Source organism: Stegostoma tigrinum, chromosome 13 (assembly GCF_030684315.1).
Source record: "Stegostoma tigrinum isolate sSteTig4 chromosome 13, sSteTig4.hap1, whole genome shotgun sequence".
Lineage (NCBI taxonomy): Eukaryota > Metazoa > Chordata > Chondrichthyes > Orectolobiformes > Stegostomatidae > Stegostoma > Stegostoma tigrinum.
In genome coordinates this window covers 65,744,993-65,817,081 of record NC_081366.1, presented here as the reverse complement: position 1 = coordinate 65,817,081, position 72,089 = coordinate 65,744,993, and the positions used below count along the sequence as shown (strand labels likewise).

At 43.5% G+C, this 72,089-nt stretch overlaps 1 pseudogene; it reads left to right on the top strand.

Moving 5' to 3' along the window:
* Positions 1–34,360: 34,360 nt before the first annotated feature.
* Positions 34,361–54,857, top strand: LOC125458462 (uncharacterized protein K02A2.6-like; annotated as a pseudogene).
* Positions 54,858–72,089: the final 17,232 nt, after the last annotated feature.

Here is a 72,089-nt window from a genome sequence, read left to right as displayed (position 1 = left end):
GCACTGATCCAATCTCCCTCAGAGCCAGCTCTCAGAGTGACAGGCTGTCTGATAATCCTGTTTTTATCTCTCAGTCAGGGCTCCCTGATTACACCAGATTAACAACCTCAATTAAGGAACTCACATTCTGTAAGGTCCACCAGGCTGAACTTGTTACATGTACAGAGGGATTTTATGTTAAATTTAGTAAAGAGCAATGGAATAGATGTAACTTCCTGCTTAATGTTCCATGAGTATTTATCAAATAGCAATCATAATATAATTGAGTGTAAAGTAATGTTTTAAAGAGAGAAATATGAATAGATGCTAAGATTTAGGTCAGGCTGACATTACTGTGATGAGGTAGAAATTACCCCCTCACTTTAGTGTGTAAAATGACAGAAGATCAAAGTGAAGTGTACATATTCAATGTGATACAGAACCAGTTCAAGTTTCTTAAGAACAGAAGCTCTGTTTAATGCATTCATATTTAATCTACCAAATACATAGGAGACTCCTCATCAGGCATGAGTTGTCATGTTACCAGTTCAATCATTTAACAATTGTGTGTTATATCTCACTGGATAGTGCACTGGAAATCAATTCCTAGATATATCACAAATGTGGAACGATTCAATTGAACTATCCAAAGTCCCCAATTTACCTGACTGATGAGCCCATGTTCACAGAAAGTACGAAACAAGAGGGCATCGATTAATAACTATTAACTAAGCTAACTTCTAATCTCTTTACCTTAAACTCTATCCCTTCTAAAATAAAAAAAATCCCATGTCCATACACACAGACAAGAGAAGACACAAATAGCACAGGTAGGGAGAAAATAAAAAAATGTCAGAGAAGCATAGTTCTGGCAACAGTCCAAATTACAGGTGCCAGTTCCCTTCTAGTTCCTTATGACTTTTTGAGGAGAACATGGTTGTGGGAACACTGCCTCTCAACTCTTCATTCATCTGTTGAGGACTCACCATTTCAGTGAACCTGAAGACGATTCTCCCTTTTTCCTTTAAAGGAGGTACTTCACACGGAGAGATTAATTAGCTGCTTGAAATGTTATTTTATTTACCCAACATCCTTCACAGAAAGAGGGGGAAGATGATTCCCCCTTCACAAATGGGTATTTCTGCTGTTTTGTTCAAACACAAAGCTGCATTCACTTAGAATCATAGAATCAAAAATCCCTGCAATGTGAAGCAGGCCATTCAGCGCAGCGTGTCCACACTGACCCGCTGAAGAACATCCCACCCAGACGCACACCCCCTACCCAGTTCCTGTAACCCAGCTTTCCTAGCTTTCTCATGGCTAACCCATCTAGTCTGCACATCTGTGGACACTACAGGCAATTTAGTATGGCCATTCCACTGAATATGCACTTCTTTGGACTATGGGAGGAAACTGGAAGAAACTTGTTCAGGAACCAATCGGGAAGCTTTTACAATGCAGATTACATCTGAACAGAGACACCAGCCCTAGTTGAAAAACTAATTAAGAGCCTGTCACTGGGCAAAACTGCTCCTGAACACATCCCCATGGAACCAGATGCCTAGCATCCTCTCTCTCACTGCATGAAGAAGGCAACATTGCAGGTGCATTGCACAATGACTTATTTTAAAACTACAAAATCTTCCACACTCCCTTGGTTTAAAACAGTACCTTTTTCCGTTTTAAGTGCATGGCCTAAGAAAGAAAAGTGGTTTTTACAAGTGGAAAAGTCAAGTGGTCATGAAATGTCATCAAAGTACTTTTTGGATGATTTTCCCAAGGGGCTGCATGTAGATGAAGAATCGAGGGATCAATGATTCATTATGCAGATATATTGAACAATTAAGTGAATAGGGAACATTGTGAGAAATGAATTTTAATGCAGGTATACATGAAGTCATTCACTTCAGATTGGAATAGGAGAGAACAGGGAATCTTCTAAATGGGAAAAAGTTAAAAATAGTGACAGTCCAAAGAGAACTTGAAGCCCAGAAACAGTATTCATTAAAGCATTATGAATGAACACAGAAACGATTCAAAATCTCTGACGGAAAGTGATCATTCTATTTCAAGGGTTAGAATACAATGGGCTAGAAGTCATGCTTCACCACAAGTCCCCGATTAGACCAAATCTGGAGTGATTGTGGGCAGTTCTGGCCACCCCACCATGGAAAGGAGATTTGGCCTTAGATGGAGTGCAGTTTAGATTCACCAAAATAATAATTTGACTCCAAGGGTTAAGCTAATAGGAAAGGTAGAGCAAATTGATGTTATATTTACTGGAACTTATCAGGTTGAGAGGTGATTTGATTAAAGTATCTAAAGTGGTGAGGGAGGCAGACAAGGCATGATAGAGAGAAATTCCTCTTGCAGTGGATTCTAGAACAAAGAGGCATGGTGGCAAACGTTTTGGGAGTGAAATTACAGAACGGTTCTCCAGACAAGAGGTGATAAATTTTGAAACTCTTCTACGAACAGTAACTGATGCACGGTACAATTGTTAATTATCAATCTGAGATTGGAGATTTTAGAAAACTAATTATATTAAAGAATGTGAATCACAGGCAGAGTACATGGTGTTTGATCAGAGAGTATCCATGATCTCATTGAATGGTACAGTAAGTGTTAGGGGTTGAACGACATCTTCCTAGTTCCACGTTCCTCTCCCATATTGCATGTCAAAAACAAGCCTGCAAGAAGCAGAGAGACTGCAATGTATAGTGTATCTGAGACTTGAGGGACTAGCTGGGGCTGAGGGTGGTGGTAGCTTCAAACTAAACAACATACCTGAAACTAGGACGCAATATAGATCCGTACACTTGCCTGCTAGATACAAATATTCACTGATTATGCAGTTGGAGGTAATGTGAAGAAACGTGTATTTTCCAAAACATTTTCAAGTCAGTAGCTTAGTAGTAAATTAGTTGGTTGAAGTAAACACCAATTGTATCTGGATTTACTAACTGTTTTTGTTAATCTTTTCCCCAGGGAAAGAACCAAGAGTCTGATTGTATGAAAGATCCTGTTCATTCCCACCCCAACCAAAAGCCTATCCTTAAACTGAGAAGGATGATGCAACCTTAATATTCAGTTGGAAATTGTGGGGATTTTTCAAGTTCTGGATGTGAGTTTGCTCGCTGAGCTGGGAGGTTAGTTTTCAGACGTTTCGTCACCATTCTAGGTAACATCATCAGTGAGCCTCCGACGAAGCGCTGGTGTTATGTCCCGCTTTCTATTTATAAATAGAAAGCGGGACATAACACCAGGGCTTCGTCGGAGGCTCACTGATGATGTTACCTAGAATGGTGACGAAACGTCTGAAAACTAACCCCCCAGCTCAGCGAGCAAACTCACATCCAGAACCTCAACCTGAGCTACAAATCTTCTCAAAACTCGCTAGATTTTTCAAGTGGCTACAGCACATTGCTGGGCCCTGCTAAAGGTAATATGTCACTGTCTGCAGAGTCTGCATCCATCCTTCAACAAAGTGAATGTACCAGTACAAAATCAGTGGGATTTTCCATTTCAATTTCATTCTCCATTTTTGACGTTCTCCCTGTCCTAGACAATGTGCCTATGGGTCATGATCACAGTGATAATGCTTTAGGATGAAACATTTTAATAAATATTCATTTTGTGCTTTCTGGGTGGCTGTGTTAAATGGAAACAAGGGAAGACATGAACTCTACCAGTTACCATTGAGTGTGAGCCACAAAATGTGTCAGTTTAAAGGCTTTAAAGAGCTGTTGTTATTCTATTGTAATGTTGCGCAATTAAAGCTGAATATTTTCAAAGTTTTTAGTTACTTGGTCGAGTACAAAAAGGGTACATTTCTATCTGTTTCTTGGTATTATCCACACTTCCTTGATGAAGAATTTTGAGACTAATGCACTAACAATGGACACCAGCACTCGTTTCCAGCAGTTACTGAGCTGACCTTCAAGGAGATGAGTACAAAAAACCCCTCCTGTAAGACCAGGGAAAACAATCCTGTCTTATTATTCTACATAGTTTGTGTTGATACCAGATAGTTACAGTGACCATTTATTGACAACTGACAGAGATCAACACTTTGCAGTGATTGTAACAATGAGTATAGGATCAAATAGTACCCATTCAATCCTGGATAAAGAAGCACACGTCAGTAATTGAATTCCGTTTTCTCTCATGTTCTGCGTTTTCTATCTTTAAGTCCTACTGTTGCTTGTACAACCTCATTTATGGCATTGCTCCCTGAGGAGGCTTGTGCTCCTGTCAACCATATTGTTCCCCACAGTGCTCTCCACATCCTTCCTTCTATCTGTCCTCCTCTTTATATAAATATAATTTGATCACTGGCCCAGATAGTAAAGCCCAAAGCCACAACATTCTTTGAATCTACAAGGCTTTCTTAATCTCTATAGGTGTAATAGGGTGAATGGACAATTTGATCTAATGCTATCTGAGCATTTGGGCTATAGTGAGTGGATGATGAAAACTTATGTTATCTGATGTAGTGAGTAATAATGAACAGACAATGAAAACCAATCTCTGGGCATTTGGGATATATGTAAAATGGGCAATGAAGTCTAATATTATCAGATGCATTTGGATACACTTAAGGGGTAATAAAATGTTAAATTGTTCGGTGTTAGGCTGCAGGCTAATGTAGACTGAAGACTAATGCTATCATGCATGTTGGCACACTGATTGAGTTATGAAGTATAGCGTTAACTGGTGTATAGAGATGCAGTTTGTGTAATAAAGTCTAATGTCTGGGCTGTTGGGAAGTGGTTAACATGTATTGGAGTTTTATGTTATCATGCTGAACATACACATGGACAGCAGTGAATTGAGGGGAATGTAGTTTAGGTTATTTTAATTTTGGATTAGGATTATTCCACGGCACAACATCATGGGCCGAAGGGCCTGTACTGTGCTGTACTTTTCTATGTTCTATGTTCTATGAATATAATTACCATGGGATGAAGTATATTGTCTGCTGCAAAAGGTACAGTTAGAGGGTAATAAAGTTAATTTTATTTTAAGTATATATTAAGATATTGTTAAAGGGAAAATGATGTCTAAAGCTACCTGCTTAATAAAAAAAGTACACAATGCAGTTTCTAGGACATAATGGACATACAGGCTTTTGTAAGATCAAACCTTTAGAGAAACAAGACTTAGCCAAAAAAAACAGGCTTTGGCAAGGATCAACACTTCGTTATTATCAGTCTAAACAAAATGTTGTTGCAGTTCCTATAGTAATTAAAGGTTCCCCCGGCATTCTCCATATTCGTCACAGTTCTTGTTATTCCACTTGTCCTGAGTTTGATTAGGTAAGTCTATTTACAACTGATGTTCAAGTGTTTGATTGGTTTTGCCTGGGTGTGGAATCAGTGAAAAGTAAACAAAGTTGTAGAAAGAGCTTGAAGTTTGAGCAGAAGCACGGAGCAGACATTTTAAAGCATTGTAAAAAAATCTGTTACGCATGTAGAAACTAGTGTCAATTCTTTGTAACTCGGAGATAGAAAATATACAACAATGCCCACCTAACACAAAGTTGGATGATTGTTTATGGTGAGTAGCTTAGTAGAAAATGAGTGAATACATTATATCTGACCATACTAACTGTTTTTTGTCGATCTCTCCTTTTTAGATGAGAACTCTTTGTTGTGTAAAAGATCCTATTGGTTTGCACTCCTACCAAAAGCCTATCCGTTAACAAACAAGGAAGGCGCAATCGTTATTTCCATTAGGAATTCGTGGGGATTTTTCAAATGGCTATAATACATTGCTGGGCTCTGCAAATGGTAAGATTCTGCTGTTGTCATGCCTCTTTCTGATTTTCAAATATGTGAATAGGCCTCTACAAATAACTTTTTTTTTGTTGAAAAAAGTTAAAAGCAAAGCATTTTCTATTTCTGAAGATGGTTTCCAACTGGAAATGTCAACGTCCCATGCCTCGGATGCTGCCTGGCCTGCAGCTCCATACTGTGTTGCCTCTGATTCCGGCATCTGCTTTTCTTGTTATCTCCCTTTTACATTTCTCATCTGTCTTTCTCGCTTGGACAATATGAATATGAAACCCTGATCTAAGTGACAATGCTTTAGGATGAGAAATTATAATTAATGCTCTTCTTGTGACTGTTATATGCAAATAAGGGAAGATATAAAGACAGCCAATTATCAGTGTGTGAGCCACAAAATGTATCAGTTTCAGGGATGAAAGAATTGGTGTTAGTACAGTGTTACACAGTTAAAACTAGATCTTCGTTGTCTGGGGAGACCATGTACACTTCAATCATACCTTGTTAATTGTTTCCCTGTCTTAGAACATAGAACATAGAACAGTACAGTACAGCACAGAACAGGCCCTTCAGCCCACAATGTTGTGCCGACCATTGATCCTCATGTATGCACCCTCAAATTTCTGTGACCATATACATGTCCAGCAGTCTCTTAAATGACCCCAATGACCTTGCTTCCACAACTGCTGCTGGCAACGCATTCCATGCTCTCACAACTCTCTGCGTAAAGAACCTGCCTCTGACATCCCCTCTATACTTTCCACCAACCAGCTTAAAACTATGAACCCTCGTGCTAGCCATTTCTGCCCTGGGAAATAGTCTCTGGCTATCAACTCTATCTATGCCTCTCATTATCTTGTATACCTCAATTAGGTCCCCTCTCCTCCTCCTTTTCTCCAATGAAAAGAGACCGAGCTCAGTCAACCTCTCTTCATAAGATAAGCCCTCCAGTCCAGGCAGCATCCTGGTAAACCTCCTCTGAACCCTCTCCAAAGCATCCACATCTTTCCTATAATAGGGCGCCCAGAACTGGACGCAGTATTCCAAGTGCGGTCTAACCAAAGTTTTATAGAGCTGCAACAAGATCTCACGACTCTTAAACTCAATCCCCCTGTTAATGAAAGCCAAAACACCATATGCTTTCTTAACAACCCTGTCCACTTGGGTGGCCATTTTAAGGGATCTATGTATCTGCACACCAAGATCCCTCTGTTCCTCCACGCTGCCAAGAATCCTATCCTTAATCCTGTACTCAGCTTTCAAATTTGACCTTCCAAAATGCATCACCTCGCATTTATCCAGGTTGAACTCCATCTGCCACCTCTCAGCCCATCTCTGCATCCTGTCAATGTCCCGCTGCAGCCTACAACAGCCCTCTACACTGCCAACGACACCTCCGACCTTTGTGTCGTCTGCAAACTTGCTGACCCATCCTTCAATCCCCTCATCCAAGTCATTAATAAAAATTACAAATAGTAGAGGCCAAAGGACAGAGCCCTGTGGAACCCCACTCACCACTGACTTCCAGGCAGAATATTTTCCTTCTACTACCACTCGCTGTCTTCTGTTGGCCAGCCAATTCTGTATCCAAGCAGCTAAGTTCCCCTGTATCCCATTCCTCCTGACCTTCTGAATGAGCCTACCATGGGGAACCTTATCAGATGCCTTACTGAAGTCCGTATACACCACATCCACAGCTCGACCCTCATCAACTTTTCTAGTCACATCCTCAAAAAACTCGATAAGGTTTGTAAGGCATGACCTACCCCTCACAAAGCCGTGTTGACTGTATTTGATCAAGCCATGCTCTTCCAGATGGTCATAAATCTTATCCCTCAGAATCCTTTCTAACACCTTGCAGACGACAGACGTGAGACTTACCGGTCTATAATTGCCGGGGATTTCCCTATTTCCTTTCTTGAAGAGAGGAATTACATTTGCTTCTCTCCAGTCCTCAGGTACGACTCCAGTGGACAGCGAGGATGCAAAGATCTTCGCAAGTGGCGAAGCAATTGCATTTCTCGCTTCCCAAAGCAGCCGAGGACAAATCTGGTCCGGGCCTGGCGACTTGTCAATCTTAATGTTTGACAAAATTTTCAGCACATCAGCTTCCTCTATCTCTATCCATTCCAGCATGCACACCTGCTCTTCAAAGGTTTCATTCACTACAAAGTTGGTTTCTTTCGTAAAGACAGAAGCAAAAAACTCATTTAGGGCTTCCCCTACCTCCTCAGGCTCCACACACAAGTTCCCTATGCTATCCCTGATCGGCCCTACTCTTTCTTTGACCATTCTCTTATTCCTCACGTAAGTGTAAAATGCCTTTGTGTTTTCCCGGATTCCTTCTGCCAAGCCTTTCTCGTGCCCCCTCCTGGCTCTCCTCAGACCATTTTTGAGCTCCTTCCTTGCCTGCATGTAATCCTCTCTAGCTGAACTTGACCCGAGCTTCCTCCACCTTATGTAAGCTACCTTCTTCCTTTTCACAAGAAGCTCCACCGCTCTCGTCATCCAAGGTTCCTTTATCTTACCCCTTCTTGCCTGTCTCAGAGGAACATATTTACTCATCACTCCCAACAACTGTTCCTTAAACAGTCTCCACATGTCTATAGTTCCCTTACCATGGAACAACTGCTCCCAGTCCATGCTTCCTAACTCGTGTCTAATCGCATCATAGTTTCCTCTTCCCCAATTAAATATCCTCCCATTCTGCCTAATCCTCTCCTTCTCCATAGCTATGTAGAATGAGAGAGTGTTATGGTCACTATCACCAAAATGCTCTCCCACCACAAGATCTGATACCTGCCCCGGCTCGTTTCCGAGCACCAAGTCTAGAATGGCCTCTCCCCTCGTCAGCCTGTCAACGTACTGCGTTAGGAAACCCTCCTGAACACACCTTACAAAAACAGCTCCATTCAAATCTTCTGCTCGAAGGAGGTTCCAATCAATATTAGGAAAGTTAAAGTCACCCATTACAACAACCCTACTGCGTGCACACTTTTTCAAAATCTGTCGACCTATGCTTTCTTCAATCTCCCTGCTGCTATTGGGGGGCCTGTAGTAAACCCCTAACGAGGTGACTACTCCCTTGCTGTTCCTAATTTCCACCCATACTGACTCAGTAGGCAGATCTTCCTCGACAATGGAAGCTTCTGTAGCTGTGATACCCTCTCTGATTAGTAGTGCTACACCCCCTCCTCTTTTTCCCCCCTCCCTATTCTTTTTAAATGTTCTAAACCCTGGAAGATCCAGCAACCATTCCTGCCCATGAGAAACCCATGTCTCTGTTATGGCCACAACATCATAGTACCAGGTACTTATCCATGCTCTAAGTTCATCACTTTTATTCCTGATACTCCTTGCATTAAAGCAAACACACTTTAACCGATCCCTTGGTTCCTTCCCAGGAAAATCCTTCCCACTAGCTGGTCTACCTCTTGCTACTGCCTCACCTGCATCAACGCTCACCTCTGGTATACAGCTCAGGTTCCCACCCCCCTGCCATACTAGTTTAAACCCTCTCGAACTACTCGAGCAAACCTTCCACCCAGGACATTGGTCCCCTTCCAGTTCAGATGCAACCCGTCCTTCTTGTACAGGTCCCACCTTCCCCAGAAGGCATCCCAATTATCTACATATCTGAAGCCCTCCCTCCTACACCAGCTGCGTAGCCACGTGTTCAGCTGCGCCCGCTCCCTGTTCCTCACCTCCCTATCTCGTGGCACCGGTAGTAAACCAGAGAACACTACTCTGTTCGTCCTGCTCTGCAGCTTCCATCCTAACTCCCTGAAATCACTTTTTATATCCTCAATCCTATTTCTGGCTATATCATTTGTGCCAATATGTAACACGATTTCTGGCTGTTCGCCCTCCTCTTTTAGAACCTTATACACCCGATCGGAGACGTCCCGGACCTTGGCACCAGGGAGGCAACATACCTTCCGGGAATCCCGATCTTGACCACAAAATCTCCTGTCGATTCCCCTAACTATCGAGTCCCCTACCACGAGTACTTTTCTATTCTGCCCCCTTCCCTTCTTTGCCACAGTGTCAGGCTCAGTGCCAGACTTGATTTAGAGTTTTGCAACCTATGTGCTATTTCACTGGCTCTGGTTTCCAGTGCCAATGTAGTATTTAACCCATCCTCTGGAGGTTACGTAAATGTAAAATAAGCTGTGTCTTTGTGTATCAAAGTTATGATTTAATATCTGTAAGAATAGTGACCAATTTGCATTATTGGTTAAGTGTGCAGTCGATCTTGCTCTGTTGGAATTACAGAAACTAGATTGTTTATGTAGTCATGTGAATTCTTCACTGTGAATGTTAAACTGGTATTAATCTGTCCTGAAATCGGATTACTTCAACCTTTGCAAACATTGGCAATACAAATTGAAAGAGGAACAAGTAGGAACAGAAGTGGATGGAACATATCTAGGAACTGAAAACAGCATTTATCAGTTAAGTCTTCTCTGCCATTCAACAAGTTCACTATTGATCTGTATTCCAACTCGTAAGTTCAATAATTTTTCCCATCCTACCTAACAAAATATTAATCATTCTCAGTTTTGAATTTCTTAACTGAGTCATGGCTCAGATTTTGAGATGACTTTGTAATTTTCACAACCTTTTAAGTCTTGGGAATTGTTACTTTCCCAATTCTATCCATTTCTATCATCACCCCTGAACTTCTAACTGTGTAAAGTCGATTCTCATTTTCAGGAATCATAAAATCATAGATATTTAGAGCCAACAAGGAGGCCATTCAATCCATAGCATCCATAATGACTGATAAATCACCATTCAATCTGAGCTGTCTTAAAATTTTGGTCGATAACCACTTCAGGTGCAAATCTGAGTATTTTTAAATGTGGTAAGCATTTTGTACCTCAACCATTTTTTCAGATTGTGAGTTCCAGATCCTCAACCCTCTAAATCTACACCTACAATTTCTTTAAACAAGAGGAATAGGGTGATCCTACCTACTTTATGTAACCCATCATCATTTGATACACCTGAATCAAATCTACCCTTACCATCCTCCGTTCCAAAAAAGACAATCCCATCCTGTCCAATCTGTCTTCATGACTAAAATATGCTTCATAAATCTCTTCTAGATCTGCTCAAGGACAATGACCTGAACTGCTCAATCTGACCAATCCTGCTCATTCCCACCAACAAGAATAGTTTAATTCTACTAAACCTATCAAACTGACAATCATTTAACTCCCTATATTCAAAGGAATATAAGCTTATTCTATCTGCCTGTCCTCATGATCCTCAACCTTCATGTCATTCTGATGAAACAAAGTGCATTCCCTTTAAAGTTAATACTGTTGTACAAGTGGCAAACATAGACTATTGAATTTAATGTCCATCGTCTAATTGTTACACCTAAGACCTTCTGTGGAATAAAGTGCTTTATAAACCTAATAATGGCTGAGGCGGTCACCTGAATAGGTTGAGGCCAAATTTAAGAGCCAGTTTGGAATGGCCACAGAACTAGACTCTGGAACTGTATTTCAGCAGCTGCTTTTGAGCAGCAGAACTGAGAGGGCAAAAAAAGATTATTTGATAACAAGAGCTGGAATTAACTCTCTCCCTGGCTCAGAAAACAGTATTTGGTGAAAAACCAACTTGGAAAAGCAACAATTCACAGGACTCAAATTTATCTACAGATTCTGCTACTGCTGTGGATATGAATCTACAACTCACCAACATTGACTTCAGTTTTAGAATCTTAATACTTCAAAGATTCCAAAGGAGCTTTAACTGCCTCACCTTCATTCTCCCTGTCTGTACTAAACAGTCCCTCTTTGAAACATATTACCTGCATTTGATAGGGATAATGGGAACTGCAGATGCTGGAGAATTCCAAGATAATAAAATGTGAGGCTGGATGAGCACAGCAGGCCAAGCAGCATCTCAGGAGCACAAAAGCTGACGTTTCGGGCCTAGACCCTTCATCAGAGAGGGGGATGGGGAGAGGGAACTGGAATAAATAGGGAGAGAGGGGGAGGCGGACCGAAGATGGAGAGTAAAGAAGATAAGTGGAGAGAGTATAGGTGGGGAGGTAGGGAGGGGATAGGTCAGTCCAGGGAAGACGGACAGGTCAAGGAGGTGGGATGAGGTTAGTAGGTAGATGGGGGTGCGGCTTGGGGTGGGAGGAAGGGATGGGTGAGAGGAAGAACCGGTTAGGGAGGCAGAGACAGGTTGGACTGGTTTTGGGATGCAGTGGGTGGGGGGGAAGAGCTGGGCTGGTTGTGTGGTGCAGTGGGGGGAGGGGACGAACTGGGCTGGTTTAGGGATGCAGTAGGGGAAGGGGAGATTTTGAGACTGGTGAAGTCCACATTGATACCATTAGACTGCAGGGTTCCCAGGCGGAATATGAGTTGCTGTTCCTGCAACCTTCGTTTGGCATCATTGTGGCAGTGCAGGAGGCCCATGATGGACATGTCATCTAGAGAATGGGAGGAGGAGTGGCAATGGTTTGCGACTGGGAGGTGCAGTTGTTTGTTGCGAACTGAGCGGAGGTGTTCTGCAAAGCGGTCTCCAAGCCTCCGCTTGGTTTCCCCAATGTAGAGGAAGCCGCACCGGGTACAATGGATGCAGTATACCACATTGGCAGATGTGCAGGTGAACCTCTGCTTAATGTGGAATGTCATCTTGGGGCCTGGGATGGGGGTGAGGGAGGAGGTGTGGGGGCAAGTGTAGCATTTCCTGCGGTTGCAGGGGAAGGTGCCGGGTGTGGTGGGGTTGGAGGGCAGTGTGGAGCGAACAAGGGAGCCACTGAGAGAGTGGTCTCTCCGGAAAGCAGACAGGGGTGGGGATGGAAAAATGTCTTGGGTGGTGGGGTCGGATTGTAAATGGCGAAAGTGTCGGAGGATGATGCGTTTTATCCGGAGGTTTCAAAATCTCCCCTTCCCCTACTGCATCCCTAAACCAGCCCAGTTCGTCCCCTCCCCCCACTGCACCACACAACCAGCCCAGCTCTTCCCCCCCCACCCACTGCATCCCAAAACCAGTCCAACCTGTCTCTGCCTCCCTAACCGGTTCTTTCTCTCACCCATCCCTTCCTCCCACCCCAAGCCGCACCCCCATCTACCTACTAACCTCATCCCACCTCCTTGACCTGTCCGTCTTCCCTGGACTGACCTATCCCCTCCCTACCTCCCCACCTATACTCTCTCCACTTATCTTCTTTACTCTCCATCTTCGGTCCGCCTCCCCCCCCTCCCTATTTATTCCAGTTCCCTCTCCCCATCCCCCTCTCTGATGAAGGGTCTAGGCCCGAAACGTCAGCTTTTGTGCTCCTGAGATGTTGCTTGGCCTGCTGTGCTCATCCAGCCTCACATTTTATTAACCTGCATTTGATATACTGTTTTTGCTAGTTTTCCTCAGGGTTAGTAGATAACACAATTATTTCTTTCATTCAAAAAGAAATAGAAATTGGCCACTTAATTTTTGGTGAATCATGTTTTGATTGTGTAATGGTTCCAATTAATGGTAAAATTGGACAGGTCTGATCCCTGGTTGAAGCTTGGCTTGATAAATCATATGGTTAATTTGTGCAGTGATCTACCATAATGGTGAGTCACTGAAATATGTTCTCTAGAAATGAGATGTAGGATCATTACATAAAAGAGAAGAATAAAAAACAAAGCTAGAGATGATGATAAGAAATATCCTAATACAAACAGCGTAATAAAGTTTCAACCTGATCCCCAAGACCTTCACAGACAATTACAGAGAAATTCACTCCAGTATCTTGAGGTTTTTTCCCTTAACTGACTCCTCCCAATTTATTTTCATTATACTACAAAGACAGTTTTATAATTTTTTCCAACACCACTGGCATGAACTTTTCACAATTCTGATGGCCTAAACTTTTCACAGCTTGAAGATTTTTATCCAAAATCTCTGGGCTTGGAAGCTTCACAAATGAAAACACATTGCCGAGGGTGACTTATTCCTCTGAAGTAAAATTTTGATTCTCCTGCTCAGAAAAACTATTCTCCTTTCTGAACTGAACTCAAAGTCAAAGTCAGAATAGTTTATTGTTAACTCAGCAATATAAACATTTCATCCATTAACACTAGAGGAGTTCTCCTTAGTACTTTGACTGCACAAAATCCCTACAGTGTGGAAACAGACCCTTCGGCCCAACAAGTCCACACTGACCCTAGGAACATCTCACCCAGACCTATCTCCCTATTACCCACCTAATCCATACATCCCAGAACACTGCAGGCAATTTAGATTAGATTAGATTCCCTACAGTGTGGAAACAGGCCCTTCGGCCCAACAAGTCTACACCGCCCCTTGAAGCATCCCACCCAGACCCATCCCCCTATAACGCACACACCCCTGAACACTGGGCAATTTAGCATGGCCAATCTACCTAACCTGCACATCTTTGGACTGTGGGAGGAAACCAGGGCACCCAGAAGAAACCCATGCAGACGTGGGGAGGATGTGCAAACTCCACACAGACAGTCACCCAAGACTGGAATCATACCCAGGTCCCTGGTGCTGTGAGGTAACAGTGCTAACCACTGAGCCACCAGGCCACCCAGTTACATGCTTCCTTGGAATTCACTCACTTAGGCCACTGTTCCAAATGATTTTCTGACATGTTCAAAAAAATTCTTCACAGAACTGATCCATATCCATTTGCTTCTATTTTGAAGTCAAAATTCCAAACAATAATATACTGTAACTTTTCATCAATTGAAGTGCTGCATGCAAAAATGAAATAGAAATATTGGGTGTGACTGAGAGAGAGTAGATTCCCCTTCTCACTTAGTAATTGCATATACATCCATACTTTTGTGTGGTGCTTGACCTAAATGCAGTAAAATGTGATGGTTCAGGTCAAGGCAATGTAGTTGGTGAGTAAATGAGCATTTGATTTTTATGCAGAGGAGCCATTCACTTATGAACTGAAATGGGCAAAATTACAGTCACTTGGAGAAAAGTTAGCCATCACTGGTGGGAGTGGTTAAAAAAGGGAGTGCAAATGAAAGTCAGAGCTGTATCTAAAATGAACTACCTCTTAAATCTTCAATAACATCACAGCAGTAACATACAAATAATGGTTGGGCCTTTGATAGTGTTGTAGAACTGAGGGACCTAGGAGTGCAGGTACATAATTCTTTGAAGTTTGCATCACATATAGACAGGATGGTTATAAATAGCATTTGGCAAGCTTGCATTCATTGTTCAGTCCATTGAGTATTGGAGTTGGGAAGTCAGTTTGAAGTTGTACAGGACATTGATGAGGCCTGTTCTGGGATACTGTGTCCAATTCTAATCATTCAGTTAAAGGAAGGATATTATCAAGCTGGAGAGGTTTCAGGAGAGATTTACCAAGATGTTGCTGGGTATGGAAGGTTTCATTTATAAAGGAAGGCCAGATATGCTGGAACTTCTTTCACTGGAATGTACGAGGTTGAGAGATGACCTGATAGAGGTTTATAAAATAATAAGAGGTGTAGATAAAATTAATTTTCCCTAGGATGGGAGATTTCAAGGCTAGCGGGCACATTTTTGTGGTGAGATGAGAGAGATTTTTAAAAATGAGGCAAATCTTTGACACATTTTTTATTGATTTGTGTGAGGAATGAATTTCCTGAGGAATTGTGGATGTGGGTACAATTACAACACTTTAAAGACATTTGGATAAGTACATGAGTAGGAAAGGTTTGGAGAGATATGGGCCAAGAGCAGGCAGGTGGAACTAGTTCAGTTTGGGATTATGTTCGGCATGGATTGGTTGGACCAAAGGGTCTGTTCCTGTGGTGATATGACTCTATGCTCTATCTAATTCTATGTGCTGAATAGTAACCTTGAAATACAGTCTGATGAAGGGTCTAGGCCCGAAACGTCAGCTTTTGTGCTCCTGAGATGCTGCTTGGCCTGCTGTGTTCATCCAGCCTCACATTTTATATTCTTGGAATTCTCCAGCATCTGCAGTTCCCATCATCTCTAGCAGTATTTATGTTGAACTGATTGAACGTTATTCAAATTCACTCTCAAAAATGCCCCGAAGGCTGTGTTTCAGTGGATTTTAACATTATAGAGCCCAAGAATGAACAAAGCTATAATTAGCACTTTTCATTGCTTCCTTTAACTTGCCCTGACTTTATTTTGAAGTTGAATTTAAAACAAAATTAATTAAAACAAGACAGCCAAGACATCCGATTTAAATCATGTTTAAGATTTTATTTGTTCTCTCTCACTGAGTGAGTCAGAGGCAATATTCAGACAGCAATATAGTGAAAGGCCACTTTACTGAGGCACCAGATATCAACAGAATTGGAGGTAGGCATTATTTTCCATCCCTGATATGGCTGAGGTAGACTTTGAGAGTGGAAAACAATGGCAATCTACTATTCATAACTAAAAACTGTCCTGGAAACAACTCACGAAGAAATATCAACCGACAATGATCCAGTTGACAAGCAAAACCCACACAACTTAATCAATCTGCTCAACTCTGATTCTTTAACAGACAAGTCGTTTAGCATGACAAATGAGAAGATGTTTCTGTTCAGTGTGCTTATACATAGAGGGGCCTTTGTGGCACAATGGTAGTGTCCCTGTCTCTGAATCAGGAAGCCTGCGTTCAAGTCTCTGCTGCTCCAGAGGTGTGTAACCGCATGTTTGAACAGGTTCATTATGAAATCTCTACATGTATCAGCAAATGTAATTGAGCCAGAAACTTCCCATTTTGGTCACAGTGTCATCTTCAAACAGGTCCAGGTTAGGTCAACTTCAAATAAACTCCAACAATATGCTGCAGAAATACAACTTGTAAATTATCTTTGCACTTCCAACATCACTGTGGTTTCAGTGAAAGTGATTCCCAGTTTGTGCTGTTCTTAATGGAAACTAGGACCTGGGTTCAGACTGTTTCATGAGAATGAGACTTGCTAGCTGGTCTGCATTTAATGCTAATTATGTTTTTCCTTCTTGTTGGTTCCCTCAGCACCTGCTGCAGACCCAGTCCAGCAGCTATGTCTTTTAGGACCCAACCAGCTAAATCAGTAGTACTGCTGCTGAGCCACTGTTGGTGGCAGAAATTGAAATCACCCACGCAGAGAACATTTTGTGCCCTTGCCATCATCAGTGCTTCCTCTAAGTATTGTTCAACATGGAGGAGTACAAATTCGTCAACTGAGGGAGGACAGTAAGTGGTAATCGGCAGGAGGTTTCCCTGCCTATGTTTAACCTGAAGCCATGAGACTTCATGGGGTCCAGAGCTAATGTTGAGGACTCCTAGAGCTACTCCGTCCTGACTCTATACCATTGTGCTGCCACCTCTGCTGGGTCTGTCCTGCTGGTGGGACAGGACATTTCCAGGGATGGTGATGGTGGTGTCTGGGACATTGTCTATAAGGTATGATTCCAAAAGAATGTCATGCTGTTGTTTGACTAGTCTGTGATACAGCACTCCCAACGTTGCCGTTACATTACCAATGATTGTACTCTTAATGAGCAAGCTTTATTCTGATAATAAACCAATAATTCTGTTTATTAAGGAACTGGTTGATCAATCTTGTTAAACCAGGAATAGATTGAATATTTAATTGGTCATCTTGGTAACTGGAGAAAGTATTTTTATTAAGGCATGCATTTCCAGGATGCAAAACTGAGGCCAATTATTCAAGTGCGTATAGCATTTCATGGTTGAAAAGAGAGGTCAACTTGTATGCTAAATATTTGTTGAAGTCTGATTTTTTGGTGCTAAGATCTTGGGGTGGCCTCCAACTGTGGATTGATTTATACGCTGTGATCTACAGTATCGATAAAACACAATGTGACGAACATCATATATTTCTCAAAATTTCTTCCTAATTGATGTGAATGAAATGAATTTGCCTGTTTCTCAAATTTGTCACCTTATAAGCAGCCTTTTTGCTATCATTGTCAATATGTCCTTATTGTTGTTAATTACTGTCCAAAATATAACAGTATCTAGTGTTGTAGAGGTTAGTGGCTGTCATTACTCAGTTAGCAGATTCATTTATTTATCCAAACAGGAGGCTGGAAGAACACAGCATGCCAGGTAGCATCTGGAGAAAAGGAGAAATCAACATTTCAGGTATTACCCTTCTTCCGGACTGGATGCGGGGGTAGGGAGAGCTGAAGATAAAGAGAAGGGGGCAGGAGGGTGGCAAAATGGTGGTGATAGCTGGAGACTGGGTAGTAGGTATGACTTGGTTGGTTGGTGGGAGGAATGAATCCTGTTGGTGGCTGGAAGAGAGTGTCAGAAAGTGGAATGGAAAGGAGGAAGTGGGGCTGGAAAGGGATCAATGGGTGGGAAGGTTATTTGAAATTGGAGAACTCAATGTTAAGTCCTCCAGGCTGTAGGGTGCCCAGGTGGAACTCCAACCTGCCAGTACTTTCCCCTGTAACTGTAAAAGATGCAACCTGCTCACACACCACCTCCCTCACCTCCATCCAGGACCCTAAACTGTCCTTCCAAGTGAGACAGAGCTTCACCTGTATCTCCTCCAACCTAGTCTATTGTATCCAGTGCTCCCGATGTGGTCTTCTCTACATCAGTGAGACCAAACAAAGACTAGATGATTGTTTTGCCGAGCATCTTCACTTGGCTCATAACTCCCAGCCTAACTTCCCAGTCACCACCCATTTCAACTCCTCTCCCCCCAATTCCCCTCCGACATGTCCATTCTCTGCCTCCTCCACTGATACAGTGACTCAGAATGCAAATTTGAAGAGCAACACCTTATCTTGCGCTTGCACCCCACAGCCTGGAGGAATTAACATTGAGTTGTCGAATTTCAAATAACCAGCTCACCCATCCTCCAGCCCCCTTTCCAGCCCCACCTCCTCCCCTCCATTCCACCTTCTGAACGTCCCTTCTAGCCACCAACCATATTCATCCATTCCATCAACCAACCAGGTCAAACCTACCACCAAATCCGCCTATCACCACCATTCTGTTACCCCCTTCCCCCTCCCCTTTATCTGGACCTTCCCCTACCCCCACATCCAGTCCTGAAGAACAGTAATATCCAAAACGTTGACTTCTCCTTTCCTCCAGATGCTGCGTAGCTTGCTGTATTCCTCCAGCCTCCTGGTTGTCTATCTTGGATTTTAGCATCTGCAGTAGTTTTGTGTCTCGCTTATTTATCATCAATGTTTGTGCTTGTGTTTTTACTCCTGAGGAAATCTTTCATGACACGTGACCAGGCCTAATTTCCCTAGAGCAAAATCCCAAAGCTAAAGCTAAATGGAATCAAAAAACCCAACTCAAGTTTCAGTTGTATCTTGCTCATGACCAAGCCCATGACCTGAATTTCACTAAAAAGTAAATGTTTTGTCTTCTTGCATAACATAGTTCAGACTACATTCTGAGCAATGAAAACAGTGCACTTTAATTGAAAGAAATAAAACTAAATATCTGTTTTACCCAAAGAATATTTCAACCAGATGGAGGGAAGAGAGGAGCTGAAGAGAATGTTGCCTCTCCAACACTGACATGGTCTGGGGTCCTGGGGATATTTACACATTGTGGAAGGTGACGGGAGTGTGGAGCTAATGAGGGGGAGTTTCTCGCTTTTCCCCTTTTTAGGGGTCTCACCTATTATCTTTTCCAACTGCTCCCTGTTATCACCTCTTATCCATTAATGTTCTTTATCTGCGCAGCAATGAGGGTTTTTGAGTGGGGTGGTGTGTCAAGCCTAGTGTAGAAGTCAGTTATAGGTTATTCATTGTGTATCCTATTTCCTCTGTGTATCTGATGAAAGAGAACAAGAAAAAGCAGAAATACCACCTTTTTTCACCCAGAAATACATAGTCACTTATAGTGATTCAGTGTTCAAAGATTGTTAACATACAACGATACAAACATTTGAATTTGAACATTACAAAAATACCAGCAAAACATTAGACAAGCCATTGAGATTGAATATTTCAAAAGGTATGGTATGCGATAAGTCGAGATAGAGCTCAGAGAGGGAGAACAGCAGTCAGACAGATAAAGGAATGGATAATGTTAACCAGGAAGAAGGAGAAGATGCGAAGTGGGACTATTATTTTGCGAAAATGAGTTAGCTGTGATGAAAGCAGCCCATTGATGACGAAGTCTAATGTGTGGGGTTGGGTAAAGGACGTGGAAGAAGATAAGATGCTCAGGCCCTAAAATTATTGAGCTCAATGTTGAGTCCTGAAACTATAGAAATGATAATGCACAAAGTGGGAGAGTGTGTTGTTTGGCTATTTTGTCCATGCTGACCCAAACACCCTCAGATGCCCTTTCTCATAGTATCTTCCTGCGCATGGCCCACAGCCTTCAGCTTACAGCACTTGAGATGCTGATCCAGGTACCTGTTGAAAGAGTTTAGGGTCCCAGCCTCCACCATGAACTCAAGCAGGCAGTTCCTGACACCACTAACACTCTGTGGCCTCATGTCCCGTCCAATCCTTTTGTTGCTTAGCTTGAATTTATGAGCCCTGGTTTAGAATCCTGACAGTGTGGAAACAGGCCTTTTGGCCCAACAAGTCCACACTGACCCTTGGACCATCCAACCCAGACCCATCCCCCTCTAATCTACACATTCCTTTTGAACTCTCTGTTAAGGGAAACAGGCTCCCCCTGTCTATTCTATCTCTACCCCTCCCCATTTTATCTACCTCAGTTATGTTACCCCTCAGCCTTCTCTGTTCCAAGGAAAACAACCCAACCTCTCCAATCTCTCTTTGCAGCTACAATACTCCAGCACTGGCAACATCCTACATTTGGATAAGTAATACTTGAAACAGCTTTCTATTCGCAAGGAAATCTGTTGACTTTTATTCTTTGTTTTCTGTTACTGAACCAACTTTAGATCCATTTTAGCACATTACCCTGTATCCCATGGGATTTTACTCTTTTGATCAGCCTGCCAAGTGGGACCTTGTCAAATACTTTGCTAATATCCACGTAGACAATATTCACCAGACTACTGTCAACAATCCTCTTTGTCACTTCCTCAAAGAATTCAATCAAATTTGAATGACATGATCTTTCTTGACAAGGCTATACTGACAACCCTGACTAGACTATGCCCTTCTCAGTGACATGTTATCCAATCTCTCAGGATTGATTCTAATAATTTGCCCACTACTGAAGTAAGACTAACTGACCTACGATTGTTTGTCATTTCCTTTATACCCTTTTTACAATGGAATCATATCTGCATTCCTCCTGCACCTTACCTGTATGTGGTGAAGATTGAAAAATAATCCTCAGAGCATCCTCCCAACCTCCTTCAATGTACAGTGGAACAATTCAACCAGTCCTGGCGACTTATCCACTTTCAAGCATTCCAACTTCGCAAACACTTCCACGCTAGTATGATCAATTAGTTCAATATTTCACTCTGCTCCTCTTGGATTATTATGTCTGTATCACCCATTTCCTTTGTGAATACAGAGACAGAAAAAAGTCATTTAAAATTCTTTCCATATCCTCTGCATCTTCACACAAATTCCCTTCTTCATCCATGGCAGGTCCCAGTTTTTCCTTAGCTATCCTTTTTCTCGTCTTTATATACTGGTAAGATATCTTTTGATTTCTTTTATCCTGACTACTAATATTGTTTTCAAGCTGTCTTTTTGATTTCCTTATATTTTTTAATACTCCTCAAGGCTATCTGAGTGTTATGTTTTTCTGACTATCATAAGCTTTCTTTTCCTGTTAAATATTCTCCTGCATTTTTCTAGACAACCATAGGGATTAGCAGCACCATTCTTATTTTTGGAGGGGACATGTCTACTTCCTTGCCTGAAGGATCTCACTAATTAGTGTCTCCATTTGGTTTACCACAAATTTATTCTTTAGCAGTCCTGTCCAGTTCACCTCAGCCAAATCGCTTCTCAATTTTGTAAAATTTGCCTTCCCCCCCCATTAAAGACTTTTACTCCTGATTGTTCTCTATCTTTTTCCATAATAAAACTAAATCTAACCAAATTGTGGTGACTATTCCTGATATGGTCATGCACTGTCATTTCATCCACTTGTCCATCTTCATTTTCCAAAAGTAAATCCAGAATTGTGTCTCCTCTCCTTGTCATGCATTGCTTAAATAAAAATCCTGGAAACAGTACATGAATTTTTCACCCTCAATGCCCCTTGTTTTGTTTGAAATCCAGTTGGTACTGGCATAGTTAAAGTCTCCTAAATTGTTGCCTCCTACAGGCAGAAATTTGATATACACGTATGTTCTTCCATCTCTCTGTGACTATTTGGAGGTCTGTTGTATAGTCCTAATAGTGTGGCTGTCCCTTTTAATTTCTGAACTCAGCCCTAAAGCCTCATTTGTTAAGCCATTTAGAACAAAGAACAAAGAAAATTACAGTACAGGAGCAGGTCCTTCGGCCCTCCAATCCTGCGCCGATCGAGATCCTCTGTCTAAACCAGTCATCTACTTTCTAAGGGTTTGTATCCCTTTGCTCCCTGCGCATCCATGTACCTGTCCAGATACATCTTAAAAGACACTATTGGGTCTGCGTCTACCACCTCTGCTGGCAACGCGTTCCAGGCACCCACCACCCTCTGTGTAAAGAACTTTCCATGCATATCTCCCATAAACTTTTCTCCTCTCACTTCGAACTCATTTTGAGTCCCCCACTCTGGGGAAAAAGCTTCTTGCTATCCATCTTGTCTATATCCCTCATGATTTTGTAGACGCCAATCAGGTCCCCCCTCAATCTCTGTCTTTCTAATGAAAATAATCCTAATCTACTCAACCTTTCTTCATAGCTAGCGCCCTCCATACCAGGCAACATCTTGGTAAACCTCCTCTGCACCCTCTCCAAAGCATCTTTTTGGTAATGTGGCAACCAAAACTGTACACAATACTCTAAATGTGGCCGAACCAAAGTTTTATACATAGTCTTAGTATACCAAAGTCTTAGTATATCACAATTTCTCACAACTGTGCTTAATTCTTGAATCAATAATCCTACCATCTCCATATTTTATGTTGTCTCCCACTCTATCCTCCCTGAAAATTCCATATTCAGAGCTGCCGGTTTTGCTTCTTTCGCCAGGTTTGTCATAGTAATGAAATCATGCTGCCATGTGTCTATGTGAGCCGTTAGTTCATCTGCTTTGTGTGTAATACTGCTTGCATTGAAGTATAAGCAGCTCGACCCTGTCAAATTCCTTTACTGAATGCATTTTAATCCTCATTTCTCTTGTCTTTCTGAGTCGCTGACTACATCGCTAACTAATTTTCTACCTCTCATTTCCTGGCCTAAACCTGACCCAGCTACACCTTCACTTTGGTTCCCATACCTCTGGGATACCAGTTTAAAACCACAGCAGTGGAACTAAAAAAAGCACCCATGAGGACATTTGTCCCAGCCCTGCCCAGGCACAACATGTCTGGTTTGTAGAGATCCCACCTTCCTCAGAAACAGTCCCAATGTCTCAAAAATCTAAACCCTTTCCTGCTACACCATTTCTCCTGGCACACATTCATCTGGTTTACCCTTTTATTCCTGCTCTTTCTAGCATATAACACTGGGAGTAATCCTGAGATTACTACTTTTGAGGTCCTGCACTTTAATTTATCTCCTAATTTCCTTTATTCGGCTTTCAGATCCTCATCCTTTGTTCACCTACATGTACCATGAGCACTCGCTGTTCACCCTCCTGCTCCAGAATGTCTTGCAGCTGCTCCATTGCATTCCTGACCATGGACTCAACGTATCATCCTGGATTCTTGTCTGTAGCCACAGTGGCACCTGTCTGTTCCCCTTACTTTTGAATTTCATATCACTAAAGCCCTGATGCTCTTTTTCCTCCCCTTCTGTGCAGCAGAGCCACCCATGATGTCATGTACTTGGCTGATGCTCCTTTCATTTGAGGCCACCCCCCGAACAGTGTCCAAAGTGGTAAATCTCTTTGAGAGGGTGATGACCACAGGTGCCTCCTGCACTTCCTTCCTGGGCTATTTACTTTGTCTTATGGTCACCCATTCCCTTGATGCCTGTGTAATCTTCACCTATAGTGTGACTATTTCACTAAACGTACTATCCACAACATTCTTAGCATCGCGGGTATACTTCAATGAGTCCTCCTGCAGCTCTAGCTCTGAAAAACAGGTGGCTAGCTGCTGCAGCTGGACACATTTCCTGCACACATAGTCATCAGGGACACTGAAAGTGTCCCTTATTTCCCACATAAGAGGAGCACACCATGGGTCTGCGGTCTCCTATTCTGTTTAGATTAAGCTAGTTAATTCCTTTAAGAGAATTTCATTATGCTAGGACCCTTCCTTAATTTCAGACACCTTTATTATAATCTAAAGTCACTACCTCTACTTGCGCTAATACTTTATGCTTCAAAAACTGTACGAAAGTACCAACTGGCCGTTCCCATTATCACTTTCGGAACTGCACCAACTAAGAATGAGCACTGCACTCAGTCTTTCAGCTTCATTGACTCTCTGTCTCACTTAACTCCTGATTTTCACCCAACTCCAAAGCACTCTCATTTAACAAAGCAGCTCTCACAGGAAGTCTGCAGGTGGAAGTAAGTGGGCAATCGCAGAAAGTGTTACACCTACTCTCTCTTCACTCTCCCAGGCCCCAAATAATCCTTCCAGGAGGAGCAGCGATTTACCTGCACTTCACTTAATTCACTGCTCACAATGTATTCTCTACACTAGGGAGACGAAACTCGGACTGGGTGACCACTTTGCAGAATGCCCATGTTCTGTTCACAAAAATGAACCCAAGCTTCCAGTTGCCTGCCACTTCAACAAGCCACCATGTTCCCATGCCAAAAGAAATGTTGCAAGTTTGAAGAACAAGAATTCATTTTATTTGCAGGGATCCTGCAGCCTCAGGACTTAACAGTGGGCTCAATAACTTAAGAACATGAACAACTCCTTTCGTGTCTTCAACACACCTCAACACTCCTGGACTAGTCATCACATGAATTGCTTTCATCACAGCCAACCCATTGTCCCCATTAGCAGCCTGTCTTTCTGCCCAGCTTACCATTATCAATTCCTTTGTCTGACCCACTGATGTTTTCTCTCTCTGGACTCCATCTCCACCTATTGTTTCCCCCCACCCCCTCACAATTCCTTTCCACCCCTCACCAATTTTCAGCATATATAACTAACCTTTTCCTAGCTATTATTAATTCTGCAGAAGGTCACTGGAGCCGAAATGTTAACCTTGCTTTCTCTGTGCTGATCCTGCCGGACCTGCTGTTTCTCCAGCAATTTCTGTTTAGGTTTCGGATTTCTAGTATCCACAGTTCTTTGGTTTTTGTCAGGATTGGGGGAATTTTCCACTGTCATTCCTGAAGGGCGTCACAAATCACTGTCAATAGTTCCTCATCTTTTATTTGTAATATATTTTTGATGTATTTTTGTTAAAAATTACTGCAGAGGTCTATGACACATGACTGCAACAGTGAAAGGAATGACGCTAGATTCACAGATATTGGTTGTGCTGCCACAGGGACCTCAGTACAGTATATATTATAAAAATACTATGATTCAGTCAAAGCTACATGTTAAGGGATCATGTTCAAGAGAAAGCAAGAATAGAAGATAAGTCTTGAATTCAAAAGTGATAACAACGTGTGGAGCTGGATGAACACAGCAGACCAGGCAGCATCAGAGGAACAGGAAAGCTGATGTTTCGGGTCAGGACCCTTCTTCAGAAATGGCCATTTCTAAAGAAGGATCCAGACCAGAAACATTAGATTTCCTGCCCCTCTGGTGCTGCCTGGCCTGCTGTGTTCATCCAGCTCCACATCTTGTTATCTCAGACTCCAGCATCGGCAGTTCAAAAGTGATGCAGCTGAAATTGTGATGTGCATTAAAATGAATAGTTCACATTTCTCATTACTATTCCTTCCTTTGATACGTGGACACCATTATCGAGGTCGTCAGATAGATCCAGCTCTCTGCTGGGAGCTTCATCAATTTTCTAAGAAGGTAAAGCCAAAGTCTAGCTGAAATAATGCAAGACAGCATTCTTTGGGGAGAATCTGGCAGTGACCTGATCTGATTGTTTCAGTTTCCAGATGCTTTTATACTGCAGAAAGAATATAGATGTCAATCAGTCCCCGAGTGTGACAAGATGTAGTAAGTTGATTCCTTCCTTTTATGGAATCTTGTTTAACACTGTTTTAACTGTTTTTCTTGTTTATAATCTGAGCTTCCTTACTGTTTACAAAAATCAAGCAGCCTAATAATTCTGGCCTCCCTCTGCTGAGTTTGTGTTCTAACTGCTGTTGGAAACAGGCACATGCAGGCATATGAATATTCGTTTCAAATCGCAAGCACCTTTGTAGTTTAATTTGTACCCCAGCACAGGAGAACCTCTGGCTGAGGATTTCAAAAGATCAACACCAGAAACAGTGAGTAGATTTAGCCATAGTGTTTCTGCAGGTACCTGCAGATGTACCTGCAGAAATGACAAGATTAAAGGAAATTAATACTGCAGTTAAGGCTGCAATTCTTATGTTGAATAGTGATTTTCTTGTCTGACCTGGACGATGCTCTCTATTGGATAATGTTGGATTTATTGGTGCCATAGAATGCTGTTGAAATTGGACTGAATACATCTATCAGGAAAGGACTGAGTGGCGGTGTCTCCCTCCTCTTGAAATAAGAAGGCTGAGATGTGATATAGTCCAGGTCTTTAAAATGAAGAAAGGTTTTGATAGAGAGTACGAGGAAAGAATGTTTCCTCAATTGGCGAGGGAGAGCAGAACTAAAGGACATCAATATAAAATAATCAACAAGAAACCCAGTAGGGAATTCTGAAGAAACTGCTTCACTCAAATAGAGATGAAAATGCAGCAAATAGTATCAATGAACTTATGGGGAAGCTAGACAAGAAGTTGAAGGTGAAGGGAATAGAGGGTTAAGATAATAGATTTAGATGAGGAATGATGGGAAGAAGCTTGACTGGAGCATAAAGATGGATTTTTTGAGACAAATAACCTGTTTCTGTGATCTGTATCCTATGCAATACCATGTACTGTCAATGCAGTGAGAGCATGGAACACATTCTTGGTTCCTCAATGACTTCAATATTGAAAAGTGTTAACCCACTTATAGAGTCATAGAGATGTACAGCATGCAAACAGACCCTTCAGTCCAACTTGTCCATGCCAACCAGATATCCAAAATAAATCTAATCCCATTTGCCAATATTTGGCCCATATCCCTCTAAACCCTTCCTATTCATATACTCGTCCAGGTGCCTTTTAAATGTTGTAATTGTACCAGCCCCCACCACTTCCTCTGACAGTTTATTCCATAGACACATGCCCCCACTGGCTGAAAAAGTTTCTGTTTAGGTTCCTTTTAAATCTTTCCTCTCTCACCTCTAGTTTTGGACTCCCCCACCCTGGGGGAAATACCTTGTCTATTTATCCTATCCATGCCCCTCATGATATTACTATCCTTGAGGACCTCCTTCTTAAATTTCTGTCTAACTTTGTATATTCACGTCCTGCTGACCCTCTTTACTTTGAGAATACTCTGCACCATCTCCAAGATATTCTTGATACTTCCTGTGGATTATTCAAATAATTTAGCAAATTTCAGAAAGATCCTCTCACTGTGTAACAGGAAGTATTCGGAATACGGAGATTAATTTTTATCTTGTCATTTCCCAGATTTCACTGGACTTTGGGAGTTGGGGGAACCCATGTTACCAAATAAATTGAACTGCCTCCTCTTTGGATTTTCATTGGATCTCAAGAAAAGCAGCTACAGCTTCTGCTGGAACTGGGTAGATATAACAGCAAATGAGGCTCCAAAGACATTGATAGGACATTGATGGCATTTTCAAACATGTGTACATGCTGTGAGGTGATCCTGAAACCACCCAGAAACTATGGGTGGTTTAAGATAGCAGAAGAATGCCTAGTTGCTGTCAAGGGATGCTGGAAGTTAGTCTTGTTTATTTTTATTTTAGCAGTTTCTAATATTTGTCATCTTGTTGCTGTTGGAATTTTTTCAGGTTTACCAGACAGATTCCTGGAATAGCAGAACCAGCCTGTGAAGCGAGACAGGATTGGTTGGGACTGTTTACATTGGCATTTAGAGGAACTGGGTGGGAGGGATGGATCACATAGTAACCTATAAAATTCTGACAGGATTAGACAAGGTAAACGCAGGAGGGATGTTCCCAATAACCAGAGGGCCCAGAACCACAGGGTCACTGTGTAAGAAAACGGAGTAGGCCATTTATGACTGAAATGAGGAGAAATGTCTACACCTACAGAATGGTAAGCCTGTGCAATTCTCTGCCACAGAAAGCAGTTGAAGGTAAAATGTTTTAAGGAAGGAATTAGATATAATTCTTTGGCCTAAAGGGATCAGTGGCAACGGATGAGGAAAAAGTAGGTCCAGGGCACTGAGTTGGATGATCAGCCATGAGCGTATTGAATGGCAGAGCAGGTTTGAAGGGATGAATGGTCAATTCCTGATGCTATTTTCTATGTTTTTATGTTTAATTGTAAGAATTTCGCTGCCCCTTCCTGGCACTTCTGGTCTTCTCTTTTGACAGGCTGCAGTCCTCCATTGACCCCTACCCACTCTCCCAACCATTGAGCTGCTAACGACACGGTGATTATGGCTGGCAGCTCCCAGATTCCACATGAGTGAAACCTGATCACAGGGATCGATTGGTTTGTGCTGGTGGAGGAGCTCCACACCCACTTAATCTGCGCTCAGCAGGAACATCATCCATCTGATCCTATTCACTTGGGTGGGAATCCAGCTGAGGCTGGTGGTATAAAAAAAATCCTCTCCCTCTACAAGCTGCCTGTAATACACTTAAACCTGGATTTTGGGTAGGTAGGACTTAACAGCACACTGTCCGAGGGGGAAACTACAGCAACACGCCATCTGAAATAGCGAAGCTGCTTTTACACTGTCTGTCCTGAAGCTGTGGGTTTAAGCTCTCAGTCTTTCATATGAAGATTGCACAGTGATAACATATGTGTCCCAACCCTCACCATCTACTAAACTGCCCCTCCACACTCAAACTGACTCCCACGTGCATCTAATTCCAGGACCAAACAGCTACCACTTGGGACTCAGCTACCTATGAATGGAGGAATTGGATGGCTGAAGCACTGAGCTGTGAAATGCCACCTCAAAGGTTTGGAACTGCATTTGAACTTTGACTAACATCTACATATTGTTTGCTTCTTTGAAGTATTCATTTTAATTTTGTCTGATTTCATTGTTGTTTTACTGTGATGTTAAGATAAATCTATTTCTTTCACCAGAAATGAGATGAATTGTGTTTTTCTAAACAAAACTTATTCACAGGATTTGGATGTCATTGGCAGCTAGAGCATTTGCTTGCCCCTGATCTTGAATATCATCACAGGGCAGTTAAGAATCAACAGCAGATTTCCTTCCGTAAAAGGTATTAATGAACCTGATAGGTTATTTACATCAGATCATTAAAACATAACTTTGTTAATTCCAGAGTTTTTTTAATGAACTGAATTTTCCTCTACCTTATATTTATAGGATTTGAACTCATACCCTCAGAACTTTAGAGATTACTGGATGCCTAGTCCAGTGATATTACCACTACACCACAAACTCTTTCAGGCAGTTTATTTGTTTCCCCTGTGTCCATTTATGTTTTCCATGTTTTCTACTGCAAGAAAGTGTGACTAAGTAGGTAGCAGTATATTTTTGGTAGTACAGACTCGATTGGTCAAAGGGTCACTTCTGTACTGTATGCTTCTACGGTTCTAAATGACCTTCAAGTTCTGGAAAGAGGTGCACTAAATGGATTTGTATAAAGTGACCAGTGTAACTTTTCCTGCCATTCATGACTTTTGAGTGATAAATGGACACAGACTACAGAAAGTAAGTGTTTTGAATATTTCAACTGTCTCATCATATACCATAATAATTACACTAAATTTTGACTGTTCTCTGTACATATTTCACAGAAGAAGAAATCAGTCAACCCCCTTTCAAGGAGTATCACAATGGCACATGCCAAGTACATGCGGTGGATATGAGATAAGGAGCAGCCCTATGTTATATCGAATGAGCACTAGTCATTTCTCAGCGTGGGGTGCAGAAAATGGTCAGGATCTTTCTTATATGCAGATACAATAGATATTGACAGCGAAAATAACATTCAACTTAGTTATTCTTTGTAACGTTCAGATCCTTTGAACTGAACTATATTGTCTGTGGACAAACTGTCAGAAGTAAAAGTAGAGCAGGCCAAAGTGGAACAGTAGAGTCTGATCTGAAAGACTGACACGTGACTGGTTTCATGAAGCAAAGTGTTTTTTTTCTCATGAGGGTGATTACAAACTTTGAAGTAAGTTTGTGTAGGAATGCATTGCTAATGTAAACAGTCCCTATTCCAACTCACACCCTGCCAAGGAGGTGAAGTCAGAGCTTTAGGGTGCTTTGGGGCACTGCTTGCACTCTCCAGAATTTCGGAAAAAGTCACGTCGTGTTTCTGGAAGTCTTTAGAAAAGTATGATCATTTAGTTTGAAGTGGAAAACATTTTCAACTTGCAATGCATCTGTGTTCCAAACTGATTAATTTTTGGAAGTATGTATTTTGGTTAGAATAGCTGGTTCTTCCCCTTCTTCCTGCTCCATTTCTCTCATAAGAAAGTATTAGCCTCTTGTCAAATCTGTGTCCATCTTTTCAAAAGCACCATGGTTTCCCTTATTCACAATGGGATATAGGTGTCACTGGCTGGCCGGCATTTCTTGCCCGTCCCTATTTGTCTTTGAGAAGGTGACGGTGAGCTGCCTTCTTGAACCACTGCAGTCCATAGGTGGACACACAATGCCCTTAAGGAAGGATTCCAGGATTTTGATTGAGTGACACTAAAGGAATTGTGATACATTTTCAGGTCACGATGGTGAGTGGCTTGGAAGGTAACTTGCAGGTGGGGCTGTTCCCATTGTATCAGCTGTCTTGTCCTCCTAGATCATAGTGTTTGTGGGTTTTGTCTAAGGAACTTGGGCAAATGTCTGCAGTATAACTTGTAAATAGCACACATTGCTGTGACTAAGTGTTGGTGGTGGAGTGAATGGATGTTTGTAGATGTGGTGCTGTGAAGACAAATGGGGTGGTAATTGTCTGGATTTGATTTGTCCTGCTTTTTGTGTAGAAAAGATAATTGGACAATTTTCCATATTGTTGGGTAGATTCCAGTGTTGTAACTGTACTGGAAGAACTTGGCTGGGGGAGCAGCAAGTTCTGGAAAATAAGTCATCAGTACTTTAGCTAGAAAATTGTCAGGACCCATAGCCTTTCAGTATCCAATGCCTCCAACTGTTTCTTGATACAGTAGGAAGTGAATCAAATCACCTGAAGAAGACATTTGGCTGCAACCGATTTCACTTTTTAAATTCTTTCTGCAACAGACTAAGTAAAATAAGCATCATCATCATTGTGGGGTGGGGTTGCTAAGCTTAGTTGACTGAATGGCTGGATAATGATGCAGAGTGATGCCAACAGTATGGGTTCAGTTCCTGCACCGGCTGCCATTACCATTAAGGATTCTCAACCTCTTTCTCTCACCTGTGACACGGTGATCTTCAGGTTAAACCACCACCAGCCTTGTCCTGGGTGGGGCCATGGCCTAGTGGTATAATTGCTAGGTTATTAATCCTGAAACCCTGCTAATGTTGTGGGTTCCAGGGTTTAAATCCTGCCATGACAGATGGTACATTCAATCAAAATATCTGAAATTAAGAATCTACTGATGACCATGAAGCCATTGTTGATTGTCAGAAAAACCTTTCTGGTTCACTAATGCCCTTCAGGGGTTAACTCTCATTTGCCCTGTGAAATGATCTAGCAAGCCACTCATTTGTATCAATCACTACGAAGTCTCAACAAAAAGAAAAGAAACCTAAAAATTACTGTTGACCCTGCAATGTTGTCCAGGACAGATCCAACAAAGGTGGTGGCACAGTGGTAGACAATTGGGAGGGAGTTGCCCTGGCGTCTTCAACATTGGCTTTGGCACTGATGATGTCTCATGGATTCAGGTTTAACACAGGCAAGGAGACCTCCTGCTGATTATCATGTATCATTTTCGGCTGATGAATCATTTCTCCTCTATGTTGATCAATACTTGGAGGAAGCACTGAGGATGGCAAGTGTGCAAAATGTACTAAATTCATGGGGGATTTCAAGGTCTAAAACCAAGAGTGGCTCTGCAGCAGCAGTACTATTGATCGAGTTGGTCAGGTCCTAAAGGACATAGCTGCTAGACTGGGTCTGTGGCAGGTCCTGATGGAACCAACAAGAGGAAAAAACATACTTGGCCTGAGCCTTACCGATCTGCTAATTGCAAATACACCTGTCTGTGACAGTATTAATAAAAGTGACTGCCACACAGTCCTTGCACTATCACTGTGCTAGACAGGACAGACTTCTAACAGATAGAACAACTCAAGACTGGACATCCATCAGGTGCTGTGGGCCACCAACAGCAGCAGAACCATATTCCAATACAATCTGCAATCTCATGGCCGGACATATCCCCAATGAACCATTACTATCAAGCCAGGGGGTCAATCCTGGTTCAATGGAGAGTGCAGGACATCATGGCAGGAGCAGCAGCAGGCATGCCCAAAAGTGAGGTGTCAACCTGCTGAAGCTACCAAGCAGGATTACTCGCACGCCAAACCACTTAAAAAGCAAGACACAATTAAGTGAACCCACAACTAATGGATAAGATCAAAGCTCTGCAGTCCTGCAGTACACTGTTGTGAATGGTGGTAGACAATTAAAAACTCACTGGAGGAGGGGGAGGCTTCACAAATATCCCCACCTTCAATGAGGGAAGAGGCCAGCACATCAGTGCAAAGATAAGGCTGAAGCATTTGCAGCAATCAAGAAGTGTTGAGTGGATGATCCGTCTCAGGTACTCCAGGGATTCCCAGCATTACAGATACCAGCCTTCAGCCAATTTGATTCACTTCAGTTCATGTGATATCAAAAAACAGTTCAAGGCACCAGACACTGCAAAACAACATTCTGGCAGTAGTAATGAAGACTTGTGCTGCACAAACTGTTGCTCCTCTGACTGGGATGTACCAGTACATCTACAACATCTACCCAACAATGTAGAAAATTGCCCAATGCTCAAATCCAACCCAGCCAACTACCACTTCATGAGTCTATGCCTGATCATCAGTAAAATTATGGAAGGTGGCATCAGCAGTGCTATCAAGCAACATTTGCTCAAAAATGACCACTCAGTTCCTGATCTCATAACAACCTTGATTCAAACATTGACACAAGAGCTAAAATTCAGAGGCGAATTCGGACTGATAGCCCTTGGTATCAAGGCTGTATTCACACAAGTGTGGCATGAAAGAGTTCTAGCAAAACTGGAACCAATGGATATTAGGGGGCAAACTGTCTGCTAGAGTCATACCTGTCACATAGATAGATAGTCTGGTTGTTGGAAGGCCATCATCTCCATTCCAGAACATCTCTGCCGGAGTTCCTCCAGGTGATATCCTGGGTTAAAACAACTTCAGCTGCTTCAACAATGAGCTTCCCTCCATCATAAGGTTGGAAGTGGAAATGTTCACTGATCATTGCAATGTTCAGCACTATTTGTGACTCCTCAGATTCTGAAACAGTTCATATTCAAATGCAACAAGATCTGGACAATATCCAGGCTTGGGCTGGATAGTGGCAAGTGTCAAGTTACATTCATCATAAATGCCAGGCAATGATCATCTTCAGTTAGTGACAATCTAACCATATCCCCTTGACATTGAATGATGTTACCATTACTGAATCCCCTCCCATCAACATCCTTGGAGTTACCATTGACCAGGAATTCAACTGGAATTGCCACTTAAACGCAGTGGCTACAAGAGAAGGTCAGAAGCTAGGAGTACTTTGGTACTTCCTTAAAGCCTGTCCATCATCTACTAGTCAGGAGTGTGTGATGGAATACTCCCCACTTACCTGGATTGTTGCAGCTCCAACAAAACTCAAGAAGCCTGACATATTCCAGGACAAAGCAGCTGCTTGATTGACACCACATCCACAAGCATCCAGTCCTTCCACCACCAATGTTCTCCAGCAGCAGTGAGTTGTTGGGGATGTTTCCATCCTCAAGATCTGTGTCGATTACTCACTGTAGACGGTTTGCTTTTCGAGTTTCGAGTTTTTCACACCATTTCCGCCATGTTGCTTGGCCGGCCGAAAAGACTGCCTATCAATAAGCTCGCTTCCCATTGGCTGATGGAAGCTTAAGTATGCTAGTCTGCATTTGATTGGTCGAGGTCATTCCTAATGTATAAATACAGACGAGTTGTGTCCATTTTGTGTCTTCGGACTGAGACAGCAAAAGCTCTTTTTCTAAATGCCTCGTGTCCTCTCTTCCTGTGTCAGTAAGTTTGGGGTGTGACTCTAGCTGGGGACTGCGGCTTGTCCGCTATCACCTAGTGTCACCGTTCGCATCAGGGTGCGCCTAGTCGTCCGCGTACAGTCGATCATACCTTGAGTCCGTAGCTACCGAGGTACCGTGAAACATAACAGATTGGCGATGAGGTGTTCGTAAAATGGACCCAGAAAAGTTGCAGCTTCTACTCGAACAGCAGTTCAAGTTGATGGAGATGCTCACGCAGACCAGGGTTCTGGCACCGGCAGCGTCTACTAGTATTCTGCCTTCCGTTGACAGTATCGTTAACAGTATCACCGAGTTTGGGTATGACCCAGAGGCCAATGTTACTTTCGATACCTGGTTCCGTCGCTACGAGGAGCTATTTCGTGTCTACTTCGCTGGTCAGGATGATGCATTGGAAAGTCCGGCTCTTGCTTCGTAAACTTGGCCGTTTGATGCCACAGTTCAATCACTCAAGCAGCACTTCGGTGATCGGTCATCGTTGTTCAGCATATGCTACCGTTGTTTAAAGTTGGTCATGAATGAATCAGGCGATTTTCTGACACATGTTGAGATAGTTAACCGTGAATGTAAACGTTTCAAGTTAAGACCGCTCACTAATGATCAGTTCGAAGCACTTATCTTTATATGCAGTCTCCAGTCCCCTAAATTTGCAGATATCCACGTGTGCCTTCTCAATCGGTTGGAACAAGACCACACGCTGACTCTTGCCGCTATCACAGACGAATACCAACGGTTGATCAATCTGCAGCGTGACACTATTTTGGTCCAATCTGGGGGCCAAGGGGGTTCCAAAGTTCATGCAGTTTGCCAGGCCACCAGACATTCCTTCCAATTCTGGCACATCTTCCTCTGGTCCGTCCTCTGGCTCGTTGCATTCTGGTCTGAACTCACACAACAGCTCGAAGAAGAAGCCACCGTCCCCCTGTTGGCACTGCGGGGCCTGGCATTTTGTCAGGCTCTGCCCCTTCAAGCACCATCGATGCTGCCAGTGCAATACGGTCGGTCACAAAGGTGGCCACTGCAAATCTCGACAAGCCAACAGACCTGACGCGCCCAAGCCGCGCGCAAGCCCCCAAAGCAAGCCAAAGCAGGCTGCCTTTTCCCGAAGCCTGCTGGCAACTTTCCAAGTCAATGCCCCTGGCCGAAGGAAGTACATCACAGTCAACGTCAAAAGCCACCCGGTCCGGTTGCAGCTGGACACTGCATCGGACATCACCATTCTCTCCGAGAGAATTTGGCGCAAGCTCGGGCGACCTCCAGTCCTCCAAATCTGCCATCAGTGCTTGTGGTGGGCACCTCAACCTCTCAGGGCAACTCGACTGCTGCGTATCCTTCTGCGGCAAAACATTCAACAGCGCATGTTACATCGCTGCGTTGGATCTCAACCTTTTGGGGCTCGACTGGTTTGACCTTCTGGGCTTGGCCAATCTGCCACTCAACGCAATTTGCAACCAGGTGCAGTCCCCTGCTGCACCCCTTGACCTGTCCAATCAGATTGTGAAACAATTCACATTGGTCTTCCAACCCGGCTTGGGACTCTGCTCCGCCACACAAGCTGTGCTACAACTCCAACCTAATGCCACACTGGTCTTCCGCCCTAAGAGACCGGTACCATACGCCTCATTGCTGCGGGTCGACGCTGAACTACAACACCTCGAACACCAGGGAGTTTTAATCCCCGTTTCCTACTCCTCTTGGGCAGCACATATCGCCATCGTTAGAAAGGCCAACGGTTCGCTCCGCATCTGTGCTGATTTCTCTCCTGGTATTAATGCAGCCCTGAAAGACCACCACTACCCGTTGCCGGTTCCAGACGACCTGTTCATTATCCTGAACGGAGGCCATTTCTTCGCCAAGCTCGATCTTCCTGATGCATACTTCCAGTTGGAAGTCGCACCGGAATCCCGTGAGTTATTGACTATAAACACCCATCGAGGCCTTTTCCAATACAAGCGTTTACCTTTTGGTGTCAAATCAGCCCCAGCTATTTTCCAACAGGTAATGGATATGATCTTATCTGGCATCCCAGGTGTGGCCGCATACCTGGACGACATCTTGATCATCGCTGGTTCCTCCAAAGAATTGTGGTGTCGCACCGAGGCCGTTCTTCAGTGCATTCAGGATAATGGATTCCGTCTCCGGCCTGAAAAGTGCCAATTCTTCCTCCGGTCGGTGAAGTACCTTGGCTTCATCTTTGATGTCTCTGGTCGCCATCCTGATCCGGAAAACATTTGCGCAATTCACCAGATGCCAACCACGACGGACGTTCCCTCACTACGTTCGTTCCTGGGATTGATCAGTTATTATTCCGCATTCCTTCCATCACTGCACAACATCCAAGCGCTGCTAAACCACCTGCTTGGAAAAGATGTGCCTTGGAACTGGTCGGGTGAGTATGAAGCAGCTTTCTGTCAGCTAAAGTCTATGCTCACATGTGATACCCTCTTAACACACTATGATCCGCAGTTACCAATTGTAGTGGCAGCTGATGCCTCTGTTAATGGCGTTGGTGCCATAATCCTTCATGTCTTCCCTGATGGCAGCGAGAAAGTGATCATGCATGCCTCCAGGACTCTAACTCCTGCAGAAAAACATTACGGCCAAATCGAGAAAGAAGCCCTCGCGTTGGTTTTCGCAGCCGTAAGTTCACCCTGTTAACTGATCATAAATCACTACTGTCTATCTTCCAAAACAGGTATCCCGGCACAATCAGCCAACAGACTCCAACGCTGGGCGCTAATTCTCCTCAGTTATGACTTTCACATCCAATACAGGCGCACCCAAGATTTTGGCCAAGCTGATGCTCTCTCATGTCTCATCAGTGACTATCTCACCTCTGACGAAGAGGCCGTCATTGCCGCCATTTCGACGGATGACTGTGTCATCCACCACCTGACCCACGCCACATGCGGTCTACCAGTAACTGTCACTGAGATCCAACAAGCGATGCAGGCGGACCCAATGCTACAATGAGCCATCCGTTATGTTGGAGATACATGGCCAGCACACTCACCAAGCGACGAGTTGCAGCAATTGTTCCATCGCCGTGAGTCACTGTGTGTTGTAAATGATTGTCTTATGTTCGGCGACCGTGTTGTGGTACCCAAGACACTCCGCTTACGTGTTCTCTGCCAGTTTCATTCTGCCCACCCAGGTACCTCTCGGATGAAATCGATTGCACGCAGCTTCGCTTATTGGCCTGGTATGGATGGTGACATCATGTCCTCCGTCAAACGCTGCCCTCGGTGCCAACAAGCAGCCAAGAATCCCCCAAGAATGCCACCTGTGCTTGGTCGCAGCCGGAACGTCCATGGTCACGCCTTCATCTGGATTTCGTGGGGCCTATCAACGGTTGGTCCTATCTGATTCTGGTCGACGCGTTTTCCAAATGGCCCGAGATCGTCCCCTTGGTGCCCGCAATGACTACGCAGACGGTACGAGCCCTGATCCAAATTTTCAGTCAACATGGCTTACCAGAGTCTATCGTCACAGACAATGGCTCACAATTCACGTCTAGTGAGCTTGCCGAGTTCTGCTGCTCTAATGCCATCTCGCATATTCGCTCTCCAGCTTATCACCCCCAATCCAACGGCCAAGCAGAACGCTTCGTTTATTTATTGAGTTTGCACATTCTCCCCGTGTCTGGGTGGGTTTCCTCTTGCAATCCAAAGGTATGCAGGTCAGTGTCCATGGATGTGCGGGCTAGCTGGATTTAGCCAAGGTAAATGCGGGGCTACAGGCATGCGGGCAGTGGGTGAGAAGTAAGTCTGGAGGAATGCTTTTTGGAGGATGGCACAGACTTGATGGATCAAATGGCCTGTGTGCACTGTAGGGTTTCTATGATTCACTCCGAAGGTTGTGAATCTTTGAAATTCTGTATCCTAAAATTGGTTTGGTTTGATTTGGTTTGATTGATTTATTGTCACGTGCATCTAAGTACAGTGAAAAGCTTCGTTTGTGAGCAGTGCAGGCAGGTCATAGTAAGCAAAGAAATACAGATCATAGGGTAAAAAAAACTTGAGCAAAGTAAGGCATACAGGTTACACCACACAGGATGTGCGCAAGGCAAGGACAACGTTAACAAGATTAATATTATTTGAAGTTAGAGAGTCCATTCATCAGTGTAAATAATAGCAGGGAAGAAGCGGTCCTTGAACCTAACCATGCGTGTGTTCAAGCTTCTGTATCTTCTGCCTGACGGAAATGATTGCAGGAGACAATTGACAGGGTGCAATGGGTCTTTTGAAGACGTTGGCAGCCTTTCCGCAGCAACTAGCCGTGTAAATAGTGTCCATGGATGGGAAGTTGGCTTCCGTGATGGTCTGGTCTGGGCTGTGCACACCACCTTCTGTAGTTTCTTATGGCCCTGGGAAGAGTAGTTGACATACCAGGCTGTTATGCACCTGGACAGTGTGCTTTCAATGGTATGTCTGTAAAAGTTGGTGAAAGGCCTTACGGACATGCCAAACTCCCTGAGCCACCTGAGGATGAAGATGCATTATTGTGCCTTCATGACCCTTCATCTACATGGGAATTCCAGGACAGGTTGTCGGTTATCATCACTCCTTGGAAGTTGATGCTCTCCACCCTCTCAACCTCCACTTGATTGACGTAGATGTGGGCCTGTTTTTCGCCTTTCTTTCTGAAATCAATGTTCCATTCTTTAGTCATGCTGACGTTGAGTGAGAGGTTGTTTTCATTGCACCATGTCACCAAGCCCTCCATCTCCTTTCTGAGTTCTGATTCTTCGTTGTTTGATATCTGTCCTACCACAGCGATGTTGTCAGCAAAGTTGTAGGTGGTGTTTGTTCAGAATTTGCCAACTCAGCCATGGGTTTAGAGGGAGTACAGTAGGAGGCTGAGAACGCATTCTTGGTGGGGGAGTGGTGCTAATATTGAGTGCTTTTGTGGAGGAGGTGCAGTTGTCTGTCTTCACTGATTGAGGTCTGTAGGCCTGAAAGCTGAGGATGAAAGTTGCAGACAGTGGGGCCAACCGAGGTCTTTAAGTTTTGAGATCAGTTTGGGGTTGGGGAGGAGGGTAATGGTACTGAAGGCGGAGCTATATTTGGTGAGCAGGAATCTGGCATATGTGTGCTTGTTGTCCAGAGGTTTCAGGGATGAATGCAGGGCCAGGGATCTGTTATGGCACTGGGGAAATTGTGGAGGATTGAAGCAAGCTGGGAGACTAGAGTTTGATGCTCATTTATTGAGTATACATAAGGGTATGGAATATATGAGGAGTGGTAGGACCTTGGGAAGATCTGAGGATCAGCAGGACATAGGTATCCATTCACACCAGTTCCTTAAGGTATCAGGACAGGTGGATAAAGTAGGTGGGTGGCATATGTTATATTTGCCTTTATTAGCTGAGGCACAGAGTTTAAGAGCAGGGAGGTTATGCTGGAACTGTACAAAATGTTGGTTATGTCACATAGAGTATTGTGTGCAGTTCTGGCATCCACATTTTAGGAGGAATGTGAATAGCACTGAAGAGGATACAGAGGAGGTTTACCCAGGATGTTGACTGAGCTAGAGATTTTTAGTTAAAAAGAGAGATGGTACAGACTGTGGTTGTTTTTCTTAGAGCAGATGAAATCGAGAGGGACATGATTGAGATGTGTAAAATTATGAGTAAGAGACATAGGATAGACAGAAGAAACTTTTCCCTTTGATGGAGGGATCAATGCCAGAGAGCACAGATTGAAGGTAATCAAATCAAATCAAATCAAAAATGTTTTCACCCAGAGAGTGGTGAGAATCTGGAACGTACTGCCCATGGGGATGGTGGAGGCAGAAACCCTCACAATATTGATGAAGTATTTAGATGTGCACCTGCAGCAGCAAGACATACAAGGCTATGGGCCTAGTGCTGAAAAATGGTATTAGACTAGTTAGGTGATTGTTTTTGACTGGTGCAAACTCAATGGGCTGAAGGGCAGTTTCCTGTGCTGTAGATCTCCAAGAATTGATGACTCTGGTTTACAGATTAACGTGTTGAACAGGAATCCTGTTGATACTTTGATAATGTTTATACATTCAAAGTGCCAAACTACCCATGAGCATTCCCAATGCTGAATCTTGACAGCTGAGGTAGCTCTGACATGGCAGAAAGGCTATCATTTCATTCTATTTCTCCTTCATTACCAGAAAATGGCCAGTATTGACTAACCTGTGGGCCCAACCGGGAACTTGGACTCATTTCACATTACAGGTGACCCTCCCACTATACACTCCCATGCACACACAAACACACTCTTTCTCACACATACTCTCACACAGATGCTCTGCATTACACATACTCACTTTCTCTCTCTCTCTCTCTCACACACACACACACAAACACACACACAAACACACACACTCATACACACTACTGTCTCTCTCTCTCTCACACACTCTCTCTCACACACACAATGTCACTCTCTCTTTCACACACACTCTCATGCAGTGTCTCACTCTCTCTCTCACACACACACTCTCATACACAAACTGTCTCTCTGTCTCACACTCTCTGACACACTCGTTCTCTCTCTCTCTGTCTCTCTCACACACACACTCTGATACACACACTCACCCTCTCTATCACACACTCTCTCAGACACCCACTGTCTCTTTCTCTCTCACACACACACTTTCTCATACATGCTCTCTCTTTCTCTCTTGCTCTCACACACGTAAACTCTCTCATACACACGCAGTGTCTCTCTCTCTCACACGCACATTCTCTCATATACAGTTTCTCTCTCTCTCACACACACAAACACTAATTCACATACTCTCTTTCTCACACTCACACAGGCACTCTCTCATGCACACACTGTCTGTCACTCTCTCTCTCACACACACACACACACTCTCATACACAGACTGTGTCTTTCTCTGTCTCTCTCTCTCGCATACACACACACACTCTCTCATACACACACAGTCTCTCTCCATCTCTCTCACACACACTCACTCTGTTACACACAGTCTCTCTCTCTCACACACACACTCACTCTCTCTCACAGTCTTTCATACACACACTGTCTCTCTCTCATATGCACATTGTCTCCCTCTCTCTCCCTCTCTCACACACACTCACTTTGATACACACAATCTCTCTCTCTCACACACACTCTCTCATACACACACTTGCTCCCTCCCTATCATCCACACTCTCTCTCTCTCTCTCACACATACACATACACACACAGTCTGTCTCTTTCTCCCTCACACGCACACTCTCTCATACGCACATTTGTCTCTCTCTCTCTCACACACACACTCTCATACACACACAGTCTCTTTCTCACATGCACACTTTCTCATACACAGTGTCTCACCCTCTCTCTCTCATACACACACAGTCATACACATACTCTCTCATACACACTCTGTCTCTCTCTCTCTCTCTCTCACATGCACTCTGTCATACACATACTGCCTTTCTCTCCATCTCTCTCACACACACTCTCTCATATACACACTCTATTTCTCTCTCTCACACACAGTCTCTCATACACACACTGTCTTTCTCACACTCTCACCCTCACACACTCTCTCTCATGTACACTGTATCTCTCTGTCTCTCACACACACTCTCATACGCACACTGCCTCTCTCTCGGTCTCTCACACACACTCTCTCATACACACACTGTCTCTCACAGATTCTCGCTCACACACACTATCTCTCTCTCTCTCTCACACACACACACACTCTCATACGCCCACTGTCTCACACAGATCCTCTCTCATGCATACACTGTTTCTCTCACACACACGCTCTGTCTTTCTCACACATATTCGCACACACGCACAGTCTTACCCCCACACATAGACTTTCTCTCTCTCCCCCACCCCCACACCCACACAGAGGTTTTCACTCGGTCTCGCTCCCCCTTCTCTCACATGCACATACTCAGTCTCTCTCTCTCCCAAACCCCACTCTCACACACATGCACACTTACACTCTCTCTCTCCCCCCTGACACAAACACACACTCGCTCACTCACTCACTCACTCACTCACATACATGCATCTCTGGGGTGAATTTGTATTTGCAGATATATTCTATTTTGTTAAAAAAGCACACAACTTATAGACTGTCAGCCAATATGGCATTTTATAAATTTCTACTGTAGAAATAAAACCAGTCTGATTCTAAACCAAAACACAAACAGATTCGAAACAAGACCTCACACCTAACATGCATTGTCTGATCTAAAATGTCTCTTCTTTACACTCATGAAACTTTTATTTCTGTGAGCACGTTGACTTCGAAGGATTCCGGGGATTTACATATGCATATTAATCAAATAAAACTTCCTAACTGATTAAAGATTTAACAGCATCTTAAGTTTGTTTCATACATCAGCAACAGTGGTGTGACCCTTTGATCTTTTACTTATAAATTCTGCATCTGATACTAATACCTGAAGAAGGACGAGGCTGTGAAAGGTTATATTTTTAAATAAACCTGTTGGCCTATAACCTGGTGTGTGCGATTTCTGACCTTAGAATTTAAAACAGTGTTGTCCAACCTTTTCACCTGGAGATCCACATTTCAATTTGCTTCTTCTCTCTCAAGAGGCTAATGAGAAAATTTCAGGAAGGTAAGATATTGGCACAATCGAAACATAAATTGAACACTAAAATTTGAAGGATGAAGAAATAATTTGCTGAACAAAGATAGAGTTTTAAATAGAGTAATGAACAAATCTCGTTATTCAAAAGAGCCAAGCACCAGAACTATGTAGGAAAACTTTGTTTTTGTCCTTTTGTTTAAGAAGCAGTGCTACTGAGAGAGACAGACTGGAATCCAAGGAAGATTATCTGGAAGTGGATGTGGACTGGGGCCAAACTCAGAATAACACAGCATAGAGCTGGATGAACACAGTGACCAGGCATCATCAGAGGAGTATGAAAGTTGATGTTTCAGGTCGGGACCCTTCTTCAGAAAAATCTCCGGAGTTGTGTTTCATGAACAGCTACCCTTTGTTCACCTCAAGCAGTGTACACACTGAGCAAGCCTCAATAGAACTGCTACACAATTCGGGGGCTGCAACATTTACCTGGGGTTTCCTTTTCTCCCAGCTTTTTTGGGGAAGAACAAGAGTGTGTGTGGTATGTGCATCCAGTTCACTCTTATTCTCAGGCTCAAAATCACTCCCTCACAGACCTGTGGGTTCCCACTGCCGAACCTTTGGCTGTTGCCTGTTGAGGGGCTTGGAGGGAGCATAGGGAATGGTTTAGGTAATAGGGAAATCAGTTGTTGACGTTCAGAACAATTTTTAAAGCATTTCCCTAATAAACCTTTCCAATATGAGGTATTCTTAGACACCTCTGCAGCAGGTGGATCTTGAACGTAAGCCTTCTCAGAGAAAGGGACACTACGCCAGCACCACATGAACCATTGGAGTGAATGTTCACTTCCATTGGAAAAGATGCAAACTTGTTTTACTACTTGAGTGTGAATTTATTTGAAGGTTGGTCCCAAAGTTGGATGAGAAGATTTAGAGGGGATTAAAGAATCAGATACCACAAACAAAAACAGACCATACAGAAACACAAAGATTTATATATGATAAATATATGTTTAAGTATGATAAATATGTGATTATATATTTGATGTAAGACTTTCTCACCATGTTGTGGTGAGGCAGGGCAGTTGAGTAAGACTTTTGAACGTGAAACCTTTAGGAGTTTGGTTTAACATTGTGTGTCACTGGGCAAGTTTTCCAGGGTCAGGAGTCCTGTAGTTTTCCGAGGTTAGGGTTTGTCCCAGGACTCTGGACTGGTTGAGCCAATCAGCACACTTCTGTTGGTGGCTCTTCCATGTCACTTTCAGCCTCCCCATTATCTATTGCAGCTTTCCTCCCTGCATTGCCCATCTCAGAATGTCTCCCCCCTCCTCTGGTTAACTGTGGTTTCCCTCTCCACTCCCCTAATTACCAATGCTCCCCCCACCCCATTCTAATCCTCCTCCCGGTTTCCAGGGGTAATCCCTGTGGAGACTGTGGGCTCCTGGCATTGATGTTCTCTACAATCTAATTGAATCCCACTATCTATGCCTAGTGTACATTTCTGTCTACTCATTCACCTTATTAAAAACCTGTTTTGCAGAATCATAGAATAGCTATGGAACTCAATGAAGCTATTTGACCCATTGCGTTCTGTCACCTACTGCCAATCTCTTCCCTTTTCTTTATATCCCTGTATTTCTATCCAAGCAATCAACTATTGCTCTCTTGAAAGCCACAATTGAACAGATGAGCTTCCAACTCTTTCAATTCTGAGGAAAAATCATACTAGGCTCAAAAAAGAGCTGACACAGTGGCTCAGTGGTTGGCACTGCTGCAACACAGCACTTGAGACCCAGGTTTGAATCCCACCCTTGGGCAAATGCCTGTGTGGTGTTGGCACATTCTCCATGTGTCTCTGTGGGTTTCCTCCGTTTGCTCTAGTTTTCTCCCACAGTCCAAAGATGTGCAAGTCAGGTGGATCAGCCATGCTAAATTGCCCCATAGTGTGCAGGCTAATTGGGTTAGCCGGGGTAAATGTAGGGTTACAGGGGCTGGGTTGGATGCTCCTCAGAGGGTTGGTGTGTACTCAATGGGCCAAATGACCTACTTCCAGATTGCAGGGATTCTATGATACAAAACATTAACTCTGCTTTCTCTCTACAAATGCTGCCAGATCTGCTAAGTTTTTCAAACATTTCCTGTGTTTGTTTCAGATTTCCAGCATGACTAAACTCTCCTTCCAGGTTTGAATGTAGAATGCTTTGAAACCAATTTCTCTCTGTCCTCAAAGGATGTAGTTGTAACTAAGGCTGTAAGGGGCGGCATGGTGGCTCGGTGGTTAGCATTACTGCCTCACAGTGCCAGGGACCTGGGTTCAATTCCACCCTTGGGTGACAGTCTGTGTGGAGTTCACACATTCTCTCCATGACTGTATTGACTTCCTCTGGGTGCTCCGGTTTCCTCCCACTGCCCAAAGATATGCAGGCTACATGGATTGACCATACTAAATTGCCTGTGGTGTTCAGGGATGCGTAGATTAGGGGACGGCTCTGGGTGGGATACTGTGAAGGTCAGTGTGGACACGTTGGGCTGAAGGTCCTGTTTTCACAAAGTAGGGATTCTGTGAATTTCTATGAACTGTGAAGAACGGTGCTCCTGTTTCCCTATTCAGAGAGATCCGGACCAACAAGAACAGTAAGCACTCTGCAGCACGGATTGAAGGTGACCTGCAAAGCAGCATCAACAGCATGAGATCAGACTCAGTACTGCCCCTGGTTCCAATAAATGGTGGTTACCTCACTTTGTGGCACAGTCTGCTTAGTTCCCTGGGTGGGAAGGGTGATGGTGTGGGGTGTGCTATGCATGAGCTGCAAGCGTTAAGAGTTTATTGCTGTTGATGTTTCAATGGCAGTTGGACTGTGTGGATGCATGGTGGGCAATCATTCCTGGCTGCAGCAGGCAGTTCCCCCTTACACCATTTAAAATAGATGGATATGTAGTTTGTGGCCAAGAGGCTCGTGACTTTCTTCCAGTGTTTCAAAATTTGGGGAAACTCCAGGGCCTGTTTCTGGAGCCTTTTACGAAGCTGGCGCATCTCTTCAGGGAGAGCTCCATTGTCCACAGCAAATCAGTGTGAGGATTATGTTTGCAGTATTCCCCTTGGCTCTGCAGCACGACCAACAAATGGAACAGCAGCTGCCAGAGAGAAGGGGAAACATTCACTGGGTTCATTATCCAGAGGCCCAGGCCAACATCCCACGGTCAGGGTTCAAATCCCGCCGCGGCAGGTGGTGGTCTGTCTTCATCAATTTGCCCCCACCAGAAACATCGCGGAGCAGAGCACCACAGCATGAGTGAGCTGAAACTACTATTCTACTATGGAAGGCATCCCTAAAGTGCTCACTGAGGTTGTGCTGATCTCCTTCATTCTGCACAGCCTCGACAAAATGAGAACACAGCCATTGCCACCAGGCATCCAGTGACTAAAGTAGGAGTGAAAGGGTAAGCGAACAGAGGGGAGATGCAGGAAGGATGTCACAGCTCAGACTCTCCTCCCAGGAGAAAATGCCTTCACCACAATTGTTCCACTATTCCCCAGTTTACCATCCACACAGATACAGGACGTGGGTGCCACTGGCCAGACCAACATTTATTGCCCATCCCTAATTGCCCAGAGGGTAGTTAAAAGTCACCCACACCACTATGGGTCTGGAGTCATATGTAGGCCAGACCAGGTAAGGATGGCAGATCCTGTTCCCTAAAGGGCATCAGTGAACCAGATGGGTTTGTCCTGAAATATAGGCACATAGGAGCAGGAGTAGGCCATTCAGCCCTTTGTGTGCACTGCACCATTTAATAATAGCCAAAAAAAACTGCGGACACTGTAGATCAGGAACAAAAACAGAAGTTGCTGCAGGTCTGGCAGCATCTGTGAAGATAAAATCAGAGTTAACCTTTTGGGTCTGGTGATTGTGCCACAGAACCCTTCTGATTTTTTTCTACACGGGTGCTGTCAGACCCACTGAGCTTTTCCAGCAGCTTCTGTTTTTATTCCCACCATTCGATAAGTTCATCGCTGATCTGATTACGACCGCTTTTCCACTTCCCTGCCAAATCCGTAACTCTTGACTCCCTCCTCTATCAAAAACCTGTCTAACTCAGCCCTGAAAAATATGATGAAACAGCGTCCCATACTTTCTTGGGAGGAGAATTCCTTAACCTGAGAAATGTGCGATACTGAAACAGAATAGCCTTAAGCAAAAGCCCTATTCTGGCGTAGATGTGGTTTTCAGAGTGGAGGAATTGGATCAGCCGAAAAACTTCAGAGCTAGATTTCCAACTCTTCTTAATGGGACTAGGAAAGCTGGAGATACCACTCCACATGAATCTATGAATAAAGAAATAAGACCAGTGTCTGATAAAAGCCAGGAATGCTCCTTCTCTACTCTCACCAAAGGTAAATAAAGAAATTAACTTGAGGCTGAAGCTACTTCACCTGTGACTGAACCAATAAGCAGATGCTTGGGGATGGTTGCAATGCCAAAACCCTAGATCCAACAGAATCCATTTCAGTCTTACACAAGCAGAACAAAGCAGTTCAATGTAAATAAAAGAAAAATACTGCAGATGCTGGAAGTCTGAAACAAACACTGGAAATGTTTGTGAAACTCAGCAGGTCTGGCAGCATTTGTAGAGAGAAAACAGAGTTAATGTTTTGAATCATAAAGTCCCTACAGTGTGGAAGCAGACCATCTGGCCCATTGAGTCCACACTGAAGAGCATCCTCCCAGCCCCTGTAACCCTACATTTCTCTTGCAAACCCACTGAGCCTACACATCCCTCAACACTATGGGCAATTTAGCATGGCCAATCCACCTTACCCGCACATCTTTGGATGGTGGGAGGAAACCCGCATAGACACAGGAAGAATGTGCAAACTGTGCACAGGCATTTGCCCAAGGGTGGGATTGAATCCAGCTCTTTTGTGCTGTGAGACAGCAGTGCTAACCACTTAGCCACCATGCCGCAGCATTTCTGAATCCAGTATGACTCTTCCTCAGAACTGAAAGGGTTGGAATCTCATTCTTTATATATTTTTGACAGAAGAGTGGGAGGGAAAAGAAGGCAGCTAGTGGGGATGCCTTGTGTAGAAGACAAAGGAGTTATTAATGGTAGTGTGAGAGAAATATAGATGTAAAATGGGTGTGAACTAAGGTGAGAAAGGGTGACCTTGCTACTCAGCGAAGTCAACCTGAAACAAAGTCTTTAAATTTACCCTCCATCACTTGAGCATGAGTTTAGCCAAATTAGGAAAGAGTTTAATCTTCATGAAGTTAGCTGCAAATTGTAGCTTTTGACAACTACATGTCTATAAAGAATCTAAGTTGTCCTCAACTTCTATTGCATCATTTGTAAGGTTTGGCTTCAACAGATTGTCGTTTGGCGCCACATTAGCACCTGAAACCTTCCAACGGACAACATCCAAGCATTCTCAGAGGACTGGCTGAAGTTGCATGAAACATGGATGATCTGGTAGAGGCACTGATACTGAACATGACATTAGAGTAGGAGATGCACTGTGACTGTCAGAAGCAAGCAGCCTTTGCACTCAACAAGTGCACGTAGCTAACCACCAAGTCCCTTGGGCATGTTGTGGACGCTACCAGTGCCAAAGTGGATCCATGAAAAACAAAGCAATCGAGGAGTTTCTGACTCCTTGGAATGTGACTGACCTCCAAGGATTCACAGGTAAGATAAACCCAAACAGAAAGTTCTTGCTCAATGTAGCTCTTGTCAGTGATACCCCAGCCAGGTGTTATGACATGCTTCTGTAAGAAAGCACAGCACAGATCCTTTGAGAACATTGGTATGACATGGTATTTTGGTTCTCTATGATGACTTGGAGCTGTATTCTTACAGATACAGACAATGGGAAATAAAGTTCACTGACAGCGACTGAGCAGAGATAAAATTAGTGTTCGAGCCAGAAACATTAGTTGCTATATGAACCTGTGAAATGTTAATAGCATATGTTCTTAACCCACTTGAAGCGAAAAACAGAACCCAAACTTGAGTGACACTCTTACTTCAAAGGAATCAGTGGAATTCCTCCATAAATACTGTGATTCAGCCTGAGGATGATGAGGTTTGATGCAAGGACAGAACATGTTCCAGGGAAACAGCAAACTACAGAAGATGCATTGACCTATATCCTTGTGGCAAGATGTGAACAAGGAAATGTAGTTTTCCTCAAAGAAGTGGGGATCTTTAAACCAATACAAATTCAAAAGTGATGAAAAATACACTTAGGTCAGACGGCACTGCATCAAAGGATGGTCAGCACACATGCCGCACAATACTGTCCAATTACTTCCTATGGACAGAGAATATCTCAGTGTAGTGAATGATTTCCTCATTAATGATGAAACATTAGCCGTTGCTGAGACTCGATACACACAACTATTGCACCACAGATATTTGTGTACCTGATACACCACAAGCCAGAGAATGATATTCTATTTGGTGGCCAGGTCTCTCATTGGAAGAAATATTATTGAACTGTATTACTGAAGCTAGGGGAACAAGAGAACTGTTAATGTCATCTTCCCTTCCAACAAGACCAGGGAAGGTCTCACGATGAACTTCAACAAGCTGAGAGGGAAGTTTTTTTCAATGTTAGTAAATGTCCACTCCAGGTGCAGTTGGATAAAGTCTAGTGACTTCAGGGTCTCGTGGCAGAGGCTTGGTTACCTTACCACCTGGTCATAAGACCATAACATATAGAAACAGAATTAGACCATTCTGCCCAGTGGGTCTGCTATGCCATTTGATCACAGCTGATATGTTTCTCAACGCCATTCTCCTGCCTTCTCCCTGTAACCCTCGATCCCCTTACCAATCCAGAAACTGCCTATTTCTGGCTTAAATACACTCAATGAAGTGGCCTCCACAGCCTTCTGCAGTGAAGAGTTCCACAGATTAACAACCCTCTGACTGAAGAAATTCCATCTCGTCTCAGTTCTAAAGGGTCATCCCTTCGCTCTGAGGCTGTGCCCTTGGGCCCTAGTCTCTCCTACTTGTGGAAACATTTTCTCCACATCCACTCAACACAGCCGTCTCATTATTCTGTAAGTTTCAATGAGATCCTCCCCTCATCCTTCCAAAGTTCATCAAGTACAGTGTCGAACTGGACTCCCTCCAGTGCCAGCTCATTCTTCCTTAGATATGGAACTTATGATATTCCAAATACAATATCATCAGAGCTTTATCCAGCCTCAGTAGTACACCTCTGCTAGCCCTCCATAGAATCCCTACAATGTGGAAACAAGCCCTTCAGCCCAATAAATCCACCCCGAATTTCAGCACATCACACCCAGACCCATTCCCCAAATCCATCTAGCCTACACATGCCTGGACGCTATGGGTAATTTAGCATTGTCAATCCACCTAGTCTGCGCGTCTTTGGACTGTGGAGGAAACTGGAGCACCTGGAGGAAATCCACGCAGACACGGGAAGAATGTGCAAACTCCATCAGACAGTCGCCCGAGGCTAGAATCAAACCCAGGTCCCTGGCCCTATGAGGCAGCCATGCTAATCTCTGAGCCCTTTTGAAATTAATGTTAACATTTCATTTGCCTTCCTAATTGCCAGCTGACTTGCATGTTAATCCTAAAAAAAATCCTGAATTTGAGCCGCCAAATCCCTTTGTACGTCAGACTTTGAAGCCTGTCCCCATTTACAAGATAGTCTACACCTCTGTCCTTCTTACCAAAATGTATACCTTCACACTTTCCCACATTGTATTCCATCTGCCACTTCTTTGCCAACTCTTGTAGCCTGTCCAAGTCCTTCCGCAGATCCGTCCCACCAAATTCCTCCACACAACCTATCCCTCCACCTATCTTTGTGTCTTTTGCAAACTTGGCCACCTCAAACAACGGGCCACAATTTGCCATAAAGTACTTTAAACAGCTCATGACATTACGTGAATGTGTCCACCCTACTGGCTCCCCAGGCAGTGGTGAAGCTGTACAACTCTGATTGGGTGTCTGTCAGTGATTGCATGTGAAAAGCTGAAAGAGGAGTGTGTACTATGAAATTATTGCTGGTCAGGAATGATGGAAAAGATGGTTCGTATAATCTGTACATTTGCATTGGAAATCTGTATTTTGTATTAACTTCTGTTTTTCCATAGTAGCGGATTGGATGCAACAGTGGTCATTGACAGAAGACTATACTCCAAGGGGAGGTCTATTCATGCAGCACCATCCAGGAGCAAATAGCTTTATCTAATCAACAAAACATGCTTCAGCATTGTCCCCACAGACATAGACAACTTGAAATAAATTATCAAAGAACACACAAAACACTTTCAAAGCAGAAGCCAGAAGAATGAATTCATCAATCAGCCTGTAAGTTGATTATCCTTTTGCCCCCTCTGAGGGTATTCTGCTGAAGCTTTAAAACATGATCAGCAGTGAAAAGTTAAAGAAGGCTGATGACCAAAGCCAAGATAACAAAGTGTGAAGCTGGAAGAACACAGCAGGCCAAGCAGCATCTCAGGAGCACAAAAGCTGATGTTTCAGGCCTAGACTCTTTATCAGATGATGAAGGGTCTAGGCCCGAAACGTCAGCTTTTGTGCTCCTGAGATGCTGCTTGGCCTGCTGTTTTCATCCAGCTTCACACTTTGTTATCTTGGATTCTCCAGCATCTGCAGTTCCCATTATCTCTGATGACTAAAGCCTGCAGTTTCAAAGTGGCTGTGCTGGAGCTCGCTGACTGACTAAGGGTCTGTCATAGAATCATACTGCACAGAAACAGGCTGTGCAGTCGACCATGTCTCTGGCAACCAACAAACACCAAATTACACTAATCACATCTACCTGCACTGGGTTCCACAGCCTACTATGCTCTGGCATTTTAAGTGCTCATCCAGATGCTTCATAAATGTTGTCAGAATATCTGCTTCCACCACACTTCGAGGTAGCAAGTTCTATATTTCTACCGCCCTCTGGGTGAAAACATTTTTTCTCAGATCTCTAAACTACATGTTCCTCACCTTAAACGTATGCCCTCTGGTTTTAGACACTCAGCCAATGGGGAAGAATTTCTCATGATTTACTTTGTCTATGCCTCTAATAACCTTGTATACCTCAATCAGAGATAATGGGAACTGCAGATGCTGGAGAACCCAAAATAACAAAGTGTGGAGCTGGATGAACACAGCAGGCCAAGCAGCATCTTAGGAGCACAAAAGCTGACGTTTCAGGCCTAGACACTTCATCAGAAAAGGGGGATGGGGAGAGGGTTCTGAAATAAATAGGGAGAAGGGGAGGCTATCTTCTCCTCTATCCACCTCCCGCGCTCTCTCTATTTATTTCAGTTCCCTTTCCCCATCCCCCTTTTCTGTTGAAGGGTCTAGGCCCGAAATGTCAGCTTTTGTGCTCCTAAGATGCTGTTTGGCCTGCTGTGTTCAACCAGCTCCACACTTTGATACTCAATCAGATCCCTTTTCAGCCTGCTCTCCTCCAAGCAAAACAAACACAGTCTATACAAAATAAAAACCAGAAGGACTGCGGATGCTATAAATCAGGAACAAAAACAAAGTTGCTGGAAAAGCTCAACAGGTCTGGAGAAAACAGAGTTAACGTTTCGGACCCGGTGACCCTTCCTCAGAACACAGTCTATCCAGTCTCTCCTTGTAAATGAGACTTTTCATCCCAGGCAACATCCTGGTAAATCTCCTCTGCACTTTCTCCAGTGCAATCACTGCCTTCCAAAAGTGTGGCGGCCAGACGGACACACAGTCTTCCATCGGTGGCCTAACCAAAGTTTTATAAACTTTTAACAAGACTTCCTTGCCCTGATACTGTTCCCCCTGTTAAGGAGGGCAAACATCCCATATGCTTTCTTCATCACACTAACTACATGTGCTGACACCTCAGATAGGTTATTTATGTGTCTAAGAGGGCTGTCTGTTAGTTATATATGTGACTGAGTGGGGTTCTGTTAGCTATATACATATCTGAGTGGAGTCTATTGGCAATGTGCATGTCTGATTGAGGGCCTGCCAATTATGTACATATCTGAGTGGGTGTCTGATGGTTATATAAGTGTCCGAGTGGAGGGTGTGTTGGTTATATACAAGTCTGAGATGGGGTTTGTCATCTATGTATGTGTCTGAGTATTGGTCTGTGAGTTATGTTCATGACTGAGAGGATGCTCTATCAGTTATATACGTGTCTGGATGGGGTTTTGGTTATGTACATGACTGAATGGGGGGATCTGTCAGTTATATATATGTCTGAGTGGTGGTTTGGTGGTTAATACGTGCCTGAGTGGGTGTCTGTCAGTTATTAGTAAGCCTGAGTGGGTGTCTGTTGGTTATGTACATTTCTGGCAGACGTTCAGTCAATAGGCTCCACAATGTTGGCCACTTGGTGTGCCTGGTTAGACCTGTGCACTGGATCCTCTTTGGAAATAAAACTGCACCCAATGAACAAACAGAATTGGGCCCAATTCCATCATTAAAGATATAACCATATAATGCCGAATGTAGGACTGATCTGTCAAAAACAATGGCAAAGTGATCGTTTCTGGAAAATAGTTTGAAGTAAGACTGCATTATTTCTAATCTTGTACTTTGCTGGACATTTGATTTCAGATGTTGATCCTTCCAAAACGCAGATCAATGATCAATATGAACCAGCGAGAGACATTTGATCGACTCTCCAAAAACATTTCATTTACAACTGGATATGATCTGTGAGCTTGCAATTCATTTTTAGTTCATATTATCAAAACCAAACGAACACCACTCTCTTTTATTCCCAGCTACGGGAATACCTGTGCGATATTCAGACTAACAGGAACACCTCACTGTGTTATTCTCACTGACAGGAACACCTCACTGTGATATTCACCCGAGAGGAACACTTCACTGCTGTCCTCACTTTCGGGGACCAATTTCTCTAGCTCTGCTCCACATGTTCAAATTTATGTTTTGACATAGAAGTCATGGATAAACAGTAAATGACCTTTCAATTGAGGGGGGATTTTGCTCTGCTAAGGTGTGGGCTTTCTGTACTGCCACAGGTTTTAGCTGAAACTGATAATGTGTGCGGTTTTCACCAGGAATGCATTAACATTTACACACCTTTTTACCTTTGGTAGTGTGTGGTTGGTCCTGTTGGGATGCAGATGTTCTTGTGACGAATGCTAGTTGACAAGTGAACTCATTTATTTTAATCTTGTATTTTGGATTTAAATATCCGCAATTCAATCCGGATAAATGTGAGGTGATGCACTTGGGGCAGGAAAAACAAGGCAGGGAACAAATGATGAATGGTAGGACCTCTGGGATGCACTGGGGATCAGAGGGATCTAGGTATGTAGGCCCCTTAGGGTATCAAGACAGGTGGATAAAGTGAATGAGAAAACATATGGGACATTTACTTTCTTTAGCAGAGGCAGACAGTTTAAGTGCAGGGAGGTTATGCTGGAACTGTATAAAACAGTGGTTAGGCCATAAGTAGAGTATTGTGTGCAGTTCTGAAATCCACATTATAGGGTGGATGTGATAGCACTGGAGAGGGTACAGAGGAGATTTACCAGGATGTTGCCTGAACTGGAGAGCTTCAATTATGAAGAGAGATTGGACAGACTGGTGTTGTTTTCCTTAGAGCGGATTGAAGGGGGACATGATTGAGATGTTTAAAGTAATGAAGGGTAAAGATAGGTAGTCAGGAATAAACTTTTCCCCTTCATGGAGGGATAAGTGACCAGGGGCTAAGGTATAAGGCAAGGGGCAGAAGGAGATATAGGGAAAAGCTTTCTCACCAAGACGGTGCTGGAAATTGGAACTCTGCCTGTGAGAGCAGTAGAGGCAGAAACCCTCATAACATTTAAGAAATATTTAGGTGTGCACATGTGATCCCAAGGCACATGGGCTGAGTGTTGGAAATGATATAGTAATATTTCAGTGCTTGTTTTTCAACAGCTTGGACACAATGAGCTACAGAGTCTTCTCCTGTACAGTAGACTTCATGACTTTTAAGACACAGATTTCTTGGGTCACCTGGACTTCATTGATTAAAACAATGTGTGAGGACTTTGGAAATTCATTGATTGACAAAAGAGATTAAGTGATGAAATTTGACACCTGTTTCCTTGCCTAAATGAAATTCTTTTGCTGTCAGTACTTGTCAGATCTCGCTAAATGGGAGACAGGCTCAAGGGGCTAAATGACCTTCTCCTGTTTCTTGTTCATGTTATAGTTTGTTTTGTAGGTGATTTCTAAAAGTCTGGAGGATATTTCTGCTGTCCTAGATGTTTTACCTTTTGACCTGAGAAGACTGAGCTCCAACAGCCACAGTCATTGGACAGTATGTCCCCTGATTCCCATTGATTCCAATTTTGCTCGGGCTTCTTGATGTCACATTTGATTGAATGCAGTATTAATGCTAAGGGCTGTCACTCTCACCACACCTCAGGTATTTAGTTCTTTTGTCCCTATTTGAACCAAGGCTGCAATGAGGTCAGGAGCTGAGTGGCCCTGGTGGAACCAAATCTGAGTGTATTTGAGCAGGTTATTGCTGAGCAGATACTGCTGGATAGCACTAATGGTAATATCGTCCATCACATTCCTGATGATCAAGAGCAGACTGACGGGGTGGGAATAAGCTGGGTTTAATTTGTAAGGCATTTTGTTTACAGGGCATACCTGGATAATTTTCCACATTGTCAGGTAGATGCCAATGTTTTGACTGCGTTGAAACAGGTTAACCTGGGGGTAGAGTGAGTTCTGGAGCCAAGTCTTCAATACTTTTACTGAAATGCTGTCAATGCCAATAGACAGCCGTATTCAGTACCTCCAACTGTTTCTCAATATCACAAGATGCGAAATGAATTAATTGAAGACTGGTATATGTGATACTGGAGACTACTGGAGAAAGCCAAGAATCTAAAATCATCCACTTGGCACCTCTGACTGAAGATTGCTGCAAATGGTATAGCATTCTCTTTCGCACTGATATTCTGGGCTCTTCCATCAGTGATATTTGTGGAGACTCCTCCTCTAAAGAGTTGTTTAATTGTTTACCACTATTCATGACTGGACTTGGCAGGACTGCGGAGCTTAGATCTGATCCTTTGGTTTTTGGATCACTTAGCTCTGTCTATCACTTGCAGCTTATTTTGTTTGGCACTCAAATTGTCCTAGTTGGTAGCTTTACCAGGTTGACATCTCATTTTTAGCTTGTAATCATCAGACAAGCCCAAGCCTTGACGAACATTTACTCTTCTCAAAGTGAGATTACAGGAAGCAGGTTGGCCTATAGGTTCTACAGTTAGAGTAAGATTCAGATCCACCCTCAAATTTTTCTCAATAATATATAATGGTGAATAAATGAAACATATGCAGTTAAATGTTCTCAACCAAAACCTTTTTATCTTTCAGACTGACAGGTGAAGTTAAATTGTTGAAAAAGAAAGTTTCATCATTTTGAAGTGAGCTGTGGACCAGAAAGGGACATGTATGACAGTGAAACAATTGAAATATCATTGTTGTCGACATGTTCCATTTTCTAAAGCTGCCACTCACTGTGTCTGAAATTTGTTTAGTTGGAAATATGTTTTTGGTGGATTTCCTACAAATTGATGCAAACTGCAGTTAATTTGTCCGAGTTAGGCCTAAGGGTATCTACAATGCAGCAATCAGTGCTACCTTGAAGTTGGCACTGATGGGATCAAGGACAGGGAGTATGTTCAACACACTCAATTACACCTCATCTAGAAGTAGTTTCTGATATGAAATTTGACATTTTTGAATATTACAGTTCTAGTTTTAAATGTTTGACATTCTCCTGCCCCTACAGTTACCACTGTATAATAGTCTTTTGTCAGTCATTCTCCTCCCGGTATCAATGTATTAAATAGTACATAGCTTATGAGTAAATTAATAAAAGCATATTCCAACATAAACCCACTCTGGAGTAAAGGGGTTCTCTACACAAGGGTTGTTGACTTGCTGTGTTACCAATTAAAGAAATGGTTATTTCAGCAGAACATTGAACATGTAACTTCTACAAAACTTGACAATAATCATTCCTTTATTTCATTCATGCTTTACAATTCAACGCAGTTTCAAACTTATTAAAAAGTCCAAATATAGAGACAAGAACTTTACATAGTACTCAAACTGTGGTCCAATCAAAGTACTAAATAAGTTTAAACTGTTCCTCCATTCCATTCTCTCAAAATCAACCCACTTGCTTAGATTGCATTTCTAACAGCTTTGTTAACTTTGTTGACACTTCTAACAATTCATATATTTGTAAACCATATCCTTTAGTGCCTCCATCTCAGACACTTATTTTTATGGGATGTTTTAAAATTCGTATGAGGATGTGGATGTCCCTGGCCGGCCAACATTTATTGCCTGTCTCTAGTTGCCCTGGAGAAGGTGGTGGTGAGCTGCCTTCTTGAACTGCTGCAGTCCATGTGCTGTCAGTGCACCCACAATTCCCTGAGGGAGGGAATTCCAGATTTTTATACAGTCATAGAGTCACGGAGCTGTACAGCATGGAAACAGACCCTTTGGTCCAACTCATCCATGCTGACCAGATATTCTAAGTTAGTCCAGGCCATTTGTCAGCATTTGGCCCATTTCCCTCTAAACCGTTCCAATTCATATATCCACGCAGATACCTTTTAAATGTTCTAATTGTTCCAGCCTCCACTTCCTTTGGCAGCACATTTCATACACACAGCACTCTCCGAGTGAAAAAGTTACGCCTTAGTTCCCTTTTAAATCTTTCCCATCTCGCCTTAAACCTATACCCTCCAGTTTTGCACTCCCTTACCCTGGGAAAAAAAAACCGTGGACATTCGCCCTATCAATGCCTGTCATGATTTTATAAACTTCTATAAGGTCAGCCTACAGCCTCTGATGCTCCAGGGAAGATAGCCCCGGCCTATTCAGTCCTCCCTGCAGATCAAACCCTCAACCCCAGCAACGTCCTCGTAAATCTTTTCTGAACACTTTCAAGTTTCACAATATTTTTGACAGCATACTGAAGGAATGGCCAATATATTTCCAAGTTGGGATGATAAGTGGCATGGACATGGTGAGTGTTCAGTTGTAGCTGCTGCCTGAGATGGTAGTAATGGTGGGTTTAGAAAGTGCTTTCACAGGAGCCTTAGTGAACCTCTGCAGTGCAACTTGTAGATGGTACACATTGCAGTGACTTAGTGTCAGTGAGGGAAGGGCTAAATGCTGATGGATGTGATGCCAATCAAGCCAGCTACTTTGCCCTGGTTGGTGTCAAACTCCCTAAAAATTGTCCCTGCGCTACTGTCATCCAGTGAGTGCGTTCTTGATGCTGGACATGTTTTGGGGAATCAGAAAGTGAGCTATTCAACACAGATTCCTAGCCTCTGGCCTGCTTGTGCAGCCATTGCGTTTATATGGTAAGTCCAATTGAGTTTCTGGTTAATGGTAACTCCGAAGATGTTGATAATGGGAGATTCACTGATGGTAACACCACCGAAAGTCAAGGGTGGTGGTTAGATCGTCTCATTGTCCATTGTCTGGCATTTGTGTGGTGCAAATGTTACTTGCAACTTATAAGCCAAGCATGGATAATATCTAGATCTTATTGGTTTTGAGTCATGGATGGTGCTGAACACCATGCCACCATTGGCAAACATCTCCACTTCTGACCTGATGATGGAAGGAAGGTCATTGATGAAGCATGTTGGCTTAGTGGTTAGAATTGCTGTGTCGCAGTCCCTGGCACCCGTGTTCGATTCCAACCTCGAGTGACTGTCTGTGTGGAGTTTGCTTGTCTCTCCATGCCTGTTTGAGTTTCTGCTGCGTGTTCCAGTTTCTTCCCAGTCCAGAGATGTGCAGGTTAGATGGATTGACCATGCTAAATTGGCCATAGTGTTCAGGCATTAGTAGGTTTGGTGCATTAGTCACGGCAAATACAGGGTTACAGAGGTAGGGTGGGGGGGATAAGTCTGTGTGGGGTGCTCTTCAGAGGATGGATGTGGACTTGTCGGGCCGAATGGCCTGTTTCCACACTGTGGGGATTCTATGAACCAAAGATGGTAGGGCCTAGGACACCTCCCTGAGGAACTCCTGCAAATATGTCCTGGAGATGAGACGACTTATGTCCAACAACAGCAACCATCTTCTTATGTGCAGGGATAACTCCAACCAGTGGAGAGTTTTACATTAGAACATAAGAACTAGGAGCAGGAGTAGACCATCCAGCCCCTTAAGTCTGCTCCGCCATGTAATAAGATCTTGGATGAACTTTTTGAGACTCAGCTCCACTTACCTGGCCAGTCACCATAACCCCTAATTCCTTTACTGTTCAAAAATTTATCTAGCCTTGCCTTAAAAACATTCAGCGAGGTAGCTCCAACTGCTTCACTGGGCAGGGAATTCCACAGATTCACAACCCTTTGGGTGAAGAAGTTCCTCCTGACCTCAGGCCAATATCTGCTTCCCTTTATTTTGAGGCTATGGCCTCTAGTCCTAGTTTCACCTGCTAGTGGAAACAACCTCCCTGCCTTCCCTCTATCTATTCCCTTATGTTTCTATAAGATCTCCCCTCATTCTTCTGAATTCCAATGAGTATAATCCCAGCCCGCTCTGTCTCTCCTCATAATTCAACCCTCTCAACTCTGGAATCAACCGAGTGAATCTCTGCACTCCCTCCAGTACTAGTATATCCCTTATGAAGTAAGGAGACCAAAACTGCACATAATACTCCAGGTGTGGCCTCATAAGGATCCGATACAGCTGCAGCATAGCCTCCCTGTTTTTAAACTCCATCCCTGTAGCAATGACAGATAAAATTCCATTTGCCTTTTTAACTACCTGCTGCACTTGTGATCCTACTTTTAGCGATTCATGCACAAGGATACCCAAGTCCCTCTGCACAGCTGATGTGCTGTAATTTTCTACCATTTAAAACATAGTCCATTTTGCTGTTATTCCTACCAAAATGGAAAACATCACACTTATCAACATTGTACTTAATTTGCCAGACTTTTGCCCACCCCTTAGACTATCTATATCCTTCTGTAGACTTTCAGTGTCTTCTGCACATTTTGCTCTACCACTCATCTTAGTGTCATCTTCAAATTTTGACACACCACACATCATCCCCAACTCCAAATAATCTATGTAAATTGTAAACAATTGTGGTCCCAACGCTGATCCCTGAGGCACACCATTAGCCACTGACCGCCAATCAGAAAAATATCCATTTACCCCTACTCTGTTTCCTACTGATCAACCAATCCTCTGTCCGCACCAATACATTACCTATAATATTGTGCAACTTTATCTTATGTAGCAGTTTTTGGTTTGGCACCTTGTCAAATGCCTTCTGGAAATCCAGATACACTACATCCACAGGTTCCCCATTGTCCACCATACAAGTATTCCAGATGTCCTCTTATTTCAAGGACTGCATTTCCCCCACTTCTTGTAATTTATGCACAAGGACTGCCAAATCCCTGTGTACTGCCACCTTCTGTTGTCTTTCTCCATTTGATTAATATTCAGCTTATCTATTTTGCCTGCCAAAGTGCATATCCACATTAGATTCCATCTAGCTAAGTTCTTGCCCAATCACTTAATCTGTTTATATTCCTCTGCACACTTTCTATGCCCTCCCTACCGCTTTTCCCTGTGACCGCAGGAAGTGCTACATCTGCCCCTACACCTCCCCCCTCACCTCCATCCAAGGCACCAAATAACCTTCCACATCAGACAAAGGTTCACCTGCACATCCGCTAATGTGGTCTATTGCATCCGCTGCTCCCAATGTGGCCTCCTCTACAAACCAAGCAGAGGCTTGGAGACTGCTTTGTAGAGCACCTGTGCTTGGTTTGTGACAAATGGCAACAACTTCCAGTTGTGAACCTTTTCAACACCCCCTCGCACTCCCTGGGCGACATGTCCATCCTGGGCCTCCTCCAGTGTCACAACGGCACCACCCAGAAACTGAAGGAGCAGCACCTCATATTCCACCTTGGAAGTCTACAACCCAATGGTCTTAATGTGGACTTAACCACCTTCAAAATCTCCCCACCCCCATCCTCATCACATGATCAACCCTCCTCATCATCCCCACCTCCCTGACCTGTCCATCTTCTCTCCCACCTATCCACTCCTCCCACCTCACTGACCAATCCCTGCCACTACCTACCCACACTCACCTATCACCATCCCACTGAGCTTCCCCTGCCCCACCCCTTCTCTCTCTATTTGTTTCAGAGCTCCCTGCCCCTTCCCAAAGTTCTGAAGAAGGGTCCCAAACTGAAACGTGAACTTTCCTGCTTCTCTGTTGCTGCCTGGCCTGCTGTGTTCTGCCAACTCCATGCCTTGTTATCTCTAACGTCAGCATTGGCAGTTCTTACTATCTCTGTTTATACTTTGTATCAGCCTAGTGAACCTTCTCTATCCTGCTTCCAATGTTGTTTATTTTTCCTTCAATAAGTGCATCAAAATTGTTCACAGTATTCCAGTTGCATCTGACAAGTGTCTTGTTTAGTTTTACCAAACATTGTATATTATTATAGTCCACTCCCTTTGAAATAAACATCAACATTCCATTTGCCTGCCAGACTATGTGCTAAACTTGAGCCCTAGCTTTATGTAATTTATGCACGAGGACTTCCAAATCACTCTGTATTGGCACCTTCTGCAGCCTTTCTCCGTTTCAATTAATATTCAGCTTGTCTATTTTGCCTACAAAGTGCATATCTACATTAGATTCCATCTAGCTAAGTTCTTGCCTAATCACTTAATATGTTTATATTCTTCTGCACACTTTCTGTGCCCTCCCTACTACTTGTCTTCCCATTTATTTTTGTGTCATCTGCAAATTTGGCTACACTACATTCACTTTCCTCATCTGAGTCATTAATGTATGTTGTAAATAATTGTAACACCAGAACGGATGCCTGTGGCAGTTTCACTGTTACGCCCTCTTATCACAACTCCCTGCCAACTATTAGTTAGTCAATTACCATAGATAGAGGATTAGCTATCTCCAACTCCATCTACTCTTATTTCATTAAATAGTTTAAAAAAATATCTTATCAAACACCTTCTGGAAATGCAGACATATTAAATCCACTGCATTCCCATTTGGTATCCTGCTGACAGTCTAACCATAAGGATGGAATAAGCCACACCCTTTGCTTCCGATGATCATATCACATTGTTTTCAAACTCAGCGATCATCAGTTTGCTGGACAAGTTCTTCTTTCCAGGGTCTTTTACTTCTCCAGGTGCAAAAGAAAGAGATTTGTTTGGAAGATTTGGGAGGTATGAGAGCAACTTTCCTCTCAGGTCTGTGACAAACTGCAACTTAAGGCAAATTCATTGGCTGTTTCAGTTCAGTTTTCTTTTCAACCCGATTAGACCTAGTGCCAGCTTGTCTCACAAACATATCAAATCCAGTTGTAACCAATAAGTGAAGATCACACGGTTCCACTTTCCCTTAAAGCTACAGGAAAAGTTGGCATTTCTATTAAGTGTTTTCCAGTTTATATTTGTACAAAAAGTAACTGTAGATCTCATGCTCTAAATTATTTCAGCATCATTACATTTGTGATAATGTATCTGCAATTACATTGTCATTTCTAGTTACTTGTGAACCATTCTTCTTTTATATGGTTAAATTTACAAGCTGCAATGAAATAATTTTGCATTTTAAGATGCAATTTCTTTACAAAGGCAAAGGGATAATGGTTATTGCAAAATTGATGTGGTCAAGATGGGCATAAACTTTGAAAAACCAGGAGCAATCCCAAAGTTTCCTTTTCCATGTTAGAGAGTTTCTTTTGATTTTGATCCAATTTCTTAGAAAAGTACCTTTCTGTCTTTTCTGAGTCTGGTTCATTGTTCCACAATAAAACTGAAGTCACTCTCAAATCATTTGCGTCAATTACTATTTTAAAGATTAATTTAATTCAGGAGAAACCAATACTAATTCATGTAATTCATACTAATTCATACTATTCATTAGGTTTGCCTTTCACTTCTCAAAGTGCTGTTGATGGTCTTTTGACCTTTGCCATTTTTCTGCATTAGTCAATTAGAGGTATTATTGTGCTGAATTTGAAAACTAATTTCCAATTTCCACTTGATTTTAAGAATGGGGAATTCTGTCAGGGTCTTTAATCTCACAGGTGGCAACACTTTTCCTTGTGTTATGATATGTTGTAGTTACACTACCCTTGTTTTTGGCAAAATCTATGATTAAGTCGGCTCGTTGTAATTGTTTGAATAAGGTTTCCAATTATGTTACATGTTCTTCGCAAGTTTTACTTTATAATAATAGTCATCAATGTAAAGTGCACAATTATGCACATGAATGGCATCTTGGTTCATGAGTCTTTGGAATATAGTCTGAGTCTTAGTTAATCTACATGGTTGACTCAACTTTTGTACAACCCATTGGGTGTAAAAAAAATGCTGATATCTCTTTATCTCTTCACTGTCAATAATACTTGTCAGTACTGTTTCAACACTCCATCTTAGAAAGGAACAGGGAATGTCAACTCCATCATTACAATCTTCTAACTGAGGAATTGTAAGAATTTGTTACTGTACTTACTTCTGTCTCCCAGGCTTATCTGTGATTTACAGGTGGTTGATGTTATACTTAATTGACCCCAATGTTTCTCTTACATTAGAAAGTTCAAGCCACCACCAGACAAAGGATATATTGTAGTCTTATGTGGACCTAAATTTCAGAAGGGAGTAGAAGAGGTCATTGAGGATATAGAGATAACAAGGTGTAGAGTTGGATGAATACAGCAGGCCAAACAGCATCAGAGGATCAGGAAGGCTGACGTTTCAGGCCTAGACCCTTCATCAGAAATGGGGGGCCCATTTGGGCCCATTTCTGAAGAGGATCTAGGCCCAAAATGTCAGCCTTCCTTCTCTGATGCTGCTTGGCCTGCTGTGTTCATCTAGCTCTATACCTTGTTATTAGATTAGATTCCCTACAGTGTGGAAACAGGCCCTTTGGCCCAACAAGTCCACACCACCCCTTGAAACATCCCACCCAGACCCAGGCCCATGCCCTTATAACCCACACACTCCTGAACGCTATGGACAATTTAGCATGGCCAATCCACCTAACCTGCACATCTTTGGACTGTGAGAGGAAAGCAGAGCACCTGGAGGAAACCCATGCAGGCACAGGGAGATTGTGCAAACTCCACATAGACGGTCGCCTGAGGCTGGAATTGAACCTGGGTCCCTGGTGCTGTGAGGCTGCAGTGCTAACCACTGAGCCACCGTGCCGCCCCGAATCTCAGCTCTCCAGCACCTGCAGTTCCTACTATCATTGAGGATATAGACCACTTCATAAAGCAGGTGGATAGCCAGTACTGTGCAAATAAACAAGAGTTTGTGAAATGAGCAGAATGCTATTGAACAATAGCGTGTTAGTGAAACAGCAATGTTCATTCTTTGGTCTTCATGACTATGCACAGATATTGGTGGCTTTGTCTTGCTCAATTCTTGGTTTGCTGTGCTGGATAATGCATTGAGACTGTGTTAACCTCTAAAAATCTCATGGAGAATCTTTAATCTCACTGTGGACCTTATTGAGTATGAGTTTGCTTGGTAATAGGCAATGCCCTGCCTGGCTAGAACTCATCACCTGAGCCCTTCGTAAAGCAGGCCCAGGTTGATTGTATGTCCTCGCGGATAAAATACTTAATTGCAATATGGCTTTGAACTGTTAAGAAAAGATTACAAGATTACAAGATCAAGTAATGCTGCGATTACTTTAAAAAAGTGTTCAGTTGTCTATGATAACAGTTCTGGACATAAAAGAATAAAGCACACACTGGGATGGATCTGCAGAAATATCCGTCCTGGGCTGGGACTACTGTTTGCACACCAGGAATCGTAGCTGTATTTGGTGTTCCTTTCTAATCGGGCTTCCTGAGTCAGTGACATACAGGGATCTGGGCATACAGGTCCACAGGTCCCTGAAGGTGACAACATAGGTGTATAAGATGGTCAAGAAGGCATACAACAAGCTTGCCTCCATTGGCCACAGCATCAAATATAAGCTGTACAAAACTTTGGTTAGGTGACATTTGGAATATTGCATACAGTTCTGATCGCCATGCCACCAGAAGGATGCTGATGACTTGGGAAGGATGCAGAGAAGATTTATCGGGATGTTGTCTAATCTGGAGGATTTTCGTTATGAAGAGAGGTTGTATAAACTCAAATTGTTTTCACTGGAAAGGTGGATGCTGAGGGGGTGACCTCACAGAGGTCTACAAAATTATGAGAGGCATTGAACATAGAACATTACAGCGCAGTACAGGCCCTTCGGCCCTCGATGTTGTGCTGACCTGTGAAGCCCATCTAATCTGAACTACTCCATTATCATCCATATGTTTGTCCAATGACCATTTAAATGCCCTTAAAATTGGTGAGTCTACTACTGTTGCAGGCAGGGCATTCCATGCCCTTACTACTCTCTGAGTAAAGAACCTGCCTCTGACATCTGCTCTATATCTATCATCCCTCAATTTAAAGCTATGTCCCCTCGTGCTAACCATCACCATCTGAGAAAAAAGGCTCTCACTATCCACCCTATCTAATCCTCTGATCATCTTGTATGTCTCTATTAAGTTGCCTCTTAAACTTCTTCTCTCTAATGAAAACAGCCTCAAGACCCTCAGCCTTTCCTCATAAGACCTTCCATCCATACCAGGCAACATCCTGGTAAATTTCTTCTGCACCCTTTCCAATACTTCCACATCCTTCCTATAATGCAGCGAATAGAAACTGTACACAATACTCCAAGTGTGGCCGCACTTGAGTTTGTGCAGCTGCAACATGGCCTCATGGCTCCGAAATTCAATCCCTCTACCAATAAAACCTAACACACCGTACGCTTTTCTAAACCCTATTGACCTGGCTGGCAACTTTCAGCGATCTATGCACATGGACACTGAGATCTCTCTGCTCATCCACACTACCAAGAATCTTACCAGAAGCCCAGTATTCTGTATTCCTGTTAATCCTTCCAAAGTGAATTACCTCACACTTTTCTGCATTAAACTCCATTTGCCACCTCTCAACCCAGCTCTACAGCTTAACTATGTCCCTCTGTAACTTGCAACATCCTTCGCACTATTCACAACTCCACCGACTTTAGTGTCATCTGCAAATTTACTAACCCATCCTTTTACGCCCTCATCCAGGTTATGTGTAAAAATGACAAACAGCAGTGGCCCCAAAACAGATCCTTGTGGTGACTTCATTGGTGGGTGTGCTCCAGGGCCTGAGATGGCAGCAGCAGCACCAGTAGGTGGTCACTGTGGTCAGCAGAGAAGGCGGCATCTCCAGTTGGCATTGGTCAGCTGCAGCAACGTGGTGGACCTGAATCAGTATTCCCAGTAGATTCACAGGAAAGGCAGTGGTGGCCCTGGAGTGGGACTCCTGGAAATGGCCTGTGATGCCAGGTGGGCCTGAAGCACATTGTGGAGACCTTCTTTCCTCCCACCTTCCCCTTCAGAAATCTGAAGAAGGGTTCCGACTCAAAACATCAGCTTTCCAGCTCCTCTGATGCTGCCTGGCCGGCTGTGTTTCTCCAGCTCCACACTGCGTTATCTCTTACTCCAGCATCAGCAGTTTTTACTATCTCTGTAAAAATAAGTGTTGTTTCTGAGCTTATTAGAAAACCTGGTTAAACTCTCTTTTTTTCTGGTAACAACAATAAAAAGAAACAATTTAATCATTTTGAGACATTTACACGCTTAGCACCATGTAGTAATGGGACTTGATTTCAGTAACACCACCCTAACAGAGATGGATAATAACATCATAAGAATACATTCATGGGTTTTAATTTGTTTGTTCAACAATGGTGAGTCTGATCTCAGCTGATTAGTTTTGGATATGTGCTTGCTGAGCTGAGTTTGATTATTGTCACATGTACCAAGATACAGTGAAAGGTATTGTGTTGCATGCTAATCATGCAAATCATACCTTACGTAAGTACATCAGGGAAACAGAACAGATTTCAGAAGTTAGAGGAAGATCAACTCTAATATATGAGAAGTCTGTTCATGAGTCTGACAACAGCGGGGGAGAAGCAGTTCTTAAACCTGTTGGTACGTATTTTCAAACTTTTGTATCTTCTGCCTGATGGAAGTATGTGGAAGAGATATAATTGGGGTGGGAGGGATCTTTGATTATATTGGCTCCTTTGCTGCAGTGCAAAGTGTAGACAGAGTCAATGGAGGAAGGCTGGTTTTTATGTTGGGCTGGGCTACGTTCACAACTGTCTGTAATTTCTTGCAGTCCAGGGCAGAACAGTTGGCACACCAAGCTACGATGCACCTAGATAGGGTGTTTGTTGTATTCTAGCTCCATTTTGTAATTACAATCTTATTTTTCAGATTTTGCTTCGGAATTCATTCTGCAGTTGGGAACATGTTAATCTTTAATCAGAGTGAGTTTTTGGAGTGAGTGGAATATTGATGTTAACAGGCCATGATGTTCAGCACACAGCTACCGTCAGCTGGAACTGGCTGTCAGTCAGGTTTAGTCGACCCTGTAGAGCCCGATGGAGCTGACCTCTGTCATCCACAAAGATCTGTAATGTCCACAGCTGCTTTCTTACTGTTATCAGACTTTTGAATGGGTCTCTCAAATGTTAAATAAAAACTGAAAGAACAGCAGTTGCTATAAATCAGGAACAAAAACAAAATTGCTGGAAAATTTTGAGGGAGGGTCACCGGACCCAAAAAGTTAACTCTGTTTTTTGCCTTCACAGATGCTGCCAGACCTGCTGAGCTTTTCCAGCAACTTTGTTTTTATTCCTCCCAAATGTTGATTCTGATCTCTTTTTCTCTGAGGCTGTAACATTGTATTCGGTAATCTGTTCTGTTACCCTGATGCACTTTGTGTGGTACAATGTACCTGGAGAGCACACAACAACATTTTTCACTGTATCTCGGTACATGTGACTGCAATTAATCAATCAATCACTCACCTGCTCCACCATGGCCCTGGTCACAACAAAAGCACCAACCTGGTGAAGGTGTAATTCCTCTGACTGACCAAAGTGTCTGTTGCCCTCCAACCCCCAACCTATTCCAGACTCTCCTCAACCATTCCCCATATGAGGCTGCGATATTCCCCTTGTTGAACCCTTGGAAATTCCACAAGTTATGGGGTGTCGCTGTTAACTCGCTGACGTTAGCATTTATATCACAGAAAGGACAATGTGCATTTAACAAGGGCATAGCACAATCAGTCTTCAGTCAACATTCAACATATTAATATTTCATTTCCTCTTATTTTTCCTTTTGTTGCTCAGAACTCCAAGGGCAAGCCGGGCAGGAAATTTGTTTGCCCAAAACCCTACACTTCCTTGTATTTGTCTACACTCACCTGTGGAGGTTACAGCTGGGGGTCACTGTCAATAACCCCCTCCCGTAGCCTATAATGCCCACTGATTGGGTTGCACATGCTCCTGTATAGACCTTGTGTTTCCCTGTTACTTTTCTCATTCCCACCTCCACAAATGCTTCTGCTTTAACCACCCCATCCCTCCAAGCCAAAACTCCCCATCTCTTTTGGCAATAAATTGCCTGCCCCCGCCCCCACCACCACCACCCCACCACCCCCCCACATCGCCCAAATTCCTGCTGTCCCCACAGGCTTTCCCAACCCTTCTTACACTCTCCTTTGAGATCAATGGACAAACTTTTAGGGCAGTAGCCTCAGTGGTTAGCTCTGCTACCCCACAGTGCCATGGACCTGGGTTCAATTCCAGCCTCCAACGCCTGCCTGTGTGGAGTTTGCAAATTCTCCGCGTGTCTGCGTGGGTTTCCTCTGGGTGTTCCGGCTTCCTCCCACAGTCCGAAGATGTGCAGGTTAAGTGGGTTGGCCATACTAAATTGCCCATAGTGTCTAGGGATGCATAGGTTAGGTAGATTAGTCATGGAAAATGTGTGGTTGCAGGGATATGGTCAATGGGTGAGTCTGCGTGGGATGCTCTTCGGACAGTCGTATGGTCACGTTGGGCTGAATGGCCCGTTTCCACACTGTAGGGATTCAATGATTCTATGAGTAGTCACCTCTGACTGACCTTGACAGGCAGCCCTGTTGATTTTAGGGGTTTGTGATCGCAGATACCCAATATAGGCAGGTGACAACTTGTAACAGTGTCTGTTAGTTTATTGAGTTCATTTGGAAGCAGCAGTTTTGAAATTATCCATGAGTGAATTAGACGAAGAAATGACCCGACTGTGAGAGAAGTGAATATTTCACTGGTCCTGAAGCTGTACTCTAGTGTGGAGAAGTGGGGGCAGTAGTATTGAAATGGTGCATTGTTTATCCCCGACCTTGTGTAATCTTTGGTGGTAATTGTCTTTGTCCTTCCCTCAGGCTAATGGAGACAATCTCTTTGTCTTCTCCCGAGGCTGGAAATTTATTTCCTTGGATCCCCTTGCTCTCTTGCTCTCTCTGTCTCCCTCTCTACCCTCCCATTGCTGTCCTGGAACTGGCCATTTACGCTGTATCTATCACCTGTCTGAGCTCTCTCATCCAATGCCCACAGGCAGCCACTCATGATGCCAGAATGATCATTGCCCGTTGCCCACCTTAATTTTCATTCCTTTCAAGAACAAAACTCCTTATTTATCAAACTACTGTGTTGAAGATGGAGTTTTGTGGTGACTTGATAAATCTTTGATGTAACCTATGATTTTGACGATTGTGAACAATTTCGTTTTGTTTTCATGTCCCACAGATCTGTTGCGATTTGCAGAATGTTCTTTACTGCTGTTACAACCAGGCTACAAAGAAAATAGTAAATGTGAAATTGCCACCTGAGGCAGTGAGTGCCCCATAAACAGACCTTCCACACCAGGCTGGTTCTGTTGGTACCGAGTCACTGATTAGACTGAGTTCTCCTGTGTTTGATATGAGAGGGAACTGTTCAACTCTTGCTGCACCTCCCGGGGAATATTGATCCATCAGTTGGCCGTTGGGATTTGTTGAAACCCACAGTCAGAAGCTGGCAGGTGAAGACTTGTCCTGGAGCCTGGATCATATGAACGTAGAGAAGAAGAGGAAGAAAAGCTCATTAGCCCCAGTGAGCCAGCCCCATGCAGAGAGGGTTCATTCACACACCCGCAAATCAACGATGAATCACGTCCTTACCTGGGAAAGGGAAACATAAAAGAGAATAAACACCTGCAGCCAATTCAGGACAAACTCGGGGGAAATTCCTCTCCAGCTTTTTCTTAGAGGGTGGGAGCGACTCCAGCCCACTACATATTCAGAAACTCTGTTCCAGATATCCAGGACCCTGGTGTTTAATCTAACTCTTGTGCCTATGGATTTAATTCACAGACCCGCTAGTCTGACCATCCTGATCCTTCTCAAATACATCACCCAATCAGTGAGTCTGACAATCCCTCCGTCATTTTAAGCGTCTTCTTCATGTCCCTCTTAGCCTGCCTTTCTGTCAATCACCTGACCCCCATGGAGCTGATCTCCTGAACTAAAATCTGTCAGACTTTGTGTCATTCTAGTCACTATCCACAGGATCTCAATCTCCTTCACCAGGCGTGGGCACCAAAACTGGAGCAATCACTCCAGGTGATGGATGGACAAGCTGGCAGTGCCATCCCCAGTCTAAATACAGTGCTCTCTTTTTTTTAAGACTCAAGGTAACCGTAATGAAATTTTGTTTTCCCTCTCAGTGGATGTCCCCACTCTTGTCTATCTTTAATGGTGATGGGAGAGTGATCGAAACAAACTGTCCTGTCTCTATACATGTAACAACAAGTGGCTGGAACTGGTGTTTGACAATGTATTTGCCAAAACCTGCTTTCACAGCCATATCACATTACTCACTGACTGCCTCTGGCTCAGACACACCTCGTGTGGATTCCAACTGAAGTTTCATCCCTTGTGTTTTGAATCCACTCAGGCCCCAGGTATCCCCGCGATGTTCAATGTTCCACAGACAGCTGTTCTCACCTCACCCTGAGATCCACACTCAGTGCCATGTGTTGCCATATGCCCACTCTTAACCTCTTTTTCCATCAGCACCACCTCATGCTGGCTCAGAGCTGCCTGAACCCCAGTTCAACTTCATCCACTGGCTCATTGAATGTACTCCACGAAACTCATTTTTTCCTTTCAGGTGTCAAGGAACACAAACTGCAACATCTCAGAAATACCCATACTCTTCTGGAATGCTCCTAGTCTCCCCTTCCCTCTGACTCCATCCCCTGTCCTCACCCCACCTCCTGTTGCATATTTTCTATCACTTCCGACCTGTTCTCTGATGTTGTACTCAGCAAAGTTCTCAGTTTTATCTCACTGCATCCTCACCTCAATGAATTTTGGGCATTACATGACATTGATCTCTTCTTCCATCACATTCACCTCCATCCCTATTTCTTTGGACAAGAACATTCTCCCTGTCCCACAGGCCCTTTCACCCATCTCGAGCACTCTCTCTGTCCCGCAGACCCTTTCACCCTTTCACAGAGTTTCATCAGGGTTACCTTGAGTCTAAAAAATAGAGAGTGCTGTACTTAGACTAGGGATGGCACTGCCACCTTCTCCATCCAACACCTGGAGTGATTGCTCCAGTTTTGGTACCCACAGACACTCTTCTTCCACCTGGACCCTTTCTTCTGGCCTTTTCCCCACACTCAACCAGTTCATTGAGAGCTGTTGGCATTTGTCACCTCAATTTCTCTACTCCCCTTACCGTTTCTAACTTATCTCCCTCTGAAATGGCTGCACTCTGTGCTCTCAGGCCCAACCCTGACTTTGTAAATTAAGCCTGCCAACAAGGGTGGCGCTCTTGTTGTCTGGTGGACTGATTGCTACATTGCAGAGGCTGAGCAATAGCTCTCTGATACCAAGGTGTAGAGCTGGATGAATATGGCAGGCCAGGCAACATTGCAGGAGCAGGAAAGCTGACGTTTCAGGTCGGAACCCTTCTTCTGAAATGGAGGAGGGGAAGGGGGCTCTGGAATAAATAGACAGAGAGGCAGACAGTGATAGCAGGTGGATAGTGGAGCGGATAGGTACGAGAGAAGGCGGGCAGGTCAAGAAGGTGGGTATGAAGCCAGTAAAAGTGAGTGTAGGTAGGAAGTGGGGGTGGGGATTGGTCATTGAGGTTGGAGGAGTGATATGTCAGAGAGAAGACAGACAGATCAATGAGGCTGGGATCGGGAGTGGGGTGCTGGTCTTGAGATGAGGTCAGGAGTGAGGAGACTTTGAAGGTAGTAAAGTCCACATTGAGACCATTGGATTGTAGGATTCCAAGGTG